Source organism: Cyprinodon tularosa, unplaced genomic scaffold (genome assembly GCF_016077235.1).
Source record: "Cyprinodon tularosa strain WSP-4 unplaced genomic scaffold, ASM1607723v1 ctg183, whole genome shotgun sequence".
In the NCBI taxonomy this organism is placed as follows: domain Eukaryota; kingdom Metazoa; phylum Chordata; class Actinopteri; order Cyprinodontiformes; family Cyprinodontidae; genus Cyprinodon; species Cyprinodon tularosa.
In genome coordinates, this window is record NW_024038631.1 from 6,708 (window position 1) to 78,796 (window position 72,089).

General features: G+C 37.3%; 3 protein-coding genes across 4 annotated transcripts; 2 read left to right on the forward strand and 1 right to left on the reverse strand.

Moving 5' to 3' along the window:
- Positions 1–8,727: 8,727 nt before the first annotated feature.
- Positions 8,728–29,360, reverse strand: hormad1 (HORMA domain containing 1). Of its 2 annotated transcripts, XM_038282452.1 has the most exons (15): positions 29,085–29,360; positions 28,804–28,871; positions 22,089–22,233; positions 20,621–20,684; positions 20,360–20,396; positions 19,596–19,616; positions 19,401–19,427; positions 19,264–19,331; positions 18,021–18,172; positions 16,124–16,281; positions 15,945–16,013; positions 15,621–15,681; positions 14,075–14,139; positions 9,260–9,328; positions 8,728–9,154 (listed from the first exon to the last, which is right to left on the reverse strand). In XM_038282452.1, exons 2-15 carry the CDS (start codon positions 28,834–28,836, stop codon positions 9,062–9,064), a joined length of 1,062 nt encoding a protein of 353 aa, XP_038138380.1. In that variant the 5' UTR covers positions 28,837–28,871; positions 29,085–29,360; the 3' UTR covers positions 8,728–9,061. The 2 variants fall into 2 exon arrangements, with proteins under 2 accessions (XP_038138380.1, XP_038138381.1); XM_038282453.1 differs by lacking the exon at positions 29,085–29,360 and having other exon boundaries at positions 9,260–9,313; positions 28,804–28,836.
- Positions 29,361–29,518: 158 nt separating this feature from the next.
- ensab (endosulfine alpha b) lies at positions 29,519–41,926 on the forward strand. Its single transcript, XM_038282445.1, has 3 exons — positions 29,519–29,725; positions 34,589–34,711; positions 38,709–41,926. Exons 1-3 carry the CDS (start codon positions 29,669–29,671, stop codon positions 38,880–38,882), a joined length of 354 nt encoding a protein of 117 aa, XP_038138373.1. The 5' UTR covers positions 29,519–29,668; the 3' UTR covers positions 38,883–41,926.
- A 1,479-nt stretch (positions 41,927–43,405) lies between these two features.
- mcl1b (MCL1 apoptosis regulator, BCL2 family member b) lies at positions 43,406–45,194 on the forward strand. The gene is made up of 3 exons (XM_038282450.1): positions 43,406–43,999; positions 44,277–44,527; positions 44,622–45,194. The coding sequence occupies exons 1-3, from the start codon at positions 43,573–43,575 to the stop codon at positions 44,736–44,738; spliced, it is 795 nt and encodes a 264-aa protein (XP_038138378.1). The 5' UTR covers positions 43,406–43,572; the 3' UTR covers positions 44,739–45,194.
- The last annotated feature ends 26,895 nt before the right edge of the window (positions 45,195–72,089 follow it).

Here is a 72,089-nt window from a genome sequence, read left to right on the forward strand (position 1 = left end):
GCAACATGATAAATTCGACTCCAGTTTTAAACAGTGCTGCACAGTAAACAATAATTTAGTGAATCCTGATTTGACCTGTAAGCTCTATAATGGGCCTATCACAAATTTCTTTATCATTATTTGTCTCCCCTTTATCCTGGTAAAACCTAAAATTCCATCACCTAGCTTTAGTTGTGTGAGCTGTAGCATTCTCTTACTCCATTTTTAAAGTTTCTCAGAAACTACAGTAAAAATGCACTTACTAAAAATGACCAAATACCTAGAGAGAGAGAAAAAATCTATTATAAAAGCTTGAACAGCTGATGTTGGAGGTTAAGTGTTCCCAAGTATGAACTGAGGAATGTGTGTGAGAAAAAATGTGCAAAGCACAAAAGAGATCTATGTCTTTAAGCACCTCTGTGTGCATAGGCTGGCACACTTGATGAGCTGTCGCTGTGACTGGTGGGAAAACCAGTCTAAATGATGCGGCTCTCCGGTCACCTGACTTACCCCTAATGCCACTGCGGGCGCATATGGCTGGCTCCAGCCTGCATGGCGCTCTGACGTATGGTGCAGGTATGAGGCAGCTGGTAGTTATTCATCATCCATAATGTTAACGATTACAGCATGTCGATAACAAACCCAGGAGTTAAATGACTTTGTGCATTCAGCTACGCCTGCGCAGCGCCGGTTCAAGGTCAATCCCTCCCGTCCCTGACAGGAGGGATGATTCCCGGGCCTAACACCAAGCACACACATCTTCCCTCAAGGTCAAGTGTGCCACTATTTAGAACAAATAGATACATAAAACACTCAGTCTTGTGTTCACTTAAAGTATGAGGCAAGACCTTGGGCTGGCATAAAGTTGGCCAGCAGCTTGTATATTTTGTGCTGTACTTATATTTCAGCTTGACACTTTGTCAACCCACATCTCATCCGCCCTCTGTCCACCCCCTCCAGTCACTTCAATGTTTGAGGTCCCTTTTTATATGACTGAACGCAAAAAGTTAGCATTGATTTTTGTCATGTAAGAGTCCACCGGAGTGAAATGTGGAAGGATCTTCAGCTGTCCAAGGTTGACAAACTGTATTTATCATTCAGCATGGTGGCCAGTTGAATTTAGGCTCAGGCGTCTTCCTATAAGCTGATGTGTCAAACATACCATGCCTAAAGCTGCTTGGAAAACTAAAAACACAGAGGGGCCTTTGTGTTTGAGTAGTACAGGACAAGGAAGGGGCGCGTGGTGAAAGGATACACTTGATTTGGAGTCAGTTAGCAGCACATGCCTATCGTTATGGACAATGGGACGAGGGCAAGTGTCTCCCTCCCCTTAGCTTTCTGCTCTCCATCGTCCTGTCTCTTGGCGCGCTTCCCCCATGAGACACGAGCCGGGGGCTCAGTGCTCTGATGGCCAAGCGTGACATTTAAACCCCTGCCCTGCGGTAGTTTTATGTGGGCTTTGTAGAGAAGATGGGGGTGCACAGAGGTCCATCTGATCACAGGGAAAAAAAGAAGGGGGTACGGACAGCGGCTCACCCAACAAACTCCCTATTACTTTATGTACACGTTCCACTCAACCCCTCCCAACCCTCCCCTGCAGAAATCCTCAGAGTGGCAGGGGCCCCATTGTGTGCAAGCCTGCTGCTAAAGAAAAGGGTCCTTTGGTGGTAAACAATTCAGCTGTCCACTCTGATCACAATGGGGGCACATCCCATTGCTTTGAGCATCTGTTTCAGGAAGGTGTTGGTCCCCTCGCTGCGCAGCAGCGCTGTCCATACGTGCATGGTGTGCGACTAAATCCCTGAATCCGCTGGCCCACTACCACCTGCTCTCTGCCTCCTCTCCTTTTATCATCCTCTATGCTGATCAATATTGTTGAATCCACTGCAGCATCTCCTTAAAGGCCAGCTGAATAGCCTTGTGCTGGCTGTTCATTTCCAAAGTATGCTTTCTTTGAAACTGAGCACAGTGTGAAGGCCAACTGTATGAGCTGATTGTGGCATGCATGAGAAACAATATGATTCATGGAGAAAGGCACAAGGAGTTCTCCATAGAGTCCACTAGGCCAATGCGTGGCTGCATTTCGCCCCCTTGTGGTTGTATAAAGCATTTCTATTCCTATGATACAGGTTGAAGCTGTTCATATCATTATATTATATATTATATATTACCAAAGTGTAAACAAAACAGTTATGATTTTACATCTTTATATCTCATATATAATACAGGTATTTTATTTTACATGAGTTCTGTTGATATTTTATTTATTTATTTTTTTCTACTATTTGCTACTTCGGGGTGTCTTTCATGCATTACAAAAATAACGTTAAAATAATGTCCTTCCAGTAATAAAAATATGGCTAAAAAAAGTTTCCTATTTCCAATATGTTAATTTATTTAAGTGTTAGACTTCAGATATTAATAACTATTTCCTTGAGAAGTCATTGAAAAAGTGGATACTGTTTTAATTGTGTCATCTTTTCTTCCCATTGATAGCAGTACCAGGTTGGAGTTTAATTAAGTGATCAAATAGCTGCAGGATAGTAAATGCTATTTATAAGATTCAATGATTAGAGGTGGTAGGAATAACAATATATATTTTTGATAGTTGCTTTACGGAGGCCCCAGCTGTGATTAAGGAGAACAGACAGCTGGGTTTTTATGGTTTGGCCTTGTTCTTTGTATGGAAGGATCGAAGAGGGAAATATATATTTTTTTGTGTGTTTGAATGCTGATATTTGCTTGAAGTCTATGTAAATTCATGTACTTTTGGTTGGAATCAGAAACCGGTGCTTTTTAGTCTTTAGTGCTTTATTAACTTACACCTCAGAAGTGACTCTTGCGATTTTTGTTCTGTCTTTTTTTTTTTTAACCGGTTCTAATGCAAGAGTGGCCTTTATAGGCTCAGCTCGCCTCTTCTATTTCACTATTTCTCAAATCCAGGGTGTCAAACCCCCTTTATTTTATACATATTAAGTCGTCAAATCTTCAAAAGGTGTAGGTGAGGCTGTATCAATGAAACTTGATTTAATTTACCAAGAACAAACTGCTTTATTACAACTTTACTACAATCTATTTCCCAGTTTTAACCACTCTTAAACTCTGTGCCACTCTGTACACTCTTAAAGAACATATGACTATTGAGGGCAAGAAAAACTGCTGTGAGGGGCTGGATTCAGCCCGCAGGCCTTCAGTTTGACATATTTCCCCTTGATGAATCAGCCCACAAAGCTGTAGCGGTTAAAGCTCTCCAGACAGACTTACTCTTCCTCTTTAACAGAGATGGTCTTCTCTGATCAGTGTGTCTATGTTTGCTTCTTTTTCTCCTTTCTGCCCTCCAATCTGTTGTGGCAGATGGTTGGTCCAACTGTGACCGGTTCTGTTGGAGATGTCTTTCTCTTGAAAGACATGGATCCTTTCCACTGTCACCTTATGCTTGCCCACAATGGATGATTGGTACAAAGCTAACCCGCTTAATGCAGTCAACATGTTGCCATATGTTTGCTCATGATGAGAGATGGCTGAAAACTCAATCATCTTAACGTTGAAAACTTTTTGGATAACATTTTTTTTATAAGATCAGGAGTTTGATGATAGAGTATTGAAGTCACAATCACATTGCACTGTATTTACTTGGAATCTAATTAGACTATTACAGTTCAATTCAATAAAAAAGTTGATCTTAATGGGAAACTTAAAGTTCTTAGGTGTTGATTGTTGTTGTAGATGTTGATAACTAGGCAGGAAGGATCTTCTGTCGCCGTCTGTTTTGCACCAGATCTGGATAAACCTCTGAATGAAGACACTGTTGTTGTTTAACAGTCTATAAAGGAAGATGCCTATTGTTCTCTATAATGTTCTTTAATTTGGAAAGAACCCTTTTTGAACAATCCTTCATCTAAAGATGTTTTGATTTGGTGCTAGTATATTAGGATAATTTGAATTCGATAAAATTGTTAATTATCTAAAATCAGCAATAAATTAAAATCGCCTAATTAAAGTATCTAGTTCTAAATGCACGGTTGTGGAGTACAATTCTTTAACAGAAACCCTCTAAAATCCACCAAAGAAGACATTTGTGACCAAAAAAGAACATTCAAAACATAATCAGAAAATTCTCTTAGTAGACTTGTACTTTTGTTACCGTAAACTACTTTGCAAAGCCTTTTAAGTAAAATAAAAGAAACAAGAAAGTTAAGTTTTTTGCTTCATCCTATTAATTAAACATTATTTTCTAGTTCTAATCAGAATATCGTTTCTATATTTCCTCCAATTCGTCTGCCCACTATCTTATTTGGAAGGGTAAACTGCAGGCAGGGTACTCTCCTGGGGAAGCGCTAATCAGCTCGGAAACATTTGCTGGCCTTCTGGCAAGGTCAGAAGGGTCACAGTCTTTGGGCTGCGTGTCCACTCGGCTCCTCGTTCCTTCCCCCTCTCGCTGTACAGTCAAGCCTCCCCTTGGGCCCTATAGGCCCTGCAGGCGCAATCATCTCATCGCTGCAATAGGTTCACAGAAGCTGGCTTTAATCTATAAGGAGCCCTGGGATGGATTCCGGCTGTCTGTCCATCAGCCTGTCAGTGGGTCTTGCCTTAAACATACAAAGATGGACCCCTAGCCCAACGTAATCGACTCAATTGGGCCGTGATTGGTCTGCAGAGGTGTCCGGCAGGAGTCCCTCCTGATGTTTAACCAGCTGATTGATCTGTCAACAGTGGCCGCTGGACGTGTGTCCCTGAATTTAATTCTAGAATAAATTTTTCTGGGTGGTGGGTGTTTACAAAAAATATTCCCTGGAGTCCTGAGTAAAGGATTTAAAGTGCAGGGGACAAAAAAAAAACATATCTGTTTTCCCTTAACTTGCTTTATTTGTTTTTATTTCTGCTTGTTTTAGTTCAAATTTAAGATGAAACTGTAAATGTTCTATTAAAGTAGAATTGCAGCCTCCAGTGCTGAACTTTTTTTTTTGCATCATTACAATCATTCGTTAAAAAAATGTTGTTTTACAGCTTCTGTTTTTCAATTCCAGTCATATGGCATTGATACAGAGAAATTGCTGCAAAAACAAAACACGACTGGACCTGCAGAGGAACTTTTAATATCACTACATTTCAGCATCTATCAATACTCGGAGAACCTTCAGCTGTTAAATTAATAGAATGTGTTAAAAAAATGCCACTGGAGTCAGGCTGTGAGGTTAGGTAACGCTGATTCATTTCACAGCTCATAAAGAGCGTCAATGCTCTGGTGAGCGGGGATCGTCCGCCACAGATTTCCCCCACTGCTCTGCTTTATGCTTCACTGTTATCAGAAATGCCTATAAAAACACAACCAATGAAATAAATGTGAACACAACCGCTGCCAGGAAGTGAGGACTGATTTGATGGGTGTCTTTCTTTTATTTTTTTGTTTGCCCCTCTGGCCTACCGCTGCAGACGTGGAAAGGAGGGGCTGCTTGGATATGCATCACAAAGGCTTCCTGCAGTATTGATCTGCAGTGGGTTAAGGCAGTCTATCAGCAAATGTCCCCCTCTCTGGGAGAAAACAATAGGAGATTAAAAACACACAGCTTGCCGGGCGGGAGGCTGCTGATGGGCCTTTATCTGGACCCAAAGGTCAGTGTGTACAGATATAATCCACTTTCACTTAACAGCTTCATTTAAGGCACCTCTGATGCAAATGCTGACATTAGAGGAAAAAGGGCTTTTTTGGTAAAAAAAAGGAAGTTGAAACTTGCGTCTACATTTTGGTTTCTGAATGAGAGGCCGAATGGAGGCGTATCAAGCTTATGTTTACAGTCGAGAGGTACATTTATTATTGATTATCTTCATTACAGGCACCAAGGTAATAAAGTCAGATAGAAATGAAGAAACCAAATCACTGTGAAACCTGCAACCTGCTTTTGGAGATACCCTGTAACTATTAAATACAGCCTTTACATTTATTCCTCCTTCTCTTTTTCTGTTTTATTATTGCCATATCTTGAAAAAAATCAACTAGAGCACATTTGTTAAATATTGACACTTTTGTTTTATACACACAAAAAAAAAAAATACCTCCATCAAATGTATTTAGTGCCTCTGGATGCAGTTTGTTCTTACAAGCTTTGCATATCTAGATTCTCTTAACAAAATAGTTTAAGCTAATTTATAAGAAACAGAGAGCTTCAGTTAGCTGTAATTTTTAACTCTTTTCCCTGATTAATGTCTAAATCGAAGCTGGATTTGACTGTGGCATTCTGAAACGTAAACAATAAAAAGCAGGTTGCAGTTTTTCCTAAGAACTCATCTTCACTCTCATGTCCTGCATCATTTACTCAACCGTCTAATTTTTTTCTTTTACAATGTATAAAAATTCAGTTATGATTAGACAGTCAACTATCAATTATCTCTACTTGATGACTGATTATCTTCTATTTGTTTTTGGATATTCTAATTAATTAAATCAAAGTTTGTGTTTTAGTTATCTGAAAAAAAAAAGACCCACAAGTCTTTAGGTAGGAGTTGTAAATGAATAATGGATGTAAAGCATCTTCAGCATATTGGTAGGGCTTTCTTTGTGTAGCGCGTGATTTATTACCACCACCCACTGGACAGAAGGTGTAGTGCAGTTTTCTTTGCAGCTTCTCAGAGCAGTGAAAGAGGATACATTCTGTAGGCTTTCTTTCAACTTAGAAAAACAATAATTTGGCTTTGAAATACTTTTACAGTAACACAACCTTTTAGGATACTGCTGCCTTTTATTAAGCTCCATATTCCTATCATTTCACACCAGCAAATATTGAAATATATCCCTTCAGTAAGATGCTTCCACCTCAATGCTTCACAGAGCTGATGTTTTCATGTTAATGCATATTTTGAGTTTACCTGTAGTATCTGAGATCTAGGAAAAAATGTTTAACTTTAGTCACATTTGACAAGAGCACTTTCTTCTGCATCGTCTGAAAAACTGCAAAGACCTCTTATATTGGCATCTTCCTTTATTTCACGCTATCCATAAAGGCCTGATTTGTGGATTGCGATGGTATTAGGAGCTCTGCTAAAAGAGTCTCCTCCTAGGGCTGTACATTTCTGCAGCTCCTCGTTTCCTACAATCCTTAAAGGAATAGTACACCCAAAACATGATTAGCCTTCATTTTCTACTCACCCCCATGCTGAACAACACTCTGGAGTACTTTTTTGATATCTCAAATGCATCTGGAGATCTGGGAGGCTTCTTGCTGTCTGCTGACATTCAAATAATGGAGGTCTATGGCGCCTGAGGCAGAAAGGTCCATAAAAGTCCACAAAAAACGTTTCAATATTCCTCCATACTGCTCGTCCAATGTAATCCAAGTGTCCTGAGTGGGTAGCGTCCAGAATTTACTCAAAACGAAGTCATTTAGAATGTTTTTAGAGCATAAACAGTAGTGTATAGGATTTCCTAAAAGCGCGTTCACAAGTCTACGGAAACCGCGGCAGACCAAACCAGACGAAAGTGCGCATTCAGCTCGGCAAAGAACTCATGCTCTTCCTCAACACTGAAGTCCTCAGACATTTTTCTTTCGTTGTTTCTTTCTTTGCACAGGTAAACAGCACATTTCTTCTTCTACGCTTGCATTATCGGCAGAGCAGACGCTGAATGCGCACTTTCATCTGGTTTGGTCTGCCGCGGTTTCCGTAGACTCGTGAACGCGCTTTTAGGAAATCCTATACACTACTGTTTATGCTCTAAAAACATTCTAAATGACTTTGTTTCGAGTAAATTATGGACGCTACCCACTCAGGACACTTGGAATACATTGGACGAGCAGTATGGAGGAATATTGACACGTTTTTTGTGGACTTTTATGGACCTTTCTGCCTCGGGCACCATAGACCTCCATTATTTGAATGTCAGCAGACAGCAAGAAGCCTCCCAGATCTCCAGATGCATTTGAGATATCAAAAAAGTACTCCAGAGTGTTGTTCAGCATGGGGGTGAGTAGAAAATGAAGGCTAATCATGTTTTGGGTGTACTATTCCTTTAACTGTACAACTAACTGCCCTGTTCAGTGAAAACCAGGTTTCTTCTGTGAAAAACCTCCCCAGAGCGCCAAACTCTATCAAATGCGAGGATTTCCCCACTAAAGGCAATCAAGACAATGAACTGCAGTCGGGTCAAGACCCTGATGAAGACGACAAGCTTTTATGAGTTTCCCTGAGCTTTTGCCAACAGATCTAGAATGTTTTGGTCATCCGAAGTAATTGTTGAAGCATCTGTCTGGGAGGCTGGCCTCAGATAATCTTAGAGGGAAGAAGCTGAATATTTGGGCCCTGGGCCTCATATGATCTAAAGTTGTGAGGCTGGGTGGATGTGTAACAAGAGTAAAAACAAACAACGCCGTTGGAGAAAGCTTGTTAGAGAGATTAACATTCAATTCATGGGCCACTCTGATGGACATTCCCACAGTCAACATGCCATTTACACTTCATTTTAAAAACTGTGGCATATTGTGTGATTGAAGAAGCATATTTTAAAGTAGTCGTTTATTATGGCCTGCTGAAGGCACACCTTTGTAACAAGCTGATGGACGAGGATCTGGATATGTCACACCTGTAAAGGTGGAAAATTTATCCTGGCAAAAGGGAAGTCATCTCTAATACAGATTAAAACAGATTTGTGGACAATATTTTAGATATAAGGCTTTTGTGTTCACAGACTCTTAGATTTTTTACTTCAGTTTCCCTATATATTATTTGTTTGGCATAAAATAAAACTTGGAACAGTGTTGAAACGTGTTTTATTAACATTTGCCGTTCATTTTACAGACATTCAGCTTTAATGAGTAATCAGAAATTCACCAAGAAGTTTTTGCTGCCCAGGTTTGTTCTTAAGTATTACAGAATCATAAATGCAACACAAATAAGCCCATAGGACCATTAAACAGCATAAAACAATTCATACTTAACTGCCTTAAAGTCTTAACTATAAAATTATTCCAAACCATGTTCATAAACAAACTGGTGTTGATCGTCTTAAAAACGAACTCTACAAGTTGTTATGGAAATGAAAAAAAACAACAACAAGACTTTAATTTAACAAAGTGCCTTATTTGCACTGAGATCAATAGTCACTTTTAGGCTCGCTGAACCTGCGCTTCTTAATGGTTCCAGGGGCAGATGGCTCCTGGCTGCTGACGAGGTCGTACTGGGAAACCTGAAAACAGCAGAGGGCTCGGTGTTAGCTACTTTCTAGACTTCATAATCACAGTAAATTATTTGCTTCTTCATAAAATCAATGTTAAATGATTTTTGCTCTCACCATCTTCTCCTTGATTCTGGTCGACTGCTTCCTTTTCATGGTAACGTTTGTCTCCTGCCCACACAGATGCTAACATTTTTAAAAACATCCATCATCTGTTGCTACTAAAGCATCATATCAGACAAAGGAAATTAGAAAAAATTTAATCATTCATTTAAGTACATTGATTCTGTGGGAAATAAAATAATCATTCTCATTACAAATCCTTGAGCCAACATTAACATTTATGATAAACATAATTTAATATATATAAAGACTTTGAAAAGCTAAACAGTGCTTAGAAATGTTGATATTTCACAGATTCAAGGTGCAAATGTGAGGTGACACATCACAAAGGGAACGGATCTCAGGAGGAGAACAGATGAATATACGGAAAACCATTCATTCCTACTGTGAGGCACAATGGAAGATCCACGTTGCAGCAGGCTGCGTTAAAGTACTAAGCATCATGAGCTCTTCAGGATCTTTAATTTGAAAAAACTAAGAATGGACACTAATATTGAACGATGATAATAGTCCAACATATTCTGCCAAATCAAAACAAAAATGGTTCTGAAGATACAAAAGCAGCTGTTTTTCATGGCCGCCTCAGTCTATAAACCGTAGTCCTATAGGAATAATGAGTTTGCTAAAGAGAGTTTAGGGGAGGATCTAAGTAGGATCCAGAGAGACCATTAAGGAAGGTCAAAGATCCATCTGTGAAGCGTTAAAGAACAAGCTGCAGTGCTGTTCAACTCAGAATAAGGGTTGTTCGAAGGACTGATTGTACACAACTCGGTAATTTGTGTATTTCATGAACTTTCAATAGGAAAACTGAGATAGGAATAAGATATATGAGCTGTGAGTGCGGGTTAACTAAAACTATCCATATAATTTCCAAAAATGTATAGTAGATCTGTTATTATACACAAACAGCAGTACAATTTAACTCAATAAATATTTTTACATCTCTAAACCTCACTAAGTTGTTTGTTTTTGTCAGGACTCCTGTTTTTGTGTTTCTGTATTTGTCTCCCTTCATCCACCAGGAGGCGCCTGGTTCTGGTCCGCCTCCTCACACACCTGCTGATGGTTTCCTCGTTAAACGGAGTGTTCTTAAGCTGCTGACTGCCACTACGTTGACGCCAGAGTGTTTGCCAGTTTAGGGTACTCTAGCCAAGCTGAGCTTTTTGTCAACCTGAGTTTAACTTTGTTTTTGTCTTTGCCTCTCGGCAGGAAGTCATCCTGCAAACTGGATTTCTCGGACCTTCACTCCCTGGAAGGATCAACTGAGCTTCAAACTGAGCTGGGGTTCAAACAAGAGGTTTGGATCCTCTTTCCCCAAGAGATGATTTGAGCTTCTCACTGAGAAAGGGATAATTCTCCACTACGACCCGTTCAAGTAACGCAGGATATCTGAGTGGCAGTCAGTTTCTCCGTTCATCAACTTTCTACCGCATTCTGGGTAAACCCTGTTCCGCCCTCCACCGAATCAGACAAACACTGGAACCACGGCACACAGACAGGAGTCAAAGATTCAACAACTTCTCTGGAAACGTGAGTCGGCAACCAAATCCTCTTCTCCAAGTTCACAAATCAAATTCCCCACTGAGCCTGAACTAACCGCTGTGTCTTCCCCTCACTTTACAGTTCTGGTTGAGCAGTGTTCAGAGCAACACTTCTCCCTCTGTTTAACTTCTTCAATAAAACCTTTGAAACCTTTTCCCTGGTCTCTCTGTTCGGTTATCTGCATTTGGGTCTGAACTTTGTAACATCATGACAGTTTTTTAACGAATAATAATTTTTTTTATTTAACATAAAGTCATGTTGAGTATATATACCCATAAAAGACACTTCCTTTGTGTCAAGGCACCCCTTGCAACCCAGCTTGGGATAAAGCCTGTCAGAAAATGGATGGATGGATGTGTCAAATACCTCTAAACCAGAGTAAAACTGTTGCATTTGAGAACATTTTTTTTCAAACAAATTACTAAGAAAATATTTCAAAAGAGGCAGCAGAAAAACAAAAACACATCTGATGTAGCTACTCCAATAAAGGCCGGGTCACACCGGTTGTTTTAATCTTCGATTTGTGTTTTTTTTCACGTCATACTGACTGCGTATAAAGAGGCTCCGACTAGGTAGGATGAGAAGATATATGCAGAGTTTTTCTCAATCCTGTCTCTGTCCCACACAAATTGAATTTGACAGGGATATTATAAAAAGTTATTAAAAATAAATAAAAAATAAAAAACAGCCGGTGCAGCTATAAAGCAAAGCCCCACTTCATGAGTCTGTGTATCATCTCTTAAACCGGAACAGATAGAGGATTGTTATTGGCCAATATTAAAAAACATAATGGGAACTACGTTTAAACAAAAGGAAAAGTTTTTGTTTTATTTTTTATTTAGTCATAAACAGGGGAGAGTGATAAGCTGTCCTTACCTACACTCTCTGTCCCTTATTTATTTATTTTTTCATAGAAGATCACTATTTACTATACCTTTTTTCTGTCCTCCTGAAGTTTGTTGAAGTTAATTTTTTCTCAAGGAAAGTGATAAACTGAGCTTTCTGTCCCTTGGTTTTTTTTGTTGCAAGGCTCAAATAAGATCACTACTTTATCCGTTTTGTCTCCTCCTGAACTCCTATCATGGGTAAGGTGTTCATTTTTTAATGTGTCATTGACTGTTTTTGCACTAGTCAGTCCCACATGCTATATATGTGCTGTGCAACTCCAAAACTGTTTTCACGTTCGATTGACAGATTTTATTTCGTAGTTTCCCCCAAAGTGGATGTGTTTTACTTTGTAACCACTTCTCTCTTCCTGTCAGACCCATGGAATTGCAATTGAACTGATGCATAGTCCGGCTAAAATAGACCTGGGGTCTGTCATAGTCAGAGCTACAGAAAAAGTGTCGGCTGTGATCATCCCAATTGACTCTTAATGAGCGCTAAACGCTACGTCATCCAACAAGATTTTCTGTGCACATAATTGGATTCGTTGTGGTCAGAACTTAAGATTCTCTAAAATGTTTATCCAGAAGTGCTAACATAGTAAGTAGCCAGTAGCCTTGTACACATTAACAAACCCTCAATACTCCAGGCCTCTAGAAGTCATCATGTGAGGAATGCAGATTACATGTAGAGGTCGGCCTTTGAACCACTGCAAAAGGCAGCTTACTTTTTGTATGTGATTAAGAAACATCGATGATAACTACACATGCAATTTGAAGAAAAATTATTATTTCCAAAAAGTTTCCGTGAAAATCCCTGTGATGTGTCAACCTTCAACATGTCACTTAAGCAGTTTGTTCCTGTTAATGTCCAGTGTTACCTGGAAGGTTTCTAACCCTGAGAATTCCCTGAATGTTTCAACCCACTTACTAGCTGGTAAAGAGTAACAGAAACCTGAATATTCACTTGTTTTAAGTAGATTACTGACCACTGTGGACCTGTGCCCCTGAGTCGGGGGCTGAGATGCTAAGGACAAAGATTTAACCTGATAAGCCAAACATGTTTTAGTACCAATTTCTGAATGAATACATACATTGAAATTAAAATAACTCCATAGTTCTCATGTGTTAAGATTTTTGGTGCTTGTGTAAAAGAGGCCCATAAAATAAGTTTATGATTTTTTTAGTGTAAAGGGGAACAGCTTTTTTTACATTTGGCCCTTGATTTTACCTTATTACATCATGTTCTACTCACCCATATGTTTTGTGTTATTTGGAGCCGTTCTGAAAATATTCGGTTAGGTTATATCCAGGTAACGTCTTCCTATGGGCAAAGAGTTGAAGACACAAACTGAACTGTTCATAATTTTATTCTTTATGGTACGCCAGCATTCATAACATGTAGGCGAATCACTGTCCCCCAAACATCCACGGTTATATTTTTTATATTTCTATTTTTTAACAACAAAGCAGCGTTTGTATGACGTCACCCCCGTGTGCGCCGGCTACCGTTCATTCATCCTGTCCGCTGAACTGCTGCTAGTTTTACTCACATGCCTGGAAGATGTCTAAATATAAGAGGTAGAGCGTAGGCGCCTGGTGTAATGTACATGGTTAAATAAAGTTGTTTTTTTTGAAAAAGAAAAAACAAAAACTCCAGACCGGCAGGCGGATGATGTCATACACACTCCGCTTTGTTTTTAAAACATATAAATATAAAAAATATAACCGCGGATGTCTGGGGGACAGTGATTCACCTACATGTTATGAATGCTGGTGTGCCATAAAGAATAAATTATGAACAGTTTAGTTTGTGCCTTCAAGTCGTTGCCCATAGGAAGACGTTACCTGGATATAACCTAACGGAATATCTGCAGAACAGCTCCAAATGACACAAAACTTATATAGGTGAGTAGAACATGATGTAATAACGTAAAATCAAGGGCCGAATGTAAAAAAAAACGAAATTCCCCTTTAAGCGACATTATTGATGTTCCAGGTCTCTTAGGTAACAGAAAAATTTCCTGATCCCCCTTAGTACTTCCTGGACCCACTAGGGGATTGGGGTCCAACATCCACATTAAAGACACAGCTGCTTTAAGATCCTTTTCAGTGATGTCTTTTGTCTAATATAATATATAAATATTATTATTTTTATTTTTCTGACACTTTTTTATGCTTTTGTACGGTGACCTTGAGTGTCCAGAAAGGCGCCTTTATAAATAAAATGTATTATTATTATTATTATTATTATTAATATTGTGTTGTTTTTTTGTTTTTTTTTACTGATTTGCACTAAATAGGAAACAATTAGCATTGAATTTCATGTGATGCAACATACATCACATGTGGATGAAGTCTCGGTCAGGAGGAACAAACATACCTCGGGGACATCCTCACCACTTTCCTTCTCTTCTTCTTCCTCCTTATCAATGCACAATTGGATCTCTACAGTTGAAAAAAAATACAAGTTACTGTTTTAACTTAAGATAAACATTTTCCTTTTTTTTTTTTCAACTTTTAACTGCTGTCATTATTACAACCCCTGCTAAATAACCGGTATCATTATACAGGATAACAAAGGTATGTTGTGTTCAATGTATAGGCTCTAACAAAATCATCCCTGTACAAATGGAATTGCAGGTACTTTACCCAATAAGGTGGTAAATAACATTTATAGGATCAGTGATTCAGGAAAATGTTAAATATTTGACAAACTGCCTTATTTGAGTTGTTTACTTATTATTATTATTTGGGCTCTTTTTTTATGGAAGGTCAAAAATAGACTTGGGGGTAAAAACCTTTGATTTACCTAATTTTTATATGCCCTGATCAAAACAGCCCATTTCTATAACAAGGTTAGTTTTTTAAAAATAAAATCGTAAGTTTTGACTCATAAGTTTTATCCAGGTTTGCCTGAACATGTGACATAAAAGTATCATCAACAAAAATGGTTTGGTATCCCTTGATGCATGGCCCTTGATGGTCTTTTCACCAAATCAAATTTCCGATAAAAGTAAATTGTGTCCAAAGAGATCTCTATTCCTTTTATGTGATTATTAATTTAATGACTGCATACTATATAATCATTAATCTGATTAGCAGCTACGTAATTCCATTACAAAAACATGGTAATCAACTTCAAACTCATCTCCATGGTTTTTCTTTCACCTGTACAGGAGCTTCTGCAAAACTCATTGAATGCAGCAGCACAACTAAAAAGCCCTATTGTAATACTATATTACAAGCCTAATATTGTTTACACTCCATGCATTCATGCTGCCACTAGTACAGTCTAGGTGCAAAACAGGAAAATGTGACATCATAACCACCAATATTATGATACAGTATCAGAGAGATTCCATGTTATCTTAATTCCGTTTTTAGAAGTTAAAGGTGATGTGTAGAATGCTCCTGTCTTTCCACACTGAAGAAAACTGATGCATTGTTTTTTTGCATCTACTTAAGTACTATTATTTCATGTTAGCAGCGTAGGACATGAAACAATTGTGTTAAAGTAACTGAATTTGCTTAAGTTAATGCAAGAAAAGGATGCATTATTTTTTCATTCAAATTAGCTCAGAAACATCAAATATATTTTAAAGGAGTTTTTTATCCCTCAAATGTTTCCCTGTTCCTTAATCACACTATATTTAGGTGCCAAAGTATAATAATAATATTTCACCACCCATTGCTGGATTATTAATTGAAGAATGTTTTAAAATTGTTTACACTGTGTGAACAGTCAGCCTTCCAAATTACAATGGCTCATTAAGTTCTTTAACCATCATTAAATTAAGACCAGTTGAGACCACCAATGAGTAAGTGAACCTTTCATTTATTTTCCATTGCTGGATCTTAAATCTTTTTTGAATAACTTAACTTCTAATTTTAAGCGTTTTTAAATAGATGTCACTTTGTACTATTACCTGTGTTATCCATGTCTGTAGTGAAGTTCTCAGACTCCTCCACTAGCTTGAGATCAGGACTCTAAAGATTAAAACACATTGAACAGTGAAGTCACAAGCAGTTAACAAACATACAGTAATAAAACAGTGGATTGCCATTTTTGCAAGATTTCAACTTTTAAACAACTAACTGAACTAACAGACTCCATGTCTGTTTTCTCAATAAGCAAACTAAGGCAGAGAGGAAGGACTCTGACTCCATGGAAGTTCGAGTCCTCACAGGAATCCCAAGGCCCCTCTGCCTAATTTTGTTATCGTTTTTAAAGATGTCACTGTTGGACGAACCTGTGTAAGGTTGATTGGGTCTTCAATCTCCAGAATCCATTTTTTATTCACAGAAACACCCTCTTTAACCTGCAGATAGAAAAACACTTGGAGGAATCAGTTTGCATGACAAATAAAAAAAAACAACAATGCTAAAATAAGTATTTTTTACAAAGCTAGTTTACTATCAATTGCTTCACCTGTTCCAGTCTGTGTTTCTCTGTGGCCATGTCAAACTTCAAACAGTGGTAGGGGGTTTCAACTTTGCCAAAGGTCAGTGTGACCGGTTCCTGCTCAAACACTAGTGTGGTTTCTTCAGCCTCTTGGAAACCTGGAGGTTGGTAGTCCTGAGGAGTGACTTTACGAAGGAAAAATAACAAAATAACTCGTAAATACAGGTTAGTTATTCAAGGACAATGAAACAAAAAAGGTTTTAACACTCTAATATAATCTTTAACACTGCTCAAAGCCTGATGTTAAATGATCTAATACTGATTCTCTTGGATTAAAGGATCTAGTGCCATCTAGTGCAATATTTGTAGATTGCAATCAACTAACTACTCCCCTTGTCTACTTGTCTGTCTTCTAGCAAGGAGAGAAGCATTGTTCATTAAAGGTATACTCCATATAGAAACATTATTCTCTGCACCACAAATCAATAATGGGAAACTGTGACAAGAGGGGAAATGATTAGGAAGGTTCACATTGTCGGTGACCTGTGGCTCCTTTATTTCAGAATAAAAAGAACATTTTCAGTATTTTCAGTAAGAAGACAGACAAAACTGATGCTGTATCTGGGAGTGAAAATCAGTGTTGCATCGATACCAGTATCGGGCGGGGCCTCAATCCAGCACTAAAATGGTGGCATTGGTATTGGCGAGTACCAACAAATAGGGCACCGATACCATTTTGAGAGCCAAAAGTTTCTTCCACTGTTGTCACCCATTCCAGGTAGGCAATAAAAATTTCTTCTAGATTCACTTTGTATTAGTGTTTTTCCTGCTTCACAAAGGTAGGCAGCAGCTTGACAAAGCCATGATGGCAATTGTTTTACATCCAAGTAGTATGCAGTTCTTCATATATACACATACACATTAATTTAAAACAGATGGTATACGTATGGTATCGGTATCGGCCAATACTGCAAAGCCAGGTATCGGGGCCAAAAAATGGCATTGGCGCAACACTACAGAAAATTCAGACTCTGCTATCTGTAGTAAGGTTGGGTGATATGTAAAAAGTTCCAACCTATATTTATCAGTCCAACAAATGGCAATGTATGATATATTAAGGCAAGTGACTTTGTGGGCAAAGACAAGCATAGCTTCAAAGCACGTCTTCTGCACCACTGGTAATATTGTTAACAACCACAACTGAAACCCAATAAGGTAAACATGCTTGTTTTCTTGTCAAAAGTTTATGGGTTTTGTCCAGTGGGAATGGTTTACTCTTTTCCAGTTGTCATGTTATGAAACATAAATTTTTCATTTGTATATCTAAATGTGAACAATTGAAGAGACAGAAAATTGGGGAGAAGATTTTTTTTTTATGGAAAGCGAAAATTCACAATTGGAAATGTTCATTTCATGAATTTTCCCTTTTTATTTATGTTTTTGTTTAATTTTGTATTTGTTGTGACAAATTCAAATCCGTAAAGGACGGAGCGTATGGAGTGAACACAGAGAGAAAAACTCTCTGGTTCGGTTGGGCTGTTTGAAAAAAAAAAAAAACTGCTTGTCTATGGTTTGGATCAGTTCTTTTTTGTGTCAAGTTTAAGTAGATAAACTGCTGCTGAATTTGTTCTTTGTTTGTTTTTTTGTTGTTGTTGTAGGCCATGTCTTAGCCCATAGATCAAGAAAAGAAACAATGAAATTGCTTAAAACACGATCGTTGAAGGGCTGAGTCAATTGTCGATGGATTCATCTAATCGTCCAACATTAATCTGGAGTAAAACACCACTCTGATTAGATCAACACTGAAACCAACAAGTACAAAATCAAAACATTAACATCTAGGCAACAAACACCCTAAAACTTCACCAGCTTAGAACAGCTGAATTAGAGTCTTATCAAACTGAACTGGAAGATTTTCTCTCACCATCGTCATAGTAGGCCAGCTTCATGTTGAGGCAGACGTTTTCTGGCAGAGGACCCAGGTTCTGCATCAGCGTGTACAGTTTCCTCACCAGTAAGATGCTTGCTTTTTTGGTAGTTCCCACAGACATCATGGAAAACTTCTCATTGGTTTTACTAATGAGGAGGAAGAACACAGAGAGAGCCTGGACCAATTGTTAAAGTTAATAAATTCATCACTTCAACCGCCTGTCAAGTAGTTGGTTCAATATTGTAAATGCAGAAGGGATGAAACAATTAATCGGATTAATCATGATTAATCGATTATTGAAGTAATCGTCAACTAATTTAGTAATCGATTCATTGTTAACTGGAGACTCTGAATCATGTCCTTAGCTGAAAGAGCAACCCACTTAGAGCAGTAATTATATCAAAATTGTAAAAACATAAAAAAATTCAGCTGTCAATATGCTCTATCTAGAACCCCTTAAGTGAAAGTTTGTGTTTCACCTGCTTTAATTTTATTTAAAAAAAAACTTATTTAAAGAATGTTTGGCTTTCAGATTATTAAATGATTAATCATAAAACTAATTGACAGATTAATTAATTTGCAAAACAATTGTTAGTTGCAGCCCTAAAATGCAGCTTTGTTAAAAATTTATTAAAACTTGAAGCCGTTGAAGTGTTTGATTAAGTTTTTATTATGCCTGTGAGGACCTCAACCTGTGTATTTCAAGGCTATGATTTATTCTCATCTTACCATGACTTGAAGTTAACCAACATCATGTTTTGGGGGATGGAACTGCATTAAAGGTCATATTACTGATATCACATTAAAATTGAAAACAGATTTAAACTAGAAAAGCACTCAGACCAGACCTCTGCCAAGCAGCAAATATGGCCTCATATTGTTACCTACACCTATAGCTAAAACTTGCAGGTCTGGATCATGATTTTTGAAGTCTGATGCTGAGAATGTCAATAGTCATTGCTGCCACCCTCTGGTTTAGGTGGGAACTGCTTGTTTCCTCCCTACATCACCATCTCCCTGAATCCTTTAAAATCCAGAATGTGATTATGATCTGGATCATTGTCAAAATGTTTTGGGATTGCTCTTTGGCATGAGGCACAGCTCTGATAAAAAATCCATTCATAACTTTTCAAATTATCGTGTACACAGGCAGACAAACACACACAAACTTTCTGTGAGGTAAAATGTGTGCACTCCTTTACTATCAGAGTAGCCAAACGTTCAGACATAAAAATACCTTTCAAAATCCACATTTGTTCCTTCAGGGGCGTATTGGATCCTAAACTTGTAACACTCAGTCACTCTCTATAGGAAAAAGGTTATAGGTTACAAAAAATACAAAATAATGATGAACAGTCGCACTTAGACCAGTACCTGGGGGTTGCTTGGGTCAGTAAAGAGCTACAAAAAATAAAAAATAAAAAAAATACATGGATTAGAATATACATAATTTTTAAAAGCCCAAATAATTTTTTTCAATAGAGAAGAAATAATACAGTGACACTTGGATTGGCGTTGCAGTTTGATACTTATTTTCTCAAATCTGTAGAGATGGTTACTAATACTTACAGACATTATGACGACCCTCAGCTGAATAAGAACATAAACCAGGACAAATTTGATCACATTAGCTTAATAAGGAAGACATACTATGTTGAAAAAGAATAATTTATTCTACATCATCCATAATTTCTAGGGCTGGGTATTTTCATCAAAGTCCTGAATCGATTCGATTTTGATTCATACAGTTCTAAATCGATTAATTTCGATTCAATCTGTTTTTACAATAATGAAAGTGGTTCAACTGTGTTTCAAAATACTCATGTTTTTTATTTTTTCCTGTCAGATTAAATACAAAGTGCAAACTTGTAAATCAGACAGTTTAAACATGAGATATGAACAAAACTGTCTCATAAGTGCAAACTTGTTTGTGAAAAGTGAAAAAGAGAAGCCTCACTCGAGCAAGCAGATGTGGCACAGCAGACATGCATGAGCTGCAATATCTTCAATGCACAAACCATATTTGCAGTGTTGTCTGTAATAACTACAGGGTGTTTTCTGGTCAGCCCCCATTTGTTAATGTCTTTAGTCACCTATAGGGTATTGGGCAGCTGTCTGGCTTGAAGTAATCTTGAGTGCATCTTTCCTGCTTATTTGAATGTGAACGTCACGTGGGTCACTATAAAATGAATCTATCTTATTACCTAGACATCGATTTTGCAAAAATGTAAAGGAATCGATTCAAAATCGATTAAATCAATTTTTTTACCCAGCCCTAATAATTACTAAATCAAATGATCTCTCTGTGGGTTCAAAGCTGAAACAAGACTTACATATTTCTTCTCGATGGCATCAAAACAACCCGCCATCCTGGAAGAATGAAACACTATTTATTTACAAAAAATTTAAAACGGTTGAATATCTGAGTCATTGGCTCTATTTTAAAGTAGCACCAGAAATATATGAAATATAATCTCTTAAAAGTGCAACAATGAAGTGTATTGTCACTCAAACCCTCTCTTTTAACATGCTCACAGTTAGGTACCGGTACATTTAGTTAATCGGTGCATCTGAGTGGAGTCAGTGCAGTTTACCACTTGAGTATGTGAGAAGTTCCTGGACAGTTGTGGTCCTCTTTCAGGATCATCACTTTCTGATCTGAAATTAAAAAGAGGGCAACAGTAGAGGGAAGAACATTTTTGATTATAGAAATCCATTAATGTATTGAATATGTTTTTCAATTAACTAGTTAATTTACATTATTTTAATGAATTCATGCTTCTACATAATCAAACAAAATTGAGACTATATAAAAAAACCTTTTACAGAATACTTTAAATTAATTGCAAAAATCTAAATATGTAAAAAATGCACATTCACACACTTAATTATATAAAAGCATAAATAAAAATTTTAATCTTAAATTGTATATATTCTATGTTTATAAATGTTTATACCTTTTGTCTGAAGCGTTTTCTTAATTGCTTATTTAAAGGAATAGTACACCCAAAACATGATTAGCCTTCATTTTCTACTCACCCCCATGCTGAACAACACTCTGGAGTACTTTTTTGATATCTCAAATGCATCTGGAGATCTGGGAGGCTTCTTGCTGTCTGCTGACATTCAAATAATGGAGGTCTATGGCGCCCGAGACAGAAAGGTCCACAAAAGTCCACAAAAACGTGTCAATATTCCTCCATACTGCTCGTCCAATGTAATCCAAGTGTCCTGAGTGGGTAGCATCCAGAATTTACTCGAAACGAAGTCATTTAGAATGTTTTTAGAGCCTAAACAGTAGTGTATAGGATTTCCTAATAGCGCCCCCATGCGCGCTCACGATTCTACGGAAGCCGGCAGACCAAACCGGAAGAGAGTGCGCATTCAGCGTCTGCTCTGCCGATAATGCAAGCGTAGAAGAAGAAATGTGCTGTTTACCTGTGCAAAGAAAGAAACAACGAAAGAAAAATGTCTGAGGACTTCAGTGTTGAGGAAGAGCATGAGTTCTTTGCCGAGCTGAATGCGCTGGTTTGGTCTGCCGGCTTCCGTAGAATCGTGAGCGCGCATGGGGGCGCTATTAGGAAATCCTATACACTACTGTTTAGGCTCTAAAACGTTCTAAATGACTTCGTTTCGAGTAAATTATGGACGCTACCCACTCAGGACACTTGGATTACATTGGACGAGCAGTATGGAGGAATATTGACACGTTTTTATGGACTTTTATGGACCTTTCTGTCTCGGGCGCCATAGACCTCCATTATTTGAATGTCAGCAGACAGCAAGAAGCCTCCCAGATCTCCAGATGCATTTGAGATATCAAAAAAGTACTCCAGAGTGTTGTTCAGCATGGGGGTGAGTAGAAAATGAAGGCTAATCATGTTTTGGGTGTACTATTCCTTTAAGAAGACCATTCTTTCAGCAAATGGCCTGTTTTAGACTCTGCACCATTACTCAAGGTAATGATTTGATTTTAATAAAAAAAACTGTTGAAAATTATTCTAATAACTGATTAATCAAAATTGATCCGATCAATCGTCTCAGAACACTATGTGTTCTTACCGTCAAGATATTTGGTCCCATAGGCTCTGCCTGGGAATATCCCCCTGAGGTATGTGATGCTGGAAACAGCGATGGCTAGAAGCTTCTTTACAGCAGCAACTGACTGTTGCTCAGAGACAACCTCATTAGGCAGCAGCTGGATAGCCTGCAGGAGTGGAACAAATAGGCTTTAGAGTTTAAGAAGTTTTAGTTGTGCACGGTTAATATTTTCAAAATAAGATTTTTTTTAAATTAAACTTCTAAACTTAAATATTCAGTGTCATGATTTTATCTAAGGCTCTGACCAACATGCAGAAAACCAATACAGGGAGACCAGGGGAAAGTTTAACAGGTTTATTGAGAAGTTTGTGACGAATACAGTGTAGCTCTGAATGTTGTTCAGCCGGATCTTGAAAGTGAGGGGAAGACACTGCGGTTAGTTCAGGCTCAGTGGGAAATTTTATTCTCGAACTTGTAGTAGAGAAATAGGTTGCAGACTCACATTTCCAGAAAATGGTTGACTCTTTTGACTCCAGTCGGAGTGGGGGTGTTCCAGTGTTTGTGTCATTCGATGGAGGGCAGACAGGGTTTACCCAGAATGCGGTTGTTTGAAAACGAACGGAGAAGCTGACTGCCACTTAGGTTTCCTGCGGTACTTGAACGGGATGTTGTGGAGATGAATCCCCTGCTCAGAGAGAAGCCCCAAACGATCCTTGGGGGGGAAAGGGTTGATCAGAACCACAACCTTGAATCCTTACCCCTTGCTCACACTGGCTCCGGTGCGGTTACCGAGCCGACGGAGACCGCAACTCCCGCACACCCCCTCTCACACCGCCCTTTTGACTACGGTGCGGTGCGGCTCTGCGGCTCCGGCAACAGGTCCGGAGATTTAACAGAAGTTCACCTGAGTTCACGTAACTTCACGCGATAACACGGCCAAAATAAGGATATTTGCAAGAGTTTGTTGCGGAGGGCTCCGGCACGCCGCAAGGATAGCTTTCTTGCGGAATTTTCTGCAGCGCCGGAGTGTCTCGGTAACCGCAGCCGGACAGCTCAGCAGCCGGTGAGAAAGGTTTACGTCTTTTTAATGACTTGGAATCACTGCGGCGCCGCACCCACCGCACCGCAACGGTAAGACCGGAGTCGGTGTGAGCCTGGGGTCAGCTCAGCTTGATTCTCATTAGATCCTTCCAGGGGAGAGAAGGTCCAAAACATCCAGTTGCAGGATGACTTCCCAAAACTGGCAAACACTCTGGCGTCGAGGTAGTGGCAGTTAATAGCTTAAGAGCACTCAGTTAACGAGGCAACCCTCCACAGGTGTGTGAGGAGGCGAATCAGAACCAGGTGCCGCATGGTGGAGGAAGGGAGACAAACACAAAACACAAACCACACAGACAGGAATCCTAACATTCAGAGTTTTTCCCCCTTTCTTTCTGTGCATAATTTCAGCATTTGACCAAAAGCTGGCTGACTGGATCTAAAGGTCTTCTTTCTTTCTTTCTTTCTTTCTTTCTTTCTTTCTTTCTTTCTTTCTTTCTTTCTTTCTTTCTTTCTTTCTTTCTTTCTTTCTTTCTTTCTTTCTTTCTTTCTTTCTTTCTTTCTTTCTTTCTTTCTTTCTTTCTTTCTTTCTTTCTTTCTTTCTTTCTTTCTTTCTTTCTTTCTTTCTTTCTTTCTTTCTTTCTTTCTTTCTTTCTTTCTTTCTTTCTTTCTTTCTTTCTTTCTTTCTTTCTTTCTTTCTTTCTTTCTTTCTTTCTTTCTTTCTTTCTTTCTTTCTTTCTTTCTTTCTTTCTTTCTTTCTTTCTTTCTTTCTTTCTTTCTTTCTTTCTTTCTTTCTTTCTTTCTTTCTTTCTTTCTTTCTTTCTTTCTTTCTTTCTTTCTTTCTTTCTTTCTTTCTTTCTTTCTTTCTTTCTTTCTTTCTTTCTTTCTTTCTTTCTTTCTTTCTTTCTTTCTTTCTTTCTTTCTTTCTTTCTTTCTTTCTTTCTTTCTTTCTTTCTTTCTTTCTTTCTTTCTTTCTTTCTTTCTTTCTTTCTTTCTTTCTTTCTTTCTTTCTTTCTAAAACTCCACATAAAGCTAAATTCCTCCCAAGCAGCACAACTCAATCTGATACTTTATCTGGATCAATTAATATTCCAGTCAGAATCTTCATTAACATTTATATTTACTTCCTCTTGTCTCGAAATGTTTTAGAGGTGGAAAGGATTAAATTTTCGATGTTATTAAAGCATTTTGTGCTCCACATTTTATTAAGAGGAATGAGGTAAAAACATACACACACACATATATATATATATATATATATACACATACATACACACACACACACACACACACATATATATATATATATATATATATATATATATATTACAATTCAACATGTATTGTTTTTGCTTTGAATCAGGGGTTTTAAAAACAAAAGTTTTTTTTAAGATAAAACCTTCCTGAATAAATGCAGTAACTTTTGTAGTTTTGCTGGAGCTTTAAACAATAATCATAACTCTACAGTCATTTTTCAAAATAATGGTTTTTAAAATCTCTTAATCTTTCTTTCATGCCCCCACACAGTCTAACTTTTTTCTTCATGGGATGGCACAGTAGGTGCTGCAGTTGCATGACTTTTCTTCAGCAGTATGGAGGGCACTGACTGGGAGTGCCCCGATACAACAGTTTCATTAAAGCTACAATGTGTAACTTTTAGCGACATCTAGCGGTCAGACTGCAGCAACATGAACATCTCCCCCCCACCGCTTCTCCCCCCCAACAGTACGGCGAGCGTTACGGGACAAAATGTCTTCCACGACGTCCACATCACCTACCTTCTCAAGTGATGAGGTTTGTTTACATAGATCATTTTACAGATAGTATTTCATTAGTCTGTGTAGGGTATAGATTTCATGTAGACTTAAGATAATAAATATACCCGTTATTTTTTCTACATCGTTGTGACATTTTGGCGATCTCGCAATCGCTAGTTTGTTGGCTCTGCCTGCCGTAGCGCAAAGATGTCTGCCTCCATGGCTGCGAGACCCGCTCCTATGTAATTATAAATAACGAATTCTAAGGCAACGCAAATATTAAGGTTAAGAGGCTGAGCTCGTAGATGATGATAAAATAACATAGTTATGTATAATATATTACATTTCTGACTGTATATCCCTGTAATTATTACACACTGTAGCTTTAAGATAGGATACTAATATAAATGCTTTGAGAATGGTCCGATACGAGATTGACCCAATACAATACCAGCATGAATCATGCAGGCTTTTATTGCTCATTTTATATTGTAGAATGTTAGAAAGGGCTTGATGAAATAATATTACTAAAACAGGGGAAAACAGTCAACAAAGAAGGTGTGAAAACAAACCCATGTAAAGTTAAGTGTTTTAAGATTTTAGATGCCAGCTGATAAAATTGTATATTAGTTTACACATAGGGCAATAGTTGTATTTTGCAATCGATTAATCTGTTGATTAATTTTTTCATTTCATGGATTAAAAATCAGGTAGCCAATTCTTTAAAGAAGACTTTTTACGAAATTAATACAGGTGAAGCTCAGACTTTTCCACTTTAGGAGTTCTGGATAGAGCATATTGACAGACATTTATTTTCTATCTTAGATGCAAAATGTTCATGTATTTTTTACATTCTTGGTTTAATAACTGCACTTACTGGGTTGCTCTGTCAGCTAAAGGCCTGTTTTACACTCTCAATAATCCAGTTAACAATGAATTGATTACTAAGTTAGTAGTTATTTAGTTAGTTATTTAAATAATCAATTGATCACGATTCATCCAAATAATTATTTCAGTTCTATTTACAATAAATAGTTTTGATCAGATTTTCAAATAGCTGTAGATTACCAGTTCTTTTCTTTGCAATATCATAAATGCTGCCTATTCTGGGGAAGCAATAAAAAGAAAAGTAAAGGAGGCTGAATCAACCTTCAGTAATGAAGAGACAGAGATACAGAGAAGCTGCAAACATTTTTAAAAATCCATCATACATCAATCTTCTATTGCTTGTCTACCAGAATCATGGGGAGGGGTGTGACTTTTCCATTGTTGGGTTGAAAGCAGGGTACACCCTGTACAGGTAGCATGTCTATCACTGAGACATACAACCATGTACACACACCTCAGGACAATTCAAAGCCACCTAACAACTAGGGATGCACGATATTGGGATTTTGCCCGATATCCGATATGCCGATATTTTAAAACTCATGTAGCCGATAATCGATATCGATACCGATGTTAAAGCTGGACAAAAATAAGTAGTCATTGAAAATAGCAGTTTTGTTATCCACTTCTGACACTTTGAAAAATAATACAGTCAAATATATTTTCATATGCTGATATCTACGACGGAGTATTAGGGCCACACATGAAGAGAAAAAATATTTTTGACATGACGAGATTAAACTCGACATGTCGACTTTAAAGTCGACACGTCGACATTAAACTCAACATTTCGAGAATAAAGTTGAAATGTCATGTTGAGTTTAATCTCGACGTGTCGACTTTAAACTCGCCCTGTCGACTTTAAACTCGCCATTTCGAGAATAAAGTTGATATATCGTGGCGACTTTAATCTCGACATTCCAAAGTTTGGAGAAAAGAGCAACCGCGCTCCACAGCTGCAGTCTGCGTTTTAAGAGTGAAGGTAGTCTTTGACGTGCTGCAACTATATAATCATCACAGGAAGCGGTGGCCTACCAATAATAACGTAACATCTTTCCCTATGCTTACCCAGGCTCGCAGTTCTGAATTTGAGAACATGTCAGTCATTTCAACTTTATTCTCGAAATGGCGAGTTTAAAGTCGACAGGGCGACTTTAATGTCGACATGTCGAGTTTAATCTCGTCATGGCAAAAATATTTTTTCTCTTCATGTGTGGCCCTAATACTCCGTCGTAGATATCAAATAGATTTTTAAAAACGCGGTATTGATCTATTTTACTTTCAAAATCTCGTGAAATTGCATCGTTCTGTTACAAACTCTCCTGATATTTTGCAAATTCTTGTGAGATTTTGTTAGTAAAATAGATCGATACCGCGTCAATGTATCAACATATAAAAATATGGAAACATTTCGTGAATTTTCGGGGGATTTTGCAGCATAACGATGACATATAGCAATATTTCATTAGTAAAAGAGATTGATTTGGTGTTTTTAAATGGCAATATATCAGCATATGAAGATATTATGATATTTTAATTTATAAATATTTTTTCCCTCGTCTTTAGAAGTTTTTAAGTCTGTAAAAAAAGAAGTTTTTTTTTAGACTTTAGAAACTCAGAAGCTGATCAAATATCGGGTTAAATATCGGTGGGGTGGCCGATGTCCGATATTCAGTTTTAAGGCCGATACAGGCCGATACCGATAGGGGGGCGATTATATTGTGCATCCCTACTAACAACCTATTAGGCATGTTTCTAGACTGTGCGAGGGACAACCCGGAGTAAACAAGACAAAAGACATGGAGTTTATACGTTCTAAATCACATGGATTCAAACCAAAGACCTTCCTGTTACAAGGCAACAATATAAACTGCAACACTATGCAGTCAGAATTTTAAACATTTAAAATAAATGCTCCAATTTTTCTATTTGTTTGGTAAAATACAAAACACACTGAAGGGTTGTTGAACATTAGTAAAAATCATGATCACTACTTTTTGGTCAACTACAACTGATGATAGTATGATTACTCTTAAAGTTTAAAATATAGTGACATTTTTATTACATAGGTAAAATATATAATAGAAAATTGCCAAAGAGGATTGGAGTCAATAAAGGTATACTTGATATATAGCCATATAGAAAATACAAGAAGCAAATATAAAATTGTAACTCATTTTAGTTTGTTTGAAAGATTTCTTCTGAAACATACCACGAATATTGATCATTATCCATATTATATATTGTTGATTTAATGACAGAGACATTTACTTTGAAACTTAGACGGATTTTATTTTGTCATTTTGCATACACAAGTGTAAACAAAAAGACAATTCGTTAAGTTCAGCTCTCTGGACTATTTCATTTTTTAAAGTGCATGATAAGCCATGATAAGGTAAGCAGCAGCGATAAAAACATTCTGATGAACAAAAGTGATGTAAACATATGACTGTATAGTTACAGTTCTAACATTTAGTTGTTGTTTTTTTTTTTAATCTAAAACAAGAGATATACAGTGAGGAAAATAAGTATGCTGCTATTTTGCAGGTTCTCCCATTTAGAAATCAAAGTTGGATTCTTGCTGATTGTATGGGGTGGACAGGTGTCTTTATACAGCTAATGACCTCAAACAGGTGCATCTGATTGAGGATAATGGAGTGGAGGTGGACATTTTGAAGTCAGAATAACAGGTCTTGAGTGTCAGAATTCTATTTGATCGACAGGTGTTCAAATTCTTATTTACAGCTGTATCATACAAATAAATAGCTACAAAAAAATCCTATATCTTGATTTCTGGAGTTTTTAAAATTTATTTCTAGATTATGTCTCTCAAAGTAGACATGAACCTACCATGAGAATTTCAGACCACTCCATGATTTCTAAGTGGGAGAAGTTGCAAAATAGCAGGCTGTTCAAATACTTACTTTCATCACTGTACAAAGATAAATTGTGTTGAGTGATTGTCCTCTTTAATATAGTTCAATCCAACCCAACTGTAATGAGAAAATTTATAATCCATAGGTGATAAAAAACAACAATCTAAATAAAATTACCTGCGAAGGTCTTACTCGCTGAACACTGGCCATTGATTGAGAAATGTTATAAAACACAAAATACAAATCTGCAAAGATAAAGAAAGAAATCTCAGAGAATATATTGAAGTGACAAAAAATGGCTGGTCATTATGTTAGCTAGCTAATTTTATTCAGTTATTTCAACTTTTTATGTTTTTTGAGGATCGCCTCCAAAATAATAAAGCTAAAACTATAAAAAAAAAATAGAGAAATTCATTAAATTCAAATGAAAGCAATAAACCGTTACGTTTAACTATTACCTTCGGCAGTCCCTCACAATCAGAAGTTTAATCAACCGCAAACGTTAAAATTAAAGACGTAAAGGGGTTGCCGTAAGCAGCCAATCACAGAGCAGGAATAACAGCACAACAGCACAAACAGCTTGCTGTGCTAGGAATATAATTTTTTATGGGCCAAAAATTACATTTAAATTAAGTTTAACATATATGTTCAATTGTATATGTTAAACCAAACTGAAAACCGTTTTTTTCTTCTTATCTACTTTGCGTTGATGCAGTGTCACGCGGCCCCCGCATTGCCGCGGCCGACGATATCGAAATCCCATTGGGTTGTTGGCTGTCAATCACATATCTCAACCTGAATGGCTATATCTGATTGGCTAAGTACTGCTCGTGCTGATGCCCTATTGGCTAAAGTACTTGTCAACTGTAAACATCCCTTGCCTCATGTAATGACGTCGCATCTCGTTACGCCATCTTTGTTGGGGAGCTGTCGTGTTTAGAAAATCAGGATTAGGTGCAGGATTGTCAAACGTCTCCTGGTTTGTTCAAGCTATTGTGTTGTGTGGCAAAGAGGCTAGCTGCTGGCCCACCGCACTCAGACAATGTCGTCGGAAAACCTCGACTCGGACACCCAGGTGGAGTACGAGGACGAAAAACAGGTGGGTTTGTAGACTGCTCACCGAGGAGGGTACTAGCGCGATAAAGCTAAGATAAAATAGCTTAAGTGAAGTGTTTAATATGCTAAGAGCCGCATAAGAAGCATCCAAGCTTCCAGAGGATCTGTTCAGCCGTAATACATTATTTACTCTGTAATAAGACAGTTGTTCATGTATATATATATTAGTTGTCAGATGATTCAGTACATCCAGCCTGTGTGTCACTTTGTTGTGTCTCTTTCCTTGTGTTATTGCTTGAAGATAGATTCCACAGCAGCTCAGGCCTCATTGGTTTGTACTGCTTGTTTCCATGAAACATTAACAAAACCAGCAGAAAGTACAAATATACCTATATGTATACTCCAAATACAAGTACTTTCCTCTAAACACGCAGTGGTTTCTAGATTGCGGATTAGTTCCTTAACTTTGGCAGCTCAAAAGATTTTGTAATAAATTATCTTATTCGTGTCTTATTCCAATTTAATGTAGCTGATGTAAGTTATAAATTAAGACTCTTGCTGTATAAAAAAACAAAACAAACAAACCTGAAATTCTTGGGACTATTTATTTCCCTCAGTTTCAGTTTACACATTTGATCCTAAATAATGCCTTATTTTTTAAAGATCATTTTATAAAAACGTTGTAAAAAAAAAAAAATGCAGCTTTGAAATATCTTTGATGATTTTGTTGTTTTTTATTTGACAGATTAAATGCCAGTTTAAACTGACTTTTTCATTATTCAGCCAGACTGACATGTTGAATGTGATAGTTTTACTGTTAAGGTATTTACAGACAACAGTAAGTTTAAACAAATGGCTTTCTTTTTGTATTAGTTTCTAAAGGAAACTTAATTGTTATATCCCATATTCTTTTTTTTATTGTGCAATTCCAAACATTTGTAATTAAGGCTTAAAGACGTTTAATGACATCCAATCCTACCAAACAACCTGATATGTGCAATATTCGAAGGCCTGACCTAATTAAGCAAGGTCTAAGGTCTTGTATGGATGCCTTAGCGAGTCTTTGTGATACTATCAAAAGGGAAAATTTTACTCTTTGCAGTAAAAGTCTCTTTTGTATTTAATGCTTTTAAATCCTAAATAATCATCATATAAAGAATGTGCTGTGATAGATTTTTCAGGACATTAAATAAAAGAGCAAAATTCATGCATTTATTTCCTAAGCCAACAACATTTGGCAGCCATATTGGATTTAGGTTTATATTGGAATTATTATTACACACTATTAACAACAACTACTTGCAGTTTTTACCCATGCAGTTAACCGTTAATTTTATCTTGATGTCAGTAATAGGGCAGTAGAGATTTTTTATTTTATTTATTTAAAGAAATAGAAATTTTTTGCATATTAACATACCTCAATAAGTAAATGTTGGAACCTAAATTACACAAAAAGAAAATAAATGCATCATAAATGTCAAAAATGTATGTATAAAAAAAACAATGTTTAGAAATGTTATCTAAGGAGTTATGGAAGGAACATATTAACCAGTTCATATTTTTCATCTTCAATGCAAAATATCAATATTTCCTGTACCTGTTTTGGCTTTATTACACTTCTGAGTGGGTGGATTTTCACCAATTGCATTTTAAAGTCTGTACTCTACTAGAAATGATTTTTTTTTTTATTAATAAATTAGTTGAAGAATATTTCAGTATTAGATAAACTGAAATTAATCAGACTAATTTATTTAGCAAGTGTTTTAAAATGTAGGTTTGTATCAATTAATTGAAATAATCCTCATTAATTGATTCATACTCAATCCAATACTTCTAAGTTGCATTTATTTTTAGCATCTGGTTCAGATTCTCAAAAAATCTTCCCAAGAGCTTTTCGCTGTCCGATTATTAATCGAGTTGCACATTAGTTGTGCCTGTGGTAAAATACCTGTCAGTTGGTAGCACTTGCAAGCCTTTTTTTATTTTTTTATTTTGTAGGCCGTGTAATTTGGACATACTGGTTATTAAAAGAAGAAAACATCAAATAAGATTTCTCAAAATACGCTCAAGCTTCCTCTAATATCAACAGCCCCAAGCTAAAGTTTTTGGTAGCTGATTATTTACATCTGCAATACAGAATTTGAGACTGATGCACCGGCGATAAGAACAGATACCATCTTTAACAACTGCATGTTGTAAAATTGTCAAATCAAGCTCAAATGCTGCTAAACTGGATTTTCACAGCATTCCAAACACCATTTCCACGCTGTAATGGCAAGCACACCAAAAAGGCTGTTTGATATTGCCGTTTCTCTGCATCAAAACCAAATATAGTAGCTCATAAATTTCATGCCACAGTCCCAAGTGAACCTGTATCACTGAGTCACACTCTCACCCCTCCTCCTAAGGGAATCTGTTCATCGGCTCTAGAGTCCTGAGTCACATTTTATCCCTGACCCAGCAAGCTCTGCAGACCGATGCATAATTAAGGTAGTTCCACAACTTCCTCTAAGATTGCCAGGCAACGATTGCTTAAAGGACATTTTTCCCATGCCTTACAGATAACTTTACTGCTTCCCTGTGAGTTTTTAGATATGGGTAGAACCTATGCAGGATTCAGTCAGAGGGGGTGAGGTGCGAATTCATGGCCTCAATATTTTACTTTGACTGGCACCTGGATTACAGCTATAAGCCTGCAAGGCCCTCAGTCACTTGCATTGTATGCATATGCATCATTCATATATGTGCACATATATGTGGAAAAAATGCATAAAAGAAACAATACTTTAAAAATGACAGAAATTATTTCATTTAAAAAAAAACACACATAAGGAATAAAAAGTTTTACCCTTAAAAAACTTGTTTGTTATAGATTAACATAATTAGATTTGCAAAACGTATTAAAAATGGTCAGAGAGCAGTCTTTGGTGTAAACATGAAATCCGTAAAAAGACCACATTCACATTGTGTTGCAAAAATCTGTAGAAAAAAGATACAAACAGAGAAGTGTTTTCTTTGGGATGAGCTTCTCCAGGCCTTAGACAGTGACTTATTAAATGCTTGTATGCAGACTTGACTTCTTCTTCAGCTTTTACTTATCGAGTTGTGATATAAGAAACTGATTTAACTGGTGTGACTCATGTTATTTCCAGCAGGCAGTGTCATCATTTTTAATTCACTTTGCAGGAATAGGGCCACCTTTTTCACAAGTTTGAATTTCATTTTTTCAGTTTTAGAACAATATTCTGTAATTCTTAGCATTGCGATGCGATTAAAACTACAGTTATGTGGCATTATTTCACATTAGAGCTGTAATGATCCAGTTTTTTTAAATCCAATACGATACCTACGATAAGTGTATCCGCTGATACCAGCCCATTTCAACCGTTGGGGGTGAATCACAATGACAATGAATCACATATCTTGCCATTCCAGTTGAGGGCTGGCAGAATCACTATTAACAAATTAATACAGACATACATTTACTTAATGTTATTTTCTAACAAATAAGCAACAAAAATAAAGAAATAACAGTTCCATGTAAAGTGCACTGGATTGGATCCAGCTAGTAAAGTCAACACTGGAGCCGATATCCGATCCAGATATAGGATCATTGCATCTCCACCTATGTAAGTTAAGGCTGGGCGATTCATCAATTTTTATTTTTTGTATAATAAATAAAAGTTCGTCTGTCAAGATTTCATTTTTGAAAAATCTGGATTTTTATTTTTTTTCCCACCAATCCCCTCCTTGGACTTTCATAGCTCAGACTGACATCAGTTCATTACCATATGTTCTTAAATGTTTACATATAACTGATAACGGAGCTTACTGTGTGATACCAATAGATGCAAACATTTAGTTAGTTATATTTATTGATTTTTTGTAAAACAAGATTATTTTACAAGCAGGTTTTACAGCTTGAATTTTGTTGTGAAGTTCGACTTGGAGAGGAAATAATTAAAATTAAAGCTAGTCTTTGAAAGCAATATATGTAATTTGTAGGGCTGTCAAACGATTAAAATTTTTAATCTAATAAATCACAAGATTTCTTGAATTAATTTCGATTAATCACTAGCCTAAATATTATTGAAAAATACAAATTTTCTGTGTACTCTTTTCAAAACAGAAGGATAAACAAAATGGTATTACATTTAGTTTTTATTAATGACGAATACGAAAAAAGAATTTAATTCTCAACAATTTTGGCAACTTAGCCATTGCTTTTTTTTTTTTAGCAACTACAGGATGGTTTAATGGAATGTTTTTAATTTAAAACAACCAACTTCACTTTTAAACAATTACATGAGGTCATTTTACCTGTTATTTATTCATCTTTTAGCCAATTGTTAAGGCAAACTAACTGGTTAACATTTTCTGAATGTAAAGCCGACCGTTACTTAATGCCCTGCGTTCGGTGAGGGTGGTCTGATGCATGCCAGTTGTAACACCTAAAGTTGAAGCCCCAGCAAATGAATGCTTGGCATTAAGATAATATTTAAGGCTTGAGGTGCTTCGGTGAAATTAAAAGTCCTTCTTGCAGTGTTAGCAAACCACAACATGTTTTTTTATTGTCCCGTCTTTGTTTTTTTTATACTCTGTCCATCCAGCGGGCCAACGGGTTTTTCTGATTCCTCCATCTCGCTCATGTCGGACAATTGAATTGTGGGAAATGCGGGACTGCGTTAATGCGTTAAAAAAAATATCCAGAAATGAATCATCTCGCGTTAACGCGTTAATTTTGACAGCCCTAGTCATTTGTCATTTTTATTATGAAACTCGTGAATTAATCTGAATTGTTAGGAAAATGGGAGATTAGATCTAAGCCATATCACCCAGACCTACTTATGGTTAAGTTTATTCGTTACTGAGACGTTATGAATTTTATTTTTGTTTCCATCCTCAGGACTCGCAGGAGAAGAATGCAAACCCAGTGAAGGCAGAGGAAGCTAAGCTGAAGGCTAAGTATCCTGGCCTTGGTCAGAAGCCCGGAGGATCAGACTTCCTGATGAAGAGGCTACAGAAAGGGGTGGGTGATTATAGGTTGTTCACAGAACTATAGTTCGAGACACAATGAAGTTAGTGTTACCGGTCATTGGTTTATTGTCTCTTAAAAAAGAGTCCAGAATCCCCTTCGTGTAAAAACAGAGGTATAATCACACCTGTATCATCTTGTTGATAATTTTTAATCAACCTAAGTCTAAGAAGCTAATTAACTTTAATTCAAATAAAAAAAACACCTCTTGATCCCAAATGGAAAGGAACGGTTTAGACTCCTAGCAGATCTGAGGAAGAGGATGCTCACAATCCGTAATGTTTTTCTTACTATTAAGAATTGTTCCACGTAAAATTATCAACAGATAGATGGCAGAGATGACTCTCTCCACAACAGACTTAGATAAGATATGTAGCATGTTGCTGCAAACACTGAAGAGTTAATAAGTTAATTGACATAATAAAATTAAAAATAACAAACTTTGTAAAAACATTTTAAAATGTAACTGATTATCAAGTCATGCTGCATGCCGCTGAAGATTTCACTGCAAACATGAGGGCCCTGCAGAGGATAGTGAGGGGTGCTTTTCCTCTCAATCCAGGACTCTGATCCTAAAACAAAGACTGTTAATATTTTCCTGCTTAAAACACAGAGCCGCATACCTGTAGTCATGTATGGAGTGAATTTTGTTCCATTATTGTTTCAAGCAAAGAACACATTTTGTAAATGGAAATTAAAAAGAACATGTTTGTAATAAAAAAAAATGTATACTTTTCTGTTTTCTCTGATTTTTTTATTTATATATATATATATATATATATATATATATATATATATATATATTTCATGTTTTTTTTGTTTTTTGTTTTTTAGAGATTTTTATTTTATTTTATTTTATTTCCCTTCTTCAGGTTGAGTTTTTATGAAATGCATTTTTTTCAAGTAGCGTTTTTACAGATAAGACTCGATTGAGGAGCAAAGATGCATTTCTATTGGTTGTATGAACATTAGTAACTGCACTTTTATTTGTCCAGAGTGAGCATACCTATTGAGCTTGAATGGAGCAGTAAGTAATTTACAAGTAACTGAAATAGAATGCAATACTCTCTGGGAAAAAAAAACTTGAAAAAAATTTGAAAAAAGTGGAAAATATAAAATGTCTTAACAAAAATTATAGTTTTAAAAGATAGAATATGAAATATAAATACATTTTTAAAAAAAGATAGAAAATAGCAAAGTTACTCCAAACTTTTTTCTTTCATAAAACATTTTACAGGTTTTCATTTCTGGATTACCTTTTTTTATTTCTATTTCTGAAACCTGTTCTTTGGAATAATATTAGAATTAAACTCACTCCATGGTCAGGCTTATTCACCAGGAGATCTGTAGTTGGGTGATGTCAAAAAGTAAAACATTTAAAAATGGAAAACTAACCTGACTAACAGGTAACTGAATTATGCTTGCAGCAAATGCAATGAAGCCTGTCTGTCCTGTTACTTTAATTTGTGTTCTAAACAGCAGAGCACTCAGCTTCTATTCCTCATTTTTATTTCTCACCATGACTCTGTAAGCTCTTGCTCCACATAAACCACAGCAAACCTGCACTACTGGAAGTTGCTTAAAGTCATTCTGGGAGATGTGGGAAATCACTGGCGAAGAGTGGGAGTAGCCAGGGAAGGCCATGGGAAAATGTAGCTTTTTCTATCAAAACATTATGAACACCATCAGAGAATGATTCACGGTCCAGAACATTTAAATCAGATTCAACAGAATAACCATGATACATTTCCAAACTGCAGCAATAATGGGTGTTATCATAGTGAGGGGTTGTATCCTTCATTAACCCGCAGGGTTTAAGTACTAGGCTGAGGCTAAAAACATAAAACCGTGAGTTAATATCAAAGCATTCATGTTTGGCTTATTTAAGTCTTTTATTTGTTACTCAAATATCTGGAGAAAATAGTTGAAACCTTGGCAACAATATTAAACTTATCCTCAATATTGTAAATTAAAACTTAAACTGAATGATCACAAATCAGATCGTTCTTGCCAAATACCTTCTACACAAGCTTTCATTTTTGAATATTTCTCCAAGGCTTATATGTTCCCTCAAGAATGGAGCTCTTTAAAAATCATCAAAACACAGAACGCTGAAGGAATTTAATATTCGATCCATGACATGCATTCTTTTAAAAATAAATAAGACCTTCTCATCTTCACATAAATAATCATTAATTTATAGAGAGTCGCCACGTACTTCTGTAACGTGTCTGTGAACATCTGAGCAGATGCAAAGCTGCCTCAACACAATCAGGCACACGTAAAGCTACATTTCCAAGACCGTGTACAGGGCTTGATATTAACCATTGCCCGTTCGCCCAGGGCAAGAAGTTTTATTGTCGGGAGAGTACAAATTTCATTGCATTTGCCCGCCGATATGCCGATATTTTAAAACTCATATAGCCGATAACCGATATCGATACCAATGTTAAAGCTGGACAAAAATAAGTAGTCATTGAAAATAGCAGTTTTGTTATCCATTTCTGACACTTTGAAAAATAATATACTCAAATATATTTTCATATGCTGATATCAAATTGATTTTTAAAAATGCGGTATCGATCTATTTTACTTTCAAAATCTCGTGAAATTTCATCGTTCTGTTACAAACTCTCTTGATATTTTGCAAATTCTTGTGAGATTTTGTTAGTAAAATAGACCGATACCGCGTCAATATATCAACATATAAAAATATGGCAACATTTCGTGAATTAGCGGGGGATTTTGTAGCATAACGATGACATATAGCAATATTTCATTAGTAAAAGAGATTGATATGGTGTTTTTAAATGGCAATATATCAGCATATAAAGATATTATGATATTTTAATGTATAAATATTTTTTCCCTCGTCTTTAGAAGTTTTTAAGTCTGTAAAAAAGAAGTTTTTAAGGAAGAAGAAGAAGTAGTATCTTTTTTTTTTTTTTAGACTTTAGAAACTCAGAAGCTGATCAAATATCGGGTTACATATCGGTGGGGTGGCCGATGTCAGATATTCAGTTTTAAGGCCGATACAGGCCGATACCGATAGGGGGCCGATTATATCGTGCATCCCTACAATTTTTTTTTTTCAAACACACAACAGTTTAAAGCAAAGTTTAGTTTGAAAAGAATTTGCAGGAAGGATTGAAAAGCATGTTAACACGGTAATGTAGGCTTGAGTTCATTATCTGACGCATGTATATACACACCAGGAACCTGTAAACTTAAAAAATACTGAATTACAAAAAAACATTTAAAAAACAAACATGTTTCATTGATATATATACAAAAATGAATATTAGGAACTATATTTATCAAACATTATACTGGGCAATTAAAAATAGTTTCTGGGCAAATTAAATGTGAAAGTCAAGGGCAAGTGGTAAAAATCCTTGTGTACACATATGCCCTGTATTACTACTCTGATAGGCTGTGTAGGATACAAAAGGACCTTGCAGGGATCATTAGAAAAAATTACATCCAACTATGAAGGCTTAAAAGTGCCAGATGAGCCCTGAGACTTAAAAAAAAAGTGTAGATCAAAGCTCATCCCTTCTAGCCTTTGCTGTCTTTAAGGTCTTCAAAGGGCCTGAACTGAACCTGAGTACCTGAACTGAACCTGAGCATTAAACTTCAGTGACTCATTCCTGTATAAACACTGTTGTTTCACTCATGCCTAATGTCAGAACCTCCAAGTCTGGTCGTGTCACCGCTTCAACATGCGATCCAATCATGAGTCACAACCAAATTGATTTTCTTGCTACACATGATTTCTGATTGGAAACTCGTCATGAGGTGCCAGTCGCCTCTCGTCACTCCTTTGTATACTGCAGGACACACACCAAGAGTCAGCCCAATCCTCAGACTTGTTTCACAACTGGAAAATTGTCTCAAAACCATCCCAAAGTCATACAGTGTATGCTGGGCTAATGTGAGGCAAAGCTTTTCTTTTGGTCTAATTCCACCTTTGGTCTGTCTTTTTACACAGCAAAAGTATTTTGACTCAGGAGACTACAACATGGCCAAAGCTAAGATGAAGAACAAGCAGCTTCCTGTGGCTGGACCCGAGAAGAACCTGGTAACTGGCGACCACATCCCAACGCCGCAGGATCTGCCAAGGACAAGGAAGTCGTCCTTGGTGACCAGCAAGCTAGCTGGCTAGCCTTCGTCATCCCAGAAGCATCTTCGTCCCTCTCCCCCCAGGACTCCACCTCACCTATGTTCCCAACTTGTCCACCCCTCCCCTCCTCTTTCCCCCTTTTTCTTCCCAATACACCACTGGCTTTAAAATATTGGGCAGAGTTGTTTAAACCCCCATTCTGCTTGTATGTTGCTGGGTTGGGCCGGGCGGGGCTGGGTGGTTGTGCTGGTGGTGGTTCAGGTGGCCATAAGGCTGCAGCCCTCTCTGCCTTTGCACCGTGCACAGCTCTGTTCCGTCTGCACACTCTGCTCCACCGCCTCCCTTACAGTACATCTTGGTTTTCAGTTTTCCAAGATAGATTACAGTCGGCGTGTCATCAGGCCGCGTTGGAGGGGGGGTGATTTAATGCACTTTGTTTTCTGTATAGTGTGTTTAGTTCTCTTTTTATTGCATTCTGAATGACACCAAAATAATGAGCGTAGAGGCGTTAGGAACCGAAGCTGCAGTTTGCTCTTTTCTCTGCCAGTGGCTGACTTCAGCAGTGGGGGGGAGTGTTGGAAGAAGTACGTGAATAGTTGCTTGCACACCAAATTGAAGAGGGGGGGGGGGTTGACCCCCTGTTGGGAAATGATAGGAGTGTATGTGGCATCTCACATGTCAGTCACTTCTTATCAGAGAGCCTGAGGTCATCTGCTGCAGCTCAGACAAATAAGGACAGAAAACTTTTTCTTTTCGTCTCCCTCTGCTGATGTCATCCTCTCCCCTTTTGCTCTTGTTCTCGCTAAATACGCTGCATGATTCCCTAAATGACACCGAATCTAAATGTTCGAATGGCAGTGGGACATCTGCTTATTGATTTAGAGTGAATATAAAAACAAACATTGTCCTGACAATCCATTTACATGCACACATACTTGCAGTCCAGGGTGTTTGTCGTTCGGAGGGAGTCTTGCCGTTCTCAGTCTTTGTTCATCTGCTGTTGAAGCTGCATGTAGGCAGAATTTATTCTAGCCGAAGGATTTAGCAGGGGGCAGAAAAACAACTCCACATAAAGTATACACTTTGTTAAATCAACCTTACGGCTCGTAATTCGCATTAACCTTAGTGCTTTGAGGTCTAGTCCAGATAGCATGCCTTAGAGAATCAAGAGCGCAGAATCAACTTTTTTGGGATTATACTGCTCAATTTTATGCTACAAGAAGCTTTGCTTTAACAATAACAACAAAAATCCACACACTCTAGCTATCAGACCTCAAAGCCTTCAGCGGACTCTCAAAGTGACTTTTAGCTTGTAATTATCTGATGAAGCAGAATGCAGAGGATTCACAGATCTTTTCTGGCTGTCTCGAAATGTTTGATCCAATTCTTCTTTGTCTGTGTTCATTCATTAAAGTCCATTTGAGGAGACAAAAGTAAGCATTGTGGAGCGCGATTGATTAGAGCGATTCTGAAAGCAATTTATAAGACTTTCGAAATGTTTATCATCTCACATCAAAGTCTCTTTGGCAACTTAACCCATTTCAAAGAAACTACAAATTTTAAACACTAATTAAGAAATTATGTTTACTTTCCCAGATTTGTTGCTGAAATATAAAGCTCTACTGCCTGCATCTTGCAGAGTTTTCCTCCCAAACTGACTTTCTGTTATCAGGGTATCTGTGTTTAAACAGCGTGTTACCTGATAGGCATAGCTTTAAAAGGCCTGGCAGGCTTTAAGTCAATTGCACCGCACCTACAAGAGCACATTTAACTAAGCAGGGCAAGGTTTTATAACACATGATGAGGGGGCAAAGTATGAGCAGGAACAATGTGCTCAAGTCCCACCTCTTACCAGGACATAGCTTGTAAAACAGGTGAAGTGTGATCATAGCATCTCAAGAGACTTTGAATGTGCTCCCTACACACAAGTCAAGAATTTGAACTGGATATGTGCACTTAATCAAGGAAAATTCATGTATATTAACTGCTTCAGGGAACTTTCACAAACTGACACTCCACCATGTAGGCTGAACCCACCACATCTGCAACCTCACTTTTTAATGTGTCAAATTTGCAGTGTGTGAAAGAGAAACGACACGTGTGTGTGATATTGTTATGGTGCTGTATGAATGCAACACTTTTCTTTGTCTTGTAAATAGACTTCAACAGGATTGAACTTTTGTTGTTTCCCACCTGCTTTTTTTTTTTTTTGTAGCCTGAGCTATTTCTGATTCAGTGGTTCCTCTCTTCTGCCAGTTTTAACACTACTTCTGCTGTATATTGGTGTTCTGCAGAGGCTATGTGAATCTGTATGATATGAAAATGTGTATAAATGCTGCTGATTCATAGACAAATCTAAAAACATGCCCTGTAAAGAATGCTTGCCCTCTTTGGTTTGACTGTGTGACTCCCTTTTTTTAATTTCCTCTCAACATTTTACTTTCAGAATAGCGAAGCTTCTGAAGTAAAGTCTGTTCGATAAAAGACTGTTTTTAACTATCAGTGTCTAGAGCTGGGAGAGGTGGAAATACTTTTGCCATGTTGATTAGAAAAAAACTTAATATTTAGCAGTATTTGGTTTAAAATGTACAGTTTGTGCTTTCAGAATAAAATGATTTGTTGGGGAAAAAAATGCATAAAAGTTTAGAGGGGCTATTCACTGCTTTGCAGAGGGCAAACTAAAGAAAACTGACTAGGCATGTTTTAAACCTCACAAATAGGGTGTGTCATCCAGGAAAGAAATACGTGCCAGAATGTATAAACAAATGACAGGCTATGTACTCTGAATTACATTTTCTCTTTGTTTTTTGTTGTTTTGCAAGCAGATGTTTATCATTTTTTGTTGTGTTCATTTATTGCATAATTGGTATATTTCATCATATTTCTGGCCCGAGACAGCTGCAGGGAGGTCAGAAGCACCCTTCCTTCTTAAATATAGAGGGTTTACATGGCGAGGATCACTGGAGAACAAAGGAAAGTTTTTGACACTTCAGAAAGTACAGGGCTATTTGGAATGTTTGTTGTGTGGAAGCTGGTGAAAGGATTTTTGTCAGTATTTGAAATAAACTTTTACATAAATTAAAAAATGTGTTGGCTTTTCATTACAGTTAAACATCAGACAAATGTATAGTTGTTCCTATGCTCAAACCTCTAATGTACTTTAATAAACGTACCTTCAAAAATAAAATCACTCACCTATAGGAGATTTGATGAAATACACAAAAATAAATAAAGTGTAGACACTCCGATGACCACAAGGGGGAGCCAGAACCTTACTAACCATACTAACCACACTCCCATGTTGGGAGAAGGGCGGAAACTTCCAGGTATTTCCCCAAAGCTCTGTAATGTTCCGCACAGATGTCTTTTTTTTCCTTTTTTTTTTTTCTTGAATGAATGAAATGGTTAAAATTCTCACTATTATGCAGTCAAGTTTTACAATAAGCTCTTATCTTAGCCAGATGTGTTAAAAAGAGGGACATCTAAACGTTGCAGGACTTAGTTTAAGACCACTAGTTTGACAAATAGACATCCAAAAGTAGAATGCAATTATAAAATGAAATTTTAAAAGTCCTCGTTTTCCCCTTAATTGTAGGCTACTCTTCATGATAAAAATAAATAAAAAACACAGAAATCTGTCAGAAAACAACTGCACATCAATTTATACATATATAAATACTGGCATTTATTATCATTAAGTTGTTAGACGTTTAATTTGATGCTTTTCAAAAAACAACAAGCTCAAGTAGTGTTTAAATACAAAAACTCCACAGAGTTCAGAACATGATTTTCAGATATTTTAAGACTTTTTCTTGTTCCTGATATAAACAAACTAAGGAACTCATTCAGGATATATCCTGCCAAAGACTACCTTAAAAAATTCAAATGTGATATTATTGTGAACTGCACTTTTTGTGATCTTCCAGAATCTGGTACACACATGTTCTGGCTGTGTCCATATTTTTTACATACACTTTTCTAACTATGCAGATTCAATATATTTTAAAAGATTTTCAACTTTGTTGGGAAAACATTCTATTCAGTTTTCAGCTGCAAAGTAAAATATTTCCCAAACCTTTCCCTATCTCTTAATTATCTTGGCTAAATTTCATTTTTATACATTTATACTCCCAAAAAAGCCAAACTTTAATGTTTATTTAATTGAACTTGAACAATATTTTAGTACTATTAAACTCTCATCTCACCAAAAGGCACAAAAAAACAACAACATATGAATCTGTTCCCATCTTAAAAGTCTGGACAATTTCTTGTTGTAGAAGATATGTAGATTTGTACACTATATGTATTTATATGTGTATATATACATACATATATATGACACTCCTAAACACATCTGTTTGTAAGTTTGTCTTTCCTCCTGACTGTACTTTTTTATTGTGATTATATTATTAAACTCCCTGCTGTATTTGTTTTTTTATTTGTATATTTTCTATGTGATTGTTGACATTAAGTGGAAGAAAAAAAAAAAAAAAAAAAAAGCAAAGGAAATATGTGGGAGGGGCGTTGTGACATCATTTTTTCGAGAGGATATAAAGACTGAGGAGCCGTTGTACTTCCGCTCCGGAAACATTGGGCCAGACGGATTGGATTAATATAGAAGACTTAAATATTTAAATAACCATCTCACATTTGAGGGTTATTTGTTTGTTAATAATCGTTGGAAGCCAATTTTTTAAAGTAGTAAACGGTAACGAAACCGGCAAAAACCAAAATGAGTTACCTTATTCTTCCACAAAATGGAGTCGTGGACGGACAAACGCACTACAGCCCGGAGATTGCAGCACCAGAAATACCAATTAACTCCTCAATGGAATCTCTTAACCTAAACTTCGTGAAACGTCCGAAGGATCTGCAAGTAGCAACGAATGGATACGTTGGAAAAAACCTTTCAGACAACAGCGCAGACGACGGCGGGTCTCTGCCGTGCACCCCGGAGATGCCAACGGACAGCCACCCCGCCACACCGGGCGGCCATGCGGGGGACGAAGCGCTGGACAACGACACGAAGGAGCTTATCAGCAGTTTCCTAAGAGACTTTACGGGACTTCCTAAACAACGGCGGAATCAAACTAAAGCTCTGTCTACCATGAAAAGGGTGGTGGAGGACGTTTTGTCGAAACACAGATACGCTTACAATGGTGAGTAGCCGCCATTGTTGGAGGGGATTTTCCATAGCGCTGCCTCTTCTACCGGGAATATTACACAGCTTGATCAATATATGTCTGAAACTGCTGTTTCGATGAGAAATGGTAGTTTTGGCCTTACTAGATATTCAAGGAAGTGATAATTGATTTAAAGTCTGGTCCGGTGGCTTATTACGCAATTGGGCGGAAGTAAAACGCAGCTATTAACGCATTACTCAGAGAAATTCGCAAATGTAGATTTCTGATTTCTTTTGTTTTTCTTTTCTCTCAGGTATGATGAATAAGCTTTGTTTAGATGAAGTACCGGACAACATGGGATTTGTGAGTTCAGTCGCCACGAGCCTCTTTTCAGACGGAACCACGAATTGGGGCCGGATAGTGAGCCTGGTGGCCTTCGGGGCTGTGGTGTGTCAGCACCTGAAGGAGAAAGGCAGAGAGAACCGCGTGGAGCTGGTGAGCCAAGAGATCTCCACATACCTACTGCAAAATCAGAGGGACTGGCTAGTAAAGAACAATTCATGGGTAAGTTCTGGAACAGTGCTGCTCGTTCACCTGGGGTATCAGTGTGTTGATTGATCCCAACATTGAAACTGTTTTTTTTTTATTATTATTCCAGAATGGATTTGTGGAGTTCTTCAGAGTAGAGGACCCTGAAGCAACAATGAGGAACACACTCATGGCTTTTGTTGGAGTGGCTGGTATTGGGGCAACATTGGCCTTTCTGATCAGGTGAAATTGTTGGACTCTTGTACTGATCTCTGGGCTGTTAAGGACTGAGAAAGACAGACTGTTATCAGCATCTCACCATGTGTGGCTTTTTTTTTTGTCAGTCACCTTTTAGCCACGTATATTTTTCTGTAAATGTTCTGTTTATAAAGCTTTATTTAATATACAAATTTATTTTTCTAATTAAACATTTGTATGTGAGGAGAATGTAGCTGATTTAATTTAAACATTTTTTGGGGAGGGGGGGGTTGTTTAAGAGTTTTAGTCGTTATCATGTTAAAGTTTTCCAGGCCAATTGAGGTCAGGCCGTCTTTATTTCCTTAACATTTTGCAAAATGAACCCACATTGGATCTTTCATCACAAAAGTCAGGTTGTAGGTAATGATTTGCACATATGTCACTCTTTAAAAGCAAATTTCTTACTATTTAGTTGTAAATAAATACATTTAAATACATTGTTTGACTTGTTATCATCTTTCTCATTAGGGAATTTTTCGTAAAGCGGTGACCTCTATAATCTAAAGATGTGTGCTGTGACAAAGTGATGTTTCGACACAGTTTAACACGCGACCTGTTTATTCACACCACAACCCAATACAGCTCTTGCTGCCGTTTCCTAGAAATTTTATACTGTGGTAACACCTTATTTTACTGAGCTCTAGGCTGCATCTGCAGTTTTGCAAGTTGCAGTGTTTATTTGCAAAGCTGATGCACCAGCAAGAGTGCTGAACCGGGGTAAAAGCAGTTCACTTCTTCAGAATTGCATAACAAAATCCACATCCTGATTCAAGCAGGCATCACCTGCTTGGATACTGATGACTTAATCTTTTTTTGATTGGGCACCAGATATACTATCTTGCTTCTTCTTTGGCTTACAATGCTTGTAAACATTTTTTCCATCAACCTGAATGGTTTCTCTGGCACATCAGCTCCAAGGAATGAAGCGTCGCACCAAGCCTCCAGCAGGGAAACCATGGTGATGATTCAGGACTTCGCCCCTGTTTTTGTTTTTTCAGACCCTGGTGTATACTAGGGTTACAGAACAAACAGGACTTCCATTAAGGTCTGTGGAGGATATGGAGACTTTTCTCTCCATGGTGACGATTCACAGCAGACCTTCCTGGGTTCACTCATATTTTCTGCCACCATCCTGGTTACCATTGAGGCAATGGGCTGTTTTTGCTCTGGGGAAAATGCAGACCGAGGCAAATTCTGTTTGCAACATTCACCAAGCAAACAGTGTTGCCAGGAACTGAATAATGTTGAATTGAACTAGTGTTTGAAACTTTCACTTGTAAAGCATATTTCTGCAGTAAATGCTTTAGATACATTTGTAGAGTTTGAGAACTGCAGTTTGAACCTAATGAAAGAGCAGAACTGGCAGATTAATCTTTGGAACAGATACTAAATTCAAACTAGTTTTTGTCACTCCTACTTAACTTCCTTGTGTGGGAGGCTGATCTATTCCAACTAAAGTTATCTTTAAACATTTTTTTTGTTTTCTGCTGCAACAGTACATCTGTTGTGGTTTAACAGCCTAGCTGAACAAAACTTTGCAGCTTCTAAACCATAAGAGTGAAGCAGCTGCAAACTGAAAGGCATTTACAGCAGGTAAATGCATTCCTTTCTGGGGATAGTTTCAGGAGTGGCGTTTAAACTCTTCTCTACATTCTTTAGGGCATAACACTATCAGAAGATAGAAGTTCTAAGATTTAATGCTTGATGAATTTTATTTTGGTTTCTTAATATGTGGCATTTTCAAAAATTCAAAAAGGGGTTTTGTGAAGTTGAGAAAATAGCTTTCTGTTTGCATTTATAGGGAAGTTTGTCCTGATGCACGAGGAAATACCTGCAGGAACTATTTAAGATTGTAAAAGCAAATGCTCCATTTTGCATTGCTCAAAAGTTCTGGTCTCTCAAGTTGAAACCTGAGAGTGGGAACCGCCTTTGAGCGTGGGTATTGGTTGCAAGCTGTTCTTCCTCCCTATAGCAACAGCACGCCCTTCAGTTTAAAAAAAGCACCAGTTTCTGGGAAGTCAGCTGATGCACCAGTTAATCTTTAAGAGAAGTAATCTGACAGTTGGACGTCAGAAACTGCCCAATACTGAGAACTGTGGCCCTGAGATGTAAAGATAGGGTTAAGTTTTCGAAACTTCTAGCTTTTCTGAGTAAAACGGAACAGGCTCTTATTTTAAAACTTTCTGGGGCTACTTTACAGAATAAATAAACTTTTTTTTTTACTCCTGTATAAGCACCAACTCAGTCTGAGCCAATAACTATGCTGTTTAAACATGGGGTTGTTTATATAATCATGCAGGATGCTCTGAATATACCAGCTCCTTCCAGTTAACAAAGGTGCCTTTTAGAAAGATCTGTTCAAATATGTCTTTGGGCACTGATGTAACTCAAGCTCAGTATTTGCTGATGATGTCTCTGTAGGAGTAAAACTATAATTACTGTGACTTCTAATCTACTTTGCACTTTTAAGATTTACTTCTCAGACTTTGTGACTCAGCTCTACTTTATATTCACATGTGCCTAAACCCAGTTTTTTTGAAAATATCTTTTGTTTTTATTTACTGCCCCTGTCCACTGGAGCAGCTGGATCTATAATACATTAACATAGACTGGAGCAAACGCTGTTGGTTTTGATGGGAAATCCACCACTGTTAAAGTTAGGGCTCCCTTTTCCTTTCATAAAGTAACTTTGGGTTAATACCAGTCAGTGATTAGTTTGGTCCTAGTCCTAAGCATGTTCAAGATGGCATAATAAACTCTTAATTTGGAACACAAAAGGTCCAGTTGACTCAATGTCTTCTTGCTGATCTTGTAGAAAGTTATCTATTTTATTTTGAAGGCTAAACATTACACCAACATTACCAAACCTGGGTGGGCACTATAAAGACTGCTGGGGTTTGGGCAGTTCAATAGACAATACACCTCATGAGTTTGTATTGTACGAGATGCTAAAGCTTAAAGTGATGGAGGCTAGGGCTTAACAATTATGCCAAAAATCCTAAATGGTGATTATTTTAAACCAATATTTGCGATTTCTTTTTATTTTGATTTACTTTGGCACTAACAATGAGCATGTCAATCTTCACTCTAGGGCTTCAGTTTTTGATGACCTTAAACAATTCCTAGCTTTAAGTTTAATTTTCCTCATGGCAGCAGATCCACTTCAAACATAACCACCACATAAAGTGCCAGAGGGTAAAAAAAATTAGCCTTTGAGTTAAATGGAACTTGACCAATTCTATTTTCTTAAATGGTGATTCTATTTCAAATTCTGTTAATTGCCCATCTCTAATGGAGGCTTGATGTCAGATCAAATAAAGTTACTAGTTTTCTGTAATGCTACCAATTACATAAGCAGGTAAAACGGCTGTAGCGGCTTTCTTTAAGCCAGCTGACCAGCCACGTGCAGCAAAAGTTTATTTAATCTTTGATTGGGACAGTGCATGTTAATCAACACACATTTAAGACCAACATGCCGGTGTTCTGTCAGATGAGTATACCCCGTCAGACCAGCATACCCATAGTCAATAGACATGCGCAAGTCGTCAGATTTGCATTTATCCCTTTAAAAAATAGACTTAAGACTACTTCAACAGTCATGTATCCTTTTTAGTCATATCCAAAAAATTTAGGTGAGATCGCCATATGCTTCAAAAAATTAGCTTTTTTTTTGTACATGACTAAAAAGGGATGCACAGCAGTTGAGGTAGTATAAAGTTTTTCGTACAAAACTAAAGGGATAAACTGGTATTGACTATTGGTATGCCGGTCTGATCGGGTATGCTCATCTGACGGAACACCAGGCTGTAGACAAAGGCTAATTTCCATCCACTGTCTCCTGTGCAGGGGTACAGATGGTACACAGTTATTAAACCAAAAAGCACCAACCCATATATATATATATATATTTTAAGGGTGTAAATCACACCCATCATGGCGATTCGATTCAGTATGGATTTCCTGACCCAACAATTCGATTATTTTCAATACTCAAGAATACACTTCGATTCGATTAATTGACCGCAAACAGTGCCGCAGACAGGAGGCCGGCTTGTTTTGTCTTTATGACCGAAATTGCGGAAAACGACTCATGAAGTCTGACCCGCTAGAAGAGCGAGGTGCGCGAGAACGCTGGGACCCTTTTTCCACCTGGATCCCCGCTCTTTTTGGCCCTCATGTCCCTCCGTCATCGGACTAAACTTGCCCCCACTTCCTCACCGCCTCGGCCGTATCTGGACCCAAAGTGTGTAGCACAGACCACCCTTCAATATTGAGCATAAATCAAAAATGTCTGTGTCAAGCTTACTGCAACACACTGGGGAAGAGTATAACCAGGAAGCGAGGTAGGAGGGCAAAATAGCTTTAGCGCCACCGCAGCACAGGAGGGAGAATTACGTCCAGGAGCAAATCGATAAAAATAGACACGAGGAAAAAAATAACATGAAATAAACATTTAAAATAGAGCTGTTGACATGTTTGCCATTGGTGACTGTGTTATACCAGTAACCAGTCCATTATAACCCAATTACCGTAGCGATTCCATCACTTGCTTAGAAAACCACTGGGATCAGCTAAATAAGCAGGTCCATGGTGCTCTGATAAATCCGGTGGTTCAGGCTCAGTTAAATGCCTTTGTTGGCCACAGCTCACTCTGTTTTCCTGCAATTCACAGTCCAACAATAATCTCATTGTTGGGGCATGCGTTGTGAGAATAAAAGCCTTAAACATAAAGGTAAAATAACGAGATCAAAGGTCAAACGGCTCCATTCATCTGCTGCCCAGAACACTAAGTTCTTTTTTGGTGAGTTGATTCTTCAGCTCGGATCAAATTCTAGGTGATGTGTCATGTTCCTGCCAAGATGGAGTCATCCTGTCTCCTGAAACCTTATTCTTTGACTGATGACCATAGTGCAGTATAACCAGCTCCCTGTTCATGTTGGCAGATGTGACTCACTGACTGGCCTTTATAGCATTGAAATGGCGCAAGAGAAAATCTTTGATCTGTCCGTCCGTATGACCTTTGTCCTACATGATGGATGATAAAGAGTTAATAGAGCTTTCTACTACACATTCCAGTTGGACACAGTTTGTAGTGCTAAAAATCTAAGCAAAGTGATGCAAACCAAACTTCAATGATAGGATTACAAGTTGGAAATCTGTCAAAGTTGCATAATTTTCCCTTAAAGCTTCCACTTCAAACAAAACTTAATGCTAAAGTCAACATTTCCCACTGTGTGTTATTGTGGTTTTCATAGATTTAGTTTAGGAGGTATTTCAAAACTTTGTAAATTCATGGTAACAAAGAGACTTAGATTTAGTCAACTTTTATTGTCATTTTGTATAAACAGAGTGTATAGAAAATCAAATTTTGTCTTGTACATCTTTCATGACATTTCCATTCAATGGAAATGCAGCAGTGATCAAATGTAAACCATGTGGGAGAAAAAAAATGGTGCAAAAAAAAAGCATTAATATGGAAGTTCAGAGCATTAAATATATGTGGTGCAATTATCCTGTGTTTTGGTTTGGTGTTGTCAGTTGGATGTAGAGTTTGTGACATGATGTGACAAATAGGGTATCCATTCTTTTAGTTAAAGGGTTTGAAATATCCAGAGATATACCTGGTCTTTACCAGTTTCTCCAGTTGATTGAATTCCTTTCCCAATAAAACAAAAAAGCTTTATTACAAAAAAGATGAATAAAATGAAAACTTGTGGATAAAGCAAACATTTCAATTGATTAAATTGCATCTAGGACCAAAAGTCAGCTGAAATAACAAGTCATTTTATGTGTCCGTTTTAGTCTCTTACATCATTGTGGTGCAGTTCTTAGCCACGGGCTTTTACCGCAAAGGTTGAAGTCTCGACTTCGGGCAATTACAAAACTTTTTCTGTCTTCATTCTGTTTAGTTTTTGTGTTGAATGTCATTGCATGATCCGATTTGGACTTGTAGAATAGGTTTGTCAGCAGAGGGTTTGAGGGTCAGATCTAATGATAGATGCCTGGATCTAATTGTTGCAAATCAAGCCGAAGTCATTGTCACACATGTTGATATGCCGTTCATAGGTCTTAAACGTGTTGAATTATGTAGTGACCAAAGACTTCTACTTAAATCCCAGTTGCTACGAGGATGTTTCAGAAATCCAGAGATGGCAAAAGTACTCACTTTCCGTACTTGAGTAAAAGTACAGATACTTGTGTTAAAAAAATACTCTGGTAAAAGTGGAAGTACTGATTAAACTTCTTTACTCAAGTAAAAGTAACAAAGTACAGGCTTGTAAATTTACTTAAAGTATAAAAGTGAAAAGTAGAAACCACTTTTTTCATGCCGTTGCCTACATTTTAAATGGATGTCTGCCAATAGGACTAGATCTCCGTTTTGTTCATTTTCAATCATCGCGTCGTACATGCTACTATGCTAATGCCACCGCCACCAAGCTGCAATGATTTGCCGTGAATGAATACCGCCGAATCTGTTGATTCATCTTGTAGTGGTGCGTCAAATGCAACGTAGATTCCCATCCAATTAGATTGGATTTGATATTGATGACGTGAAAAATAATAACGGTAACTCCATTGAAATGATTCAAAACTAAAGTAACGAGACAATTTTTTAAAATGTAAGGAGTAGAAGTAAAAAGTCGCCATAAAAATAAGTAGTAAAGTAAAGTAAAAATATCAGAAAAATCTACTTGAGTACAGTAACGAAGTATTTGTACTTCGTTACTTCCCATCTCTGCAGAAATCCAATCAACTTTTCTAGCCTAAATTGTTGTGTTTTTCTATTTAGAAAGGAAAGGCTTTCTTGATGTATCTTTGCCTGATTGTTCTTTTGTAAAATCCTTTTAATAGTCATCGTTAAACACACCTAGTTAGGCCGTTAGAGTTTGCCAATGAGCTCTTTATTTCTTTACACTTTTTAAGCTTTTGGGGTTGAATTTGTTTGCAACCCCCATCTTTCATTTGAATATTTTTGCACTGGTGCATAATTTTTCTTGCACCTATCCCACACATTTTTGTGCCTGTATTATATTGCCAGTTTATTATTATTTGGGATGTTATCAGAGTAATTATGCTGCTCACTCTCGAGGCAAGACTCTTGATCAGTCAGCAGCTGTGCTTGGTTCTGCCTTGGGAGTTTGGAGGCTTTCCATGTTTTTGTTTTGTTTTTGTTTTCAGTTTGTTTGGTCACAAGGCCAGCATTCTTACTGGAAGGGGCAGGATGTTCCCACCAAAAACTCCCAGCTTGTTAGCAACAGGAAGGAAGCAACATTTGCACTAAGAATAAATACTGAGGGCACAGTTTTATTTAAAGTCTTTGACACTCATCTGGCACATTACCAGGCTAAACATTTGTTTTGGCGTTATTTTCATTCCTCAGAATTCTTTATTCACCAGATGAAGTGAAAGAGAAAATAAATGGAACATTTTTTGTCTTTTTTTGGGAATAAAAGGGATAAATCTGCATATATATACTATAATTAAAAGGATATACAAGTAATCTTTCATAATTGTTATGTCAGGTTGTTCCTTGTTTCTCTGAAAATGCTCAAAAAGGAGAAGTAGAAAAGGAATTTACTGCCACAGTCGGAATTTTAGCCAGGAACCATTCAGAATCACAGATGAGACTGAGATAATAGTTATTCAGTTAAATGAAACCCCAAGTCAGACTGAAACTAAAAGAATGTCTGATTCGAGGGATAGCGCTAAAAAAAGTTGCGGTTTCTACAGGCATTCCTTAACTAAACAGTCTGGGAAGACGTCTTTGAACCTTTCCATGTCTGAACATGATTCACAGTGCTGTGAAACTATGACATCAAAACAGATATAACTCAATAAAGGCAAGCTACAACAAAAACACAAATATCAGTTTCAGTGTATCTCATTAGATTACCTACATTCACAAAAGGCTTTTGATCTCAAAGCACTTTACAAAAAAAAATAAAATAAATAAATCCAAGGAGTGAATTGAATCCAACCTTATGACATATTCAAATTAAGTGACATGGATTCTAGTGCAGCTCCAGTTACCATGTAGTATGATATGACGATTTCTAAGGAAACCCAGCTAATTTCACAAAGTCACTGTCTTTGCAGCAATTCTCCCTCTTAAACACACGTTGCAACATGTGGACCGCTAATTGCATAAAGTCGTTGACTTTGCACCTATCAATCATATCAAGTATGCATGTGAGACAGTTAAAAGGAATATTATTACAAAATAAAATACTTAAAAGGACACAAAGTGCACTTAAAAGCTCATATGACAGAACATTTGTTTAAAAAGCCATTTATAAAAATCTGAATGGACTGCAGGTCACAACAGCTATTACCAACATTTAATTTGAGCCTGGCTGCACCAAGAGCAGTGGTGTTCTGTTTTATTTTAGCATGAGTTAAGCAACTAGATTAAATGCTATGATATTTTAAAGCATGCAGATGGAGGTATCAATTATTTGACCAACAAACACTTGCATATTTGATCCACTTATTGTCTTGAGTAACCCAACGTAACACATGGTTTAAAAACCTGTAGGGTACTGACAAAAAAACTACCAGCAAGTTCCAGAGTTGTGTTTACTACTAAACAGAGAAAGGGGTAATTAAGAAGGGCAAAGGGTATCAGCTAGCCTATCTGGGTGGCACATGATGATTTCAGATAAGCTCATCTCAGTCTTTGTGTTTATTTAAAAAACACATATTGATCAGCCTTTAACATTTTATCAGCAATCACAATGAAAAAGAAGACTGACAGAGCATTTCTAACTGTAAGAGATACTGGATAAATTTGGATGTTGTCAGAGTAAAACTGAAAGTAGAATCATGCTTTAAGAATGACAAACCCAGTCAAGATCAGGGCCTAACATGGAACCTTGAGGTATGCCGCAAAAAAAGGGCTGATGAAGAACAGATAGAGGTCTGTCTTACAGAAATGACACAAACTAGACAAAACTAAACCTTCCACACCGGCAACCATTTCCATGGTTTCACTAAAGGATCTTGTGATCAGCCTGTCAAGCAAGGGCTGCAGTTGGACCTAAAACAACCAAAGCAAAACACCTTGAGTCAACAGCTGAAGAAGATCATGCTCTCTATGTGTTTAAAGCATTAATGTTGTAAACCGGCAGCCTGCAGTTTGTGTACAGGTTGAAACATCATCCTTCGATTGAGTGATTGATCTCCTTTGAGTAAATTAACAGCAACAATATTCAATTAAAAGAAAAATAAATTATAACAAACTTTAATTCAAGCATCTCAAACTTCATCCAGTTAACAAATTGAGCTGGATTCACTGTAACTGAAAGATTAGTTAAAACCCCTGAGGTAAAGACTGTTTTTAATATTCTTTGATGAATTTATCCATTTACTTAAAACCTAATTAACTGTACCGATGCTTGCACTCTATCCCAGAGACCCTGGTCTTTTAAGTTTGGACAACCATCCCGTCCTCACATCAAACTAAAGTTTTTGTGTTGTGTGTCAATCCTGGGACGTTTCCACCCATTTAACCCTTTATAGGGAACTCAGTGAAATACTTTGAATCAACGTTTCAAAGCAATAGTGTAATTCGAATCCAGGACTAGACCTTATTACCTTTGGAACATTCAAAAAATCTGGATATTTTGATGGTAAAAATGAATGTCAATGTAAGAACAAGAAACGCCAACTTCCTCAATATATTAAGAAAAAATAACAAAAGTGCTTCTATAAGAAATTCATGAAAAACAATCTGAGAGCGAAAGAAACAAATTTTTTTTGGTACAACATAACCTTAGAGGCATTAATGCTGAAACTTGCACTTACATTTTTAGTTTATAAATCTAAATATAATTGTTAACTAGGCTTATTAACTTTTTAATTTTACTCTTTAACTTTTGACCTTTTTTCTTAACTTGAGAACTTGTTTTTCAACTTAATTTAACCTAACAGTCATGTTTTTAGACTGTGGGAGGAAGGCGGGGTACCCAGAAAGAGCCCACACATGCTCAAGGAGAACAAGCAAACTCTATGCAGAAAGACCCTGGAATAGGAATCGAACCCAAACCTTCTTGCTGCAAGGCAACAGTGCTATCCCATGCTCCATGTTTTTACCTTTTTTCTTAACTTGATAACTTTTTTTTAAAGACTTAATTTACATTCGGTAATATACTATTCAAGGGCTTATCTAATTGCTCAAATGCCAAAATAAGATGTACAGCCAGATCGCAGCATCTTTGCTGAATGGCTGGATATAGATCTTGTGCTTCTAGAACATTTCTCAACCAGAAATGTTCAACCAGAAAAAAAAAAATCTATTAAATATAACTTTCTTCGTCGATTACTCTGTTTTATTTTTTAAATTGTATTTAACCCTATAAGAAAATATATATACTAATATATAAACAGTTTTTTGTACTGTTTTGCCCCTTTTCCAGACCTAACAAATGTACAACCTAATCTGCTGCATCTTGTTCTGTTATTAACATTTTATTACAGCCTATTATAAATTCATTTGTTTTTCATATTTATAGGTAAAACTTACTTTTTATAGAATTATGCAGAAAATGCTGTTTAGTCTCTTCATATTTTCCTGCACTGAGTGCAGGTGACCTCGATTACAGGAAAAGATGAGTCAATTAAAGTGGGTGACAAACATCTGAGAAGCAGGCCCTTATTTCCCATTTGAGTCACCAGAATCCGTGAACCGCATCACATCAGGGTTTTTTGCCCCCTGCGTTGTTTTCAGAAGCAGATATGTTTTCTTTTGACTAACTTTTAGGGTCAAAGTGTGACAGGTCTGGGCTTGTTTCACCCAAAGGCTCCAAGGTGTGATGTTTTTATGTCTGGAGAAGCTGTCAGGTGGGCGGGGGGGTCAAATGGGTCGTTGACCCCCGTCACGAGTTTACATTTTGCTTGGAAACCTCATAATAGTTGAGCCATTAGGATTGTTTGTTGATGCCTGTTTTCTTAAAAATTCCAGTCAAGCAATGTGTGAAAGGTCAGTGGGTGAAAAATCACTGAACTCAGATGAATGTGTGACATTGTGTTCTCTTTAAAAAGAAACAATGTGCTTGATTATCCATCATTTACGTGGTCATTCTTAAGAAACATTGCATTGCAGCACAAAGCTCATATGACAGTTATCAATTGTCACGCTCATGTAGGAATCACGTAGTCTGTGGTCATGCTTTTTCCTGTCACAGATATTAAGTTATATCGTTCTATTAGTTTTAGAACTTCTGGAGGAAGTTAAATGGAGATGATCTCATCGTCAGCAGTATAGTTGCACGATCTTTCTGTTCTCTCTTCCCAAGCTGAAATCAGCACTTGGTCAGCAGAAAAGACCTCTTAGAAATGAATGACTGCACAAGACGAGAGCCTGAGATTAAAAAAAAAAAGGTAGCACCCGAGCACAACCGCAAATTTTTAGTTGGAGATCCAAAGACCTGTGCTGCAAGTGGAAACAACAGGGTGAATTATCTTTCAGGAATGTCCTGTGCAATGCTGAAGTAAAGTTATCCTCCCAGCAATCATCCAGTCCTCTGAATCAGCATGTGGTTCTGTGGCTTCTGACTCACGTTTTAAATCAGTTTAATAATATTAAATAAAACAATATTTTTCTCTCAAAGCTTTTCATCAGTGTTAGATCAAAAATATACAATGCATTCAATATACCCAATTTATTTATATTTATGCCAAACATCTTTGTGAAAATGTAAAGCAGATGAATTGGAGTGTTATGGTAATTTCTCAGGCTTGGTTAGTATTGATGTTACCAATGCGACAGAAATCAGGAAAGTAAACAATGGAGAGCAACATGTAAGGAAGCCAGGGCGTAATAAGTGTGCTGTATCATTTTGCTCTTTTAACTGTCGAAATCCCTCTCACCAGTGCGGCTCCATGTTTATTAAATGTAAACAGAGTTATTTCAGCTTGTTAGATCAGAACCGACTGGCGCAGTGCCTTGACGTCCGTATGTTGCGCTCAATGGTATCACGTAATTTAGCAGGTCAACCCGGCTCTGGTGTTCCCTCAGCATGCTGATAAGAGCTGAGCTGATTTTATCGCAGGTCGCTTGCCGAGTCATTTGACCCTGGTAGACAAGTGTCAGTGAATTGTTCCTACAGCCCCTAAAAACATGGAGAAGCAGCATTTAGTTCCTCTGCTCCACTTATCTGGAACAAACTTCCAGAAAAGTGTAAAAGTGCGGAAAGCCTGAGTTCCTTTAAATCAAGACTAAAAACACATTTGTTTAGGATTGCCTTCGACTGTTCTAGTTAAACAGGTCAACTGAAACATCATTAGTTCAACTTTTTTATTTTCTGTAGTCCAACTGTTTTTAATATTCCTTTTTGTTTCTGCATTTTTTATTTGATTTTTTTTTCCTACTTGCTTTGATTCTGTTTTATTTTCCTGTATTTTAATCATGTAAAGCACTTTGCATTGTCTTTGTACTGAATTGTGCTATACAAATAAATTTGCCTTGCCTTGCCTAAAAGTCGATTGTTCCCTAAACAGGTTTTTCAGCCAGTGGGAAAAGGATAATAGAAACTTTATTGTCATTACACTATCACAAGTACTTCATGATTGTACCCCAATTGTTCTTGATTCATCACAAAAAATTACAGTTTTAAATCCATATGTTTGAAGACTGAAATGTGGCAAAAGGTTGAAAAGCTCAAAGAGGGTGAATACTTTCACAAGACACTGCACTATTATCTTTTGTAAGTGAGTAAAGAGATCAAAGTCAAGTCATTTGAAATAAGTTGTAGGGGTAAAACAGTTTAGAGGTGAGAGAAAATATAATACAAGGTGTAAAGTCAATGGCAACTGTATCAGGCCGACAATCTGAAATGTCTGAGCAGCACGTTCCCCAAAAAACTGGATGCCCTTCATCATAAACATAGGTTAATTATTTGTGAGTGTAAAACGTTTCCTAAAAGAAAATCAAAGAAAATTCTCCCCAGTCAGACTATGCATTGCTTACAGTAATTATTAACCTTACAGCTCCCCCTCAGACATCACAAATCTCAGTTAGCTAATTGATTATGTTAAAGAGCAGTAAGGTATTTACAATTTGGGCAGGCTACTAAGAGATATTCCACAATAAAGGAATTTCCACACAAAAAAATATAATACACAAAACTAAATCACTGTTTGCACCATTAGATCTAAAGACTTTGACAACATTGACTTTTAAGGAGATGGATCCAAAGCAAAGTTGTACAGCTTGAGGAGCATCCCTGTTTAGTAGACAACATTAAGCACATCAGGACAAACCTCACATACCAACTGTCATGCAGAGAGCTGATGTTTTTGCCAAGGTTCCCAGCCACACGACCTGGGCATCTAAGGCAGACTGTGAGGCAACCTTACTGTTTTGACATGCCATTAAAAAATCAACATGCCAAAGATCCCAAACAGGAAATCTACAATGCAATGGTTTAAAGAAGAATGAAGATGTTGCAATGGCCCAATCAAAGTCCAGACCTCAACCTAACTGGAATGCTGTGGTAAGGCCTTAAGAGGGCTGTGAATAAACAAAGGCTTGCAAACCACAATGAACTAAAGAAATACACTAAAGAAGGGGTGGCCGAAAGGAAGTTCAACAACACACTGAATCATGAACTGTTCCTATCTTTGCTATGACTAAATGCCCCTATTGATTTGAAAAGGAATTTTAGAACATTTCTTCGTAATGGAAAACTTAAAACTTCCATAGAACAAGCTGTAGTGCTTGCATTTTTGCAAGTCAAAGAATTAAACCTCTTTACATATACATCAATGTATAATTATTTGCTTTCCACCAGAGATGGGACATGTTTAAAGAATATCTCTGTAGTTGTAGTGAGATATATATATATTGCAAGTTTGCATATGGCTCTGACTTTAAACCAAACTGATTAGACTCATGATTAGAAATTTGGACTTGCAAAGGACTGCTAACAATAAATAATTTGAGATTGGTAAATTAATTATTTTTTCCTGTAATAAACAGGAAGTAGAGGCTTTAATCTAGCACTAAGCACCGATAATCATTGTAGGAAACTTTTAATGAATGTGTCGCAATTGGCAAATTTTTCAAGAGTTAACATTTAAGCTGGTAATGGCGATGTTGCTTCCAGGCATGTCTACTTTTTTTTTTTTTTTGCAAAAGCCAAAACCAACCAAGTGAGTGTAAAAACATTTTTGCGAATAAAAAAAGTTTATTCCAATATTTCAATCAACCTTTTATGATGCGATACTTCAAAATGCACATTGAATAATGTGCATTATGTGGGACTGTTCATTAATTTAACAAAATTTAAAAGATTTTCAAGGAGCACTGCAAAAAATTGTTGAACATTTAACCTCTTTGATATGAACAGTGTCGGTAAAACGGTTTATTAAGTAACGCTTTACAGTGACTATGTTACTTTTGCAGTAACTAGCACTGAAAGAAATTGGTTTGTAAAAGATTTAAACATATAATAATAAGTCTACAGTTTCCTGGTGTTAGCGCTCCTGACACACAGTTAGATTTAATTACCCAAACACTTCTCAAATGAACTGGGGAAGAAGGACAAGAGATGTTAGATTCTTTTTACTCGCTGGGAGAGAACCAGCAGAGATGTCCTCAGTTACAATCTCCTACTGATCTCTGAGGCGCCTCTTGTGTCTTCCTCACTCTTTATTAGAAAAAGGGAGTCCCTAGTCACAATAGACCATGCCAAAACTCTAGAGGAATTTGTGGGGAGTAAATTGCAGCGTGATACAGTGATACACATACATTTCTTCATGCAGGCAGTGACCTTGAGTTATACACATGAAAAACATTCAGTTCCTGGCACCTGCAAAGGAATACTTTCACAAGAGTCTACTAAAGACTATAGAAAGAATAAACAAGGTTAATACAGGATAAGATGAAATAAAATAGAATAGCTCCAACACGCATGAAAAAACATGCGCAACTTGAGCACGAGCACAAAAAAGAGAAGATGGTGCAGGGCCACTGATTCAATGACAGCATTCCCAAAGTAAAGCGCTCACTGATGGCTAAAAGTTACCATGATTTGCTCATTATGTGCCACATCAAAGACTTTGTCAATGTCGGCTGGAAGCTGGAAGAAGCTCTGCACATCATCTTAACTCTAACTGAGACCAATGGGTCATTATTTATACCTAAAACTAATAAGTTTGCAATGATTTAATGAATTTAGCTTTAATCAGGAAAAAAATAAGATCTTGCAATCACTGAGAGATCACAAGATCGAGATCGTGATTGGGCCATTTTTGCCCCAATATAGTAACACCTCACTCCTGACTTCTTCCGGCAGTGACGTCACGGTTCGGGAAGCCGAGCGCCACTCTCCCTGCTTAATAAGCAAAATCAATGGGAACTTCTAGACACATCTGCAAACAACAACAATTATTTAAGATTTCCAGAGGACTTCACCACTGAGATTCGTGGAGCTATATTTAAACTGACAATGCCCACGTGCATAGCAGTTGGATGTAGCAATACATTGGGTAAAGGGGAAAAAAAAATAGTTATATCACCTTTCCGATTCATGATCCTCTACGGACGGGTTCGTCATTGGATTGCCAACTTGAAGGGGGAGGATTTGCCATCGAACTTCTGGCCAGAGAAAAAACACGTCATTAATCTGTTACTCTCTGCTTCGCATAGTGCACTGGTCATCACCATTATGGAAAAATAGCGTGTTGTGACAAAAACCAGTACAGCATTGGGACTTGATTATCAGCCGATACCGCACTGTGACGTCACAAACCAGTAGATGCAGTAGTGCTCTTTGACAAACATGGATGCATCCTTTAAAGCTACAGTGTGTAACTTTTAGCGACATCTAGCGGTCAGACTGCAGACTGCAGCAACATGAACATCCCCCCCCCCACACACACACACACCGCTTCTCCCCCCCAACAGTACGGCGAGCGTTACGGGACAAAATGTCTTCCACGACGTCCGCATCACCTACCTTCTCAAGTGATGAGGTTTGTTTACATAGATAATTTTACAGATAGTATTTCATTAGTCTGTGTAGGGTATAGATTTCATGTAGACTTAAGATAATAAATATACCCGTTATTTTTTCTACATCGTTGTGACGTTTTGGTGATCTCGCAATCGCTAGTTTGTTGGCTCTGTGCTGCCGTAGCGCAAAGATGTCTGCCTCCATGGCTGCGAGACCCGCTCCTATGTAATTATAAATAACGAATTCTAAGGCAACGCAAATATTAAGGTTAAGAGGCTGAGCTCGTAGATGATGATAAAATAACAGTTATGTATAATATATTACATTTCTGACTGTATATCCATGTAATTATTACACACTGTAGCTTTAACGATCATTCAAATGAAATTACTCTTAATTTCTTTTCTTTTACTTAACCTTTATTTAACCAGGAAGTCCCATTGAGATTCAGAATCTCTTTTTCAAGAGAGACCTGGCCAAGGTAGCAGCCAAACCACTGGAAGTTCATACATATTTACAACATATTACATTTTTCATAATACAATCAGAGCAGTATGTTAAAACACATACTGCTCTAGTATGTTAAAAACACTTATCATTTAATGAAAAGTATGTCATAATTTCCTACTTAAAGTACTTTCAGAAGTTTGTATCCTTTTCCAGGGCTTTCTAATTTTATTTGCTGCCATTTTCTCACGCAAAAATACTGGGACCATACAGTCCCGATAGTTTTTTTATTTTTGTAGAATATTGTAACCCCTGTTATTATTTCTGTTGAAAAATATGTTATTTTTGTTAAATTGCTTGAAAAGCATTATTTTTTAGCTTCATACCTATTTTATAGCAAATTAAAGGCAGCCAATGTGCAAAATATTCTAAACATCTAGTTATAAAACATCTTATTTTCTTTTATCATAAACAAAAAGCATCAATACATCTACATTATCATAGTGCAACTAATTCATAAAACCATAAACACCAAAATAATTTTCAATGATAATGATGTTTGTTGTTGATTATAACAAACATCTTATATATTCCATAACTAAACCTAGAAACTAGATGTATTTAAAATTCCAATAAGAATGTTTTCCAAATTCTTCAACACTAGATCATAAAAACTGACTGCAAAGTTAACTAGTCACTTTCAGCGAGAAGTAAATTAATTACTAACACAGTGACTTTTTTGGATAAGTAATTAGTCAGTGATTAGTAATTAGTAACCATAACTAGTTACTTTTTTCTAAGTCACTTGCCTGACACTGGATATGAAGACACTTTTGTGAAAACACACCTCAGTTTTTAGTGTTTTCATTATAGGTAGTAAAAAAAGGTATAACTAAGAAATGTCTTTCTCAGGAAGAACCAAATTTGACAATGTGGTGGAAAATACCAATGGATATTTACAAAATGGAAGAGATGACAGCAATTATAAACACCAAGCAGGGTTGGTGTCTGACATGCTGGGAGAAGTGGGAAGACGCACATTAAAAAAGGCCTGGCTTTATTTTGAAAAAGTGTGTAAATTGATTAATGTATAAACTATGACCACTCCCCCTTTGTTTTTGTTTTTATTTTGTTTACAGTTTCTTTTTTTTCTTTTATTTCTTTATTTTAAGGTGTTAAATGAAAACTGTATCAAGATGTGTGTGTCATGATCTGGCCTGTTTGCTCTCCCTTAATTAGTAATTCCTCTCACCTGCCCTCTTCCCTCCCAGCCTCAATTATAATTTATTCCCCTCACTTGTTTCCTCTGGTTTATATTCAGTTCAGCCTGAGCATTCAGTGCCAGATCATTGCTGCTTCTCTTTGTGTCAGTCTTTCTGTTCAGTTTTATTTGGTTCATGTCCTGGATCCTAGCTGCCAGTGGAAAGAGGGTTTTAGTGTTTGTCTTGTCTCCTGATCGTCCACTGTTCCTCCCCCATGGAGTCCTCTGGGTTTTTGGCTCATTATGTGGGGAGGTTCAGTTTTTATCAAAGTAAGCCTGGCTCCAGGGAGGAGACCAGTTTAAAGTCCTGCTCCAAGTTCCGTTTCCTACGTCCTGTCTCGGCTACCCTCTTCCACTGTGCCTGCCTGTCTGCACCTGATCCTGTCTGCTCCTGTGTGTGACCAACTGGTCATGCTTCTGGTCCCAGTCAGACTCTGCTCCCTCCTGGAAGCCTGTGGATGCCTGGAAGTCTGGATCCTGCCACCTTTTTCTGTTCCTGCCTGATCTGGATCCTGCCTGTTTCTGTCTGTTCCTGTCTGTTCTGGACCCCTCACCAGGATCAGCTTCCAGCATGTCCTCTGGGACTGCAGCACTGGGGACACTCGTGGTCTGGACTGTTAAACCAGGTAAGTCACCAACACAGATAATCTTATATCAGTTTATCGTGGTCACTTACCTGTGTATCCTCCCTAGAGTGTCTGAGATTGGGCGGTGCCCCGCCCCCCCGCCTGCAGTGTCCGCGAGCCACAGCTCCGCTTTTGTTTTGTTTATTTAATAAACCTTTTGAACTTTCCTACTGACTGTCTCTCCTGAATACTGGGTCCACCTGTCCGTGTTTCATGACAGTGTGTGTATGTATATATATTATATATATATATATATATATATATATATATATATGTTGATATTAAATGTACCCATAATTGAAGCATGTTGAAAACTTTTTAATGAAAAATTATTTTTAAAAGGTACATCTCTGTCTTTAAAGTAAAGAGACCAGAGAGTTGAGCTTCAGTAGACGGTAGTCATTTTTTTTTTTATTTCTTGAATATTCATGTAAGAATTGTTTATAATTTATTGACATGTGACTTGATATAATTGTTATTCTGAAAAAGGATGAATAAAAGGTAAAAAGAAAACAAAATATTTCGACTCTTTTTACAAAAACAGAATAGATTAACATTTAAAGTAAAATCGACCATTTAATGGAGCCTATGCCTCCCAACCGTTGGAGGTAGTTGGTGGGACACAGAAAAACATATATACAATTTGAAGGGTAAATATGAACTAGTTTATAGTGATGTGTTTTTGCAGTAAAAGCACGCTTCCTTTCTCATCTCCAATACTTTGGAAAATATTTTATATTTTAGGAACTCTTATTCATAACTAAACTATCGAAATCTGAAAGTATTATTTCCAAATTGTTCCTGTTAGAAGTTTAAAAACCAGCAGGATTGGAAATTTTGACCTCCGCTGACTGGCAATTAAAATATCTCATATTCAGGCAACCACCAGTTTGTTTGTATGTGAAAAAAAAATGGGTTTAGTGGCTGATTGAGACATTTTTATGCAGATGAGGTTAAGTTTGACCACTGTTGTCTTGCTCCTCCACATGTCAGCCTTTGTTTGCCTTCAGTTGAGCAGATACAGTAGACCATAACCTGGTGTCATAATGATGCCAGGAAGAGATAAGAGTTTGACAGACCAAATCAAATGATTGTTTTTATTCCCGGGGGATTGCTGCACAGTCATAAAAACAGTAATTAGGGGCTTTTTTATATACAGTTTGCTTTTGTTTTGTCTCTAGGTCTGAGTATGAATTTGGGTCAGAGCTAAAGTCTTTCATCCTCCCCCATGGATGACGATACGAAGGATTACCACAGAGACAAAATAAAAGCTAAGCTGATAGCCAAAGAAACAAAGACACCTACCAGCTCAAGACTGTGGCTCCTCTGTTTCACCAGACAGAAACCTATTTGATAAAACTGATGACTCTTCTGCTGTTAGTCCCTCATTTCATGGAGACAAAGAAAGGGCTGCTCATTGTTTTGCAGAAAACACAGTTTGAACAGATAATCCATTCAAATTCTACCATGAACACAGATTATATGTGTTTTCAAAATATTTTATACATGTGTATCATTTTATGTTTTCTGACAGCAGTTTAATCCAGCATTGCATTATCCTAATCCTTCTGGAATAGAATTCCATCAAACTACATTTAAAAAAGAAACGAGGTTTTACAGTTTGACAAAGGATCAATTTTTTTCAAAAACATCCAACTATAAGAATGAGAAAGCTGATGTTCACATTGGTAATAAGCAATCTTCATCAAAAGAAAAATAAATCCCCAAAACCGGTACAGAATCACACTAGATGCCAAAACTTGTTTCATATTATTCCTCATTGCAGAAAAATATTTCTATCTTAGACTAAGCTTTTGAGCTGGAGGACATGTTTCTTCATTACCACAAAACACTTTACAGTTTATCTAAACTCTATCCCTGCTGTTTATTGGATGAGTGGAGTGTCCCGTGTGTGTAAATCCAAAATAATCCCCAACAAATGTTCTTTCTTAACTCTAGGATCAGTGTTTCAAGAAAATTAAGACAGTGTTTGAAATCTTCAATCTCTAGTACATGTGTCAACGTAAAGCTTGAGAAATATTTTTTATGGGAAGAGAGAACAAAACCACAAAAATTAGTGTCTTCTTCTTAAAAGCAAAATGTAGGAAAATAGTCATTTTTGTTTACACTGTCAGAAAAGAAATGAGGCCTGGATTAAATAAGCAAACAACTGTTTATTGTTGTTTTTCCGTCATACCTTACTTACAGTATTCTTTATTATCTATACAATATCTACAACCAACAGATTGAGCATGGTTATTCTACTTGATACAGGCCCTTAATCATAAAATTTTCTTTGGAAGGAACTCACCCAATGAGAGTTCAAACCATACACTGACTTAAATATGAATAACTGGAGACTTTATATTGACCACTGGTTGTATAGTGATCAATACTGCAGGGGACAAAATGGCTTAAAGGGGTTAAAATTAAAAGAATCTCTTTTTAAATCATTTTGTTTCACAAATTCACTAAAGTTTGGATGTTTTGTGACCCTAACAAAGACACATTTTTTATTTTATTTCCAGCTCATATCTGTTGATAATGTTAAAATAATAATGGACTTTCAAATTAGCTGGTACCACATAAGAAATAACTTTTTTTTTTCGAATGTTGCGGTCTGGGTCGACCGTAGAAAGCTGCAGATAGGCAACAGCCCCCCTTGCGACCCCGCTTGGGATACGTGTGATGGAAAATGGATGGATGGAAATTGGGGTCTGGGAATTTCCGCCTTCATTTTACTAGTTTTCAGCTTCTCCTTCAGAGGTCCTGCTCAAGCACTTTCCCCCTGAGATACAGGTTGATTGGTTTCACCTGGTCCCCATCAAGCAGTGGACTACTTAAGGAGGCTGCTGTCAGCTCTCCAATGCCTGTTCCCAACCAGATTAGTTCTGGGGAGAATGTTACTACGGTAACAGAGAGGTTGAGTGCACTTTCTTTGTGAAACGAAAAATTCAAAGTTTCCCTGATTTTAGGTTTGAAAACGTAAGAGTTTCCAGTAAGCCTGCTTTGTGAAATGGGCCCCTGGTCTAGAACGTGACCAGAGTTTTAATCCAAAGGGAATCTTGTGAGGGCAGACAAAACACAAAAATTCAGGAAGGCAGGCATGTTCACACAGATACCAGAGCGAAGACCCAGTAAGGGAAGAATGAGCACAGGAATGCAGAAAGGCTGGCACATGCACACAGAAGGGCTAGTTATACCTCCCGCAGCAGTGTGCTGCAGTGAGCTTGTATGACGCAGATATTTTTGATTTATGCCCAATTTTGAAGCGTGGTCTGCGCTATGTTATTCCACGCTATAGCGCAATAGGGACAATCACAATGTAGCTGTGGGTCTAAATGCGAACGTGGCAGTGCGGAAGAGGAAAAAGTTTGTGTGACAACGGAGGGACATGAGGTTGAAAAAGAGCAGGTATCCAAGTGGAAAAAGGGTCCTTTCGTTCTTGCGCACCTCGCTCTTCTAGCTGGTCCATCTTCACGAGTCGTTTTCCACAATGGCGGTCATACAAAAAAAAAACAAGGCGGTAAGGTACCAAACAGGAAATATGCATGAGTAGTGTGAATGTAGATTTGACCAATCAGAGGCCTCCTGTCTGCGGTCACCTACAATTTCGGAGAGGTGCACCAGAGTGTCTGCAGAAGGAGTGGAGGTTTATCTGCGTTAACTGTGACACACACGCAGACGACCTGGTTTCTGAGTATAAAACAGCCTTGACACAGGAGTCTAATCCTTATGCTGTAAAAGAGGAGACAATCTGGCATAGAATGGCAGAGAGAGGCAGGTATGCATGTTAACGGCTGAGGAATTGAGGTTGATTAAGAAAGACACAGGGGCATCTGCTCGCTCTAATTAGCAGAGTGGTGCAGAGCAGAGTGCGGAAAATAGCAAGCCCAAAAAAAAAATCAAACAGACAGAATTCAAGAAACTATGTGGCTTTCTTAAATAAACATTTGTCACAAAGTTTCTACAGCAGTCCAGTGGCTTTTTCTAAAACATCTTCATACAAGAGTAACTTCAGGCCCCGTCCACACGAAGACGAACCCTGGCCTAAACGCACAAATTTTTCACCAAACCAGCCTCTCATCCACACGAAGCCGGCGTTTCGGGGATCTGTAAACGATCATTTTTTTATTCAGCCTTCAGAGTGGGAAGATTCTGAAACGCCGTTTTCGCGTTTCCATCTTTACGCCCTAACCGCATATTTTTTTTTTACACGCATGCGTCATAGCGTCGCCTCTACACACGCATGCGCGACCAGTATCACAACAACAATGGCGCCGTTGCTAATGCTACTCACCCTGCTGTCGGGCTTACAACAGAATCTTCTTCTTCTGGAATATCTCCAGGAAGAACAGAGCAATATCGACGACATAGTTCAGCACCTGAATTTCACTTAACCACGAAAATGGACCCGCAGGGCAACCATGTATAAATATTAGTGCACATGCCCAACATTTCGTCGCTTATTTTTGCTTTGGCACCACAGCGCCACTTACAGGCCTGGCATACATTTTGCAGCGTTTTCATGCATTCGTGTGGACGCTCACATTTATTTTACGTCTCCGTCTTTACGGCAAACGTTTTGGAAAATATCAGCGTTTCGTGTTCGTTTTGACTTCGTGTGGACGGGGCCTCAGCCTGCAAAAAGGACATTTACATAGAGCCATTACCATATCCACTCCACCCTGCTAGGGTAGGCTTTGTTGCCTGTCAAAACTGTGCTGTAGATTTTGCAGCAAAAATGTAGAACTTTCATTTTCAAAAAACTTTATCCGGGCTGCCTTTTTTGGGCAGACTTTGGTTGGTTTTAGAAACGCAATTCTTTCTCATTAACTGCTTTACAAAAGAGCATTGAATGTTGTTTTAGGTGGACTTTTTAATAATACAGGAAAGGTATCCATTAGATTTATATCAACTCACAATAATTACTTTATATGATATAAAAAAATAATTCAATACTTTTCTAAGATGCATTTAAAGCATTTGTAGAATCTGAATAAAAATCCCACTGTCCAGTGTGCAGATTGCTTTAGAGCATAATGCAAAGCAATCACTAATCTCTGAAAATCTTTTGCAAATAAAAGTGAATGTTTATCAAAGTTTATCAGATAAAAAGAACCCATGTGGGAATAGACTACCTGGGAAATTTCTGCGTGGGTGTTTATTATGTCAAAGAAAATGTGTAACTTGAGTTACAACCCATTTGCATTGTTGCCAAATTTTATTGATCAGCTGGTTCCTTGTTTTTTGTATTCTAAGCTTCCTAAAACATAAAGTTTCATTCCCAATCCGATGAAGAAAGAAAAGCTCATGCTGAAGTCAAAAAGTTTTTTTTGAAGAGTTGTTTTAATCAAACAAAAGGTCAGTGCTGTTTTTGCAGTGGATTTGGGCGTAGCCATGGCAGCTGCTCTTTGCACTGGAACACCTGCCTAGTTCATTAAATTCCCAGCCTAATGAACAGTAATGACAGTACTTTTGAAAGAGGAAAAGCTGTGAGGTGCCAGGTGCTCTAAGGTGCACAGAGGCATGAAATGAACATTTAGTGAGTGCGTGCACTACGTTTGTTATGGCCTATACAACAGTCAGATCACATGTTTGTGCTCCAGCGTTTTGTTTGCTGACTGCCTGTTCCAACACGAGCCAGTGTGTGTTTAGTATGTGTGCCTCTTTTGAAGCATATGACACGCATTTCCTGATGGGTGAATGGTTTCCATTTAGTTATTTTTTGTTTATTTCAAATACAAAAAAACCCTCACAAATATCATAAAACCTGCAGAAAGGTTAACCATGAACATAAGCGGAACTGCTGTTTTTGACGCCAGACTGTCTTCTGATCAAGACACTCAGGCTCTGTTTATAAATCTTTTCCATATACATTTCTGAGTACATTCTTTTTCCAGACAAGGACCTTTTGTGCATTTAAGGAACTACAAGGTAAAGATAAAAAATCTTGAATCATTCAGAGTGCACACATTTCCCTTCACAAAAAAAAAAAAATCCCTGGAATGTATTTCCTTGTGTCGCCCCAATTATGGTCAATATTTCCTCATATTATTCATCATAAGTAGTTTAAAATGGAAAAGAACGTGTTAGTTTTGTCCTAATGTGCTTCTCTGTATAATATATCTAATTTTCAATGCCCTATCTTCCCAGTTCACCTGTTTCAATTAAATTGGTAATTTTTCATCCATCCATTTTCTGTCATGCTTATCCCAAGCGGGGTTGCGAGGGGGGCTGGTGTCTATCTCCAGCTGTCTACGGGCGAGAGGCAGTTGTTTTTCATATACTGATAAACTCACTGGTTCTGGAGACAAAATCAGAATCAGAATCAGGTTTATTGCCAAGTAGGTTTGCACTTACAAGGAATTTGACTTGGTGTTGTTGGTGCAGACAGAAAAACAAAATAAGATAGAATATATATATCTATATATATATATATCTATATATATATATATATATAGATATATATATATATATATATATATATATATACACAGAAGCTATATACACACAATAGACTGTGTGTTAATGTAACGCAGAAATCCTGAATGGGGGAGAGAAACATTGTCCAGTGTCACGGGCGGCTCTTGGCCTTGTTAATAAGGCCGGTAGCAGATGGGAAAAAACAGTTTTTGTGACGGGAGGTTCTGGTCCTGATGGACCGCAGCCTCCGGCCAGAGGGTGTGAAAATGATTCTTTTCACACTCTGAACCCACCCTGAACCCAGAGGGTGTGAAAATGATTCTTTAAGTGATTCAGTGATTGCACTTTTGCTTAGGTTGCATATTTTTCTAATGAGGTAAGTTCCATTCATTTCTGATAATGGGTGAATGTATGAGGTTTTCACATTTTTACAAGAGATGCTAAAATAGCATGAAATAGAAATATGTTTTTTGTTTTTTTGTGGAATATTGCTAAATTTGCCTGTTCCTGACAGTGAATGATGTTAGACTCAAAGTATTTAGAAAGTTCTATCCTAATTATCCTAATCAAAGGCACACTTCTATTTTAATGAAAAAATCTAACAATCTTTTTAATCATAGACTTTGGTGATTTATATTGTATATGTAGCTTCCAATTTACATGTCCATTAATGCATTCTTTTTTCTTCAGCTTATCTGAGATTGGGGCGAGGGGGAAATCCAAAGATCCCCCCTGTTTTTTTTAACCACAAGAGATATAGTCCTTCATCTGGATCTAAGTCTTTTCTTGACTCTTCTGGAGAGTTGCAGTAGAGCTACCATGCTAAAACAAATGTTATAACTATCCTGATTGGCTTCTGTTAATGCTGCTGTGCTTTGGATTCTCCAGGGGCATTATTATTTCTTAAAATATGGTCACATTGGGATCTATGCTGTTTTAGGAGATGATGCATTGACTTCTGTTCACAAATATTTAGATGTCAGTGCCTAAGTGGGTGGGTAGTTTTTCTTTGAACGTAGGTTGTATGCCATTAGCATAGAAAACTGTTGCCTTCTAAACACACATTGATGGAAACCCAGTATAAACAGCTTCCTACTACCCCTGACATTACTCGTTGGGTAAACATCAGTGCTCACCTCATTCTGCAGTCCCCACCCCCACAAAGGTTAGTGACATCACTACCTCTTTTAAACTGTTTAGTATTCCGACCCAGTTTTGTTTATCTTGCCTCATAACCACATTGCGTTGCGTAGTTGCTGCTGACTGTAAATTTCTCCCCCAGATAAATCTGCAAACATGATATCTGACCCCCATGAGAACAAACTGTTTCTCTCAGGGTCTTTGATGTTGAATGTGCTGTGTAAAGAGTTTTATCTGTGTATATCTAAATTAACCTCAAAGGTTTCTCTCCTTGACATAATGGGAGTTCAGTAGTTACTGATGACCGCATGCTTTAGAATGGATTTATAGGTGATCACAGTCAAGGCTAATTACTGCTCAAATCTGTTCAAAGAGAAAGGTTATGGAAAAATTAAAAGAAAAAGTTGCCTTTATTACAACTGATCTGACCTTGATTGCAAAACTGCAAAAAGCTGATCTAATAACTGAGAATAACTAGTATGTTTTGTTTTTCTATTGAGCTCAATTCCTCTCTGATGTCAACAACAATAGTAAAAAACGATTATTTATGTATTATTGGTTCAATAGCAGTTGGTCAGCAATCTCACTCAGCTCTTAGCCAAAATGTTCAGCTCAGAAACTGCACAACGTTTGGACAGTGAAACATGAGACGCGTGAGACAAAGATAAAACGGTTAGGAGAGAACATTCCCACGTTAATAAAAGGTGTAACATTCAATGAGTGATAAGAGATAAGGTTTTAAGGTGAAGGGGACTGCATTAGATCAAGGACCGCTAAACAATGCCAAGTACAAACTCAAGGAGAGTTTCAAGGAGAAACTTTTAAAGAAGAGCTTTGTGTTTACAATCTTTTCTTTTTTTAAACTTCTAAAAGTTAAATTTTTAATCACTCAATATAATCCAAACTGTTGTACCTTTTTATTTCAGGGCGTTATATGTATTTAAAGTGTTCCCACTGCTGTTAAAATGTCGCGTTTTTGAGATGTAAAAAATATGGGACTTAAGTTGATTATTCAAAAACTTTTTAATGTGTTTATACAGTTATCCAGAGTAATTTAATCGAAAAAATATATATAAATACATATACATAAATGTGTATATAAATATGTGCTATTACACATATCCAGTTGAATAGGAGTGGATACCCTTGAATTAATGTTCAGCAGTGTTCTTTGTAAGAAGTCTACACAAAAGTCAGATCATGATTGCTACCAATATAATGTTCGGACTCATTGTGACACTAAGCATGTCTATATTTTCAGTTTTCAAGTTATTGGTTGTTTGGAGTTTTTCACTACTCTATAAGGATATTTACATGCTTACCTTCTAACTAAAAGTAACTCCAGAGTATGACACTGCCACCGCCATGCTTCCCAGTGAGTATGGTGTTGGGGGTCTCAGTATCCCTCCAGTCTCTTGGGGTTGTGCTTTGAAAGTAGCAAAGTAGTTGCTTTTTTATCAAACTATCAAATCCTGTCTTTTAAT

What these genes read in the sequence shown, in the direction of transcription:
- hormad1 (XM_038282452.1), bottom strand. Translation starts at nt 28,836, where the DNA reads ATGGCCAGTGTTCAGCGAGTAAGACCTTCGCAG. An exon ending in AGCGAGTAAGACCTTCGCAG is followed by an intron (nt 22,234 to 28,803) that starts GTAATTTTATTT and finishes CCACTCCTGCAG; the next exon opens with GCTATCCAGCTGCTGCCTAA. An exon ending in CCAGAATCAAGGAGAAGATG is followed by an intron (nt 9,155 to 9,259) that starts GTGAGAGCAAAA and finishes TGCTGTTTTCAG; the next exon opens with GTTTCCCAGTACGACCTCGT.
- mcl1b (XM_038282450.1), top strand. Translation starts at nt 43,573, where the DNA reads ATGAGTTACCTTATTCTTCCACAAAATGGAGTCGTGGACGGACAAACG. An exon ending in ACACAGATACGCTTACAATG is followed by an intron (nt 44,000 to 44,276) that starts GTGAGTAGCCGC and finishes CTTTTCTCTCAG; the next exon opens with GTATGATGAATAAGCTTTGT. An exon ending in TAGTAAAGAACAATTCATGG is followed by an intron (nt 44,528 to 44,621) that starts GTAAGTTCTGGA and finishes TTATTATTCCAG; the next exon opens with AATGGATTTGTGGAGTTCTT.
- ensab (XM_038282445.1), top strand. Translation starts at nt 29,669, where the DNA reads ATGTCGTCGGAAAACCTCGACTCGGACACCCAGGTGGAGTACGAGGAC. An exon ending in AGTACGAGGACGAAAAACAG is followed by an intron (nt 29,726 to 34,588) that starts GTGGGTTTGTAG and finishes TTCCATCCTCAG; the next exon opens with GACTCGCAGGAGAAGAATGC. An exon ending in TGAAGAGGCTACAGAAAGGG is followed by an intron (nt 34,712 to 38,708) that starts GTGGGTGATTAT and finishes CTTTTTACACAG; the next exon opens with CAAAAGTATTTTGACTCAGG.